The sequence below is a fragment of the Copadichromis virginalis genome, linkage group LG19 (genome assembly GCF_057382275.1).
Source record: "Copadichromis virginalis isolate Kocher_CV1m ecotype Utaka linkage group LG19, C_Virginalis_male_GT1.1, whole genome shotgun sequence".
Classification (NCBI taxonomy): domain Eukaryota; kingdom Metazoa; phylum Chordata; class Actinopteri; order Cichliformes; family Cichlidae; genus Copadichromis; species Copadichromis virginalis.
Window position 1 is genome coordinate 34,653,475 of NC_140636.1, and position 53,521 is coordinate 34,706,995.

The 53,521-nt window shown below is 42.5% G+C and overlaps 3 protein-coding genes and 1 long non-coding RNA gene across 5 annotated transcripts in view; 2 read left to right on the forward strand and 2 right to left on the reverse strand.

Annotated features, from left to right (window-relative positions):
• Positions 1–4,239: 4,239 nt before the first annotated feature.
• Positions 4,240–20,779, reverse strand: LOC146686658 (RAS guanyl-releasing protein 1-like). 2 transcript variants are annotated; one of them, XM_085441024.1, is made up of 17 exons: positions 20,473–20,779; positions 19,689–19,864; positions 15,068–15,173; positions 13,570–13,632; positions 13,351–13,482; positions 12,526–12,679; positions 12,148–12,321; positions 11,241–11,357; positions 10,859–11,134; positions 10,381–10,461; positions 9,642–9,746; positions 9,365–9,474; positions 8,779–8,923; positions 8,631–8,667; positions 8,111–8,242; positions 5,531–5,835; positions 4,240–5,447 (listed from the first exon to the last, which is right to left on the reverse strand). In XM_085441024.1, exons 1-17 carry the CDS (start codon positions 20,604–20,606, stop codon positions 5,313–5,315), a joined length of 2,382 nt encoding a protein of 793 aa, XP_085297150.1. In that variant the 5' UTR covers positions 20,607–20,779; the 3' UTR covers positions 4,240–5,312. The 2 variants fall into 2 exon arrangements, with proteins under 2 accessions (XP_085297150.1, XP_085297151.1); XM_085441025.1 differs by lacking the exons at positions 19,689–19,864; positions 20,473–20,779 and adding an exon at positions 15,979–16,426.
• Positions 20,780–20,949: 170 nt separating this feature from the next.
• Positions 20,950–23,007, reverse strand: LOC146686659 (uncharacterized). Its single transcript, XR_014916956.1, has 3 exons — positions 22,888–23,007; positions 21,630–21,751; positions 20,950–21,528 (listed from the first exon to the last, which is right to left on the reverse strand). It is a non-coding gene; the product is annotated as an uncharacterized LOC146686659 (long non-coding RNA).
• Positions 23,008–23,700: 693 nt separating this feature from the next.
• Positions 23,701–28,142, forward strand: exd1 (exonuclease 3'-5' domain containing 1). The gene is made up of 11 exons (XM_085442024.1): positions 23,701–23,983; positions 24,110–24,175; positions 24,289–24,322; positions 24,413–24,489; positions 25,078–25,151; positions 25,233–25,319; positions 25,408–25,512; positions 25,599–25,679; positions 25,817–25,960; positions 26,044–26,235; positions 27,510–28,142. The coding sequence occupies exons 1-11, from the start codon at positions 23,854–23,856 to the stop codon at positions 28,053–28,055; spliced, it is 1,536 nt and encodes a 511-aa protein (XP_085298150.1). The 5' UTR covers positions 23,701–23,853; the 3' UTR covers positions 28,056–28,142.
• Positions 28,143–48,862: 20,720 nt separating this feature from the next.
• LOC146686661 (delta-like protein 4) overlaps positions 48,863–53,521 on the forward strand; it is a 6,303-nt gene continuing 1,644 nt past the window's right edge. The window contains exons 1-9 of the mRNA XM_085441782.1: positions 48,863–49,290; positions 49,371–49,622; positions 50,078–50,135; positions 50,705–50,968; positions 51,763–51,823; positions 52,044–52,174; positions 52,308–52,477; positions 52,740–52,959; positions 53,052–53,521. The exon at positions 53,052–53,521 is cut by the window's right edge and continues 272 nt beyond it. Coding sequence (XP_085297908.1) covers positions 49,237–49,290; positions 49,371–49,622; positions 50,078–50,135; positions 50,705–50,968; positions 51,763–51,823; positions 52,044–52,174; positions 52,308–52,477; positions 52,740–52,959; positions 53,052–53,521 — 1,680 coding nt within the window. The 5' untranslated portion in view covers positions 48,863–49,236. The remainder of the gene's footprint in view (positions 49,291–49,370; positions 49,623–50,077; positions 50,136–50,704; positions 50,969–51,762; positions 51,824–52,043; positions 52,175–52,307; positions 52,478–52,739; positions 52,960–53,051) is intronic.

Consider the following 53,521-nt stretch of genomic DNA (forward strand, 5'->3'; position numbering starts at 1 on the left):
ACATTTGATGATGGACCACAGGTTCTCAATGGGGTTCAGATCAGGTGAACAAGGAGGCCATGTCATTAGTTTTTCTTCTTTTATACCCTTTCTTGCAGCCACGCTGTGGAGTACTTGGACGCGTGTGATGGAGCATTGTCCTGCATGGAAATCATGTTTTTCTTGAAGGATGCAGACTTCTTCCTGTACCACTGCTTGAAGAAGGTGTCTTCCAGAAACTGGCAGTAGGACTGGGAGTTGAGCTTGACTCCATCCTCAACCCGAAAAGGCCCCACAAGCTCATCTTTGATGATACCAGCCCAAACCAGTACTCCACCTCCACCTTGCTGGCGTCTGAGTCGGACTGGAGCTCTCTGCCCTTTACCAATCCAGCCACGGGCCCATCCATCTGGCCCATCAAGACTCACTCTCATTTCATCAGTCCATAAAACCTTAGAAAAACCAGTCTTGAGATATTTCTTGGCCCAGTCTTGACGTTTCAGCTTGTGTGTCTTGTTCAGTGGTGGTCGTCTTTCAGCCTTTCTTACCTTGGCCATGTCTCTGAGTATTGCACACCTTGTGCTTTTGGGCACTCCAGTGATGTTGCAGCTCTGAAATATGGCCAAACTGGTGGCAAGTGGCATCTTGGCAGCTGCACGCTTGACTTTTCTCAGTTCATGGGCAGTTATTTGGCGCCTTGGTTTTTCCACACGCTTCTTGCGACCCTGTTGACTATTTTGAATGAAACGCTTGATTGTTCGATGATCACGCTTCAGAAGCTTTGCAATTTTGAGACTGCTGCATCCCTCTGCAAGATATCTCACTATTTTTGACTTTTCTGAGCCTGTCAAGTCCTTCTTTTGACCCATTTTGCCAAAGGAAAGGACGTTGCCTAATAATTATGCACACCTGATATAGGGTGTTGATGTCATTAGACCACACCCCTTCTCATTACAGAGATGCACATCACCTAATATGCTTAATTGGTAGTAGGCTTTCCAGCCTATACAGCTTGGAGTAAGACAACATGCATGAAGAGGATGATGTGGACAAAATACTCCTTTGCCTGATAATTCTGCACTCCCTGTACCTGTGATTTCTCTTCTTCTTCTTTTTTTAAAATCACCACCTGGTTTCATTTTTTCATCAGTTACGGTAATCTGCGTTTTCTCCAGGCTGTCTTTGAAGTACTTGTTCTGTTAGATGCTATATAACCATCAGTGTTTGCCTTCAGATGTCTCTTGTTTTTTGGCATCTTTGTATTGAGCAGCTTAAAACAAGACATAGATTTGCCAACAATCTGCTTTTCAATTTCACACAGATGTGAGCCAATATAAAAGTGTTTGTTTCGGGGCAATTATAACTTTTAGAGTTTCTTTTTTTGTTTATACCACTCTCACTTTGCACCAAAGTACGCCTTAGGGAACAACAGGGGAGTGAATATCTATCATAAATCATACTGGCAGCTGCACTGGTGAAGCGTGTACATCTCACATCACCTAAACAGCACCTAAGTCTTTTCCTTGTGATGCAGATCACTGATGCTCTAGGTTACAAGTTGCAGGAATGCACTGCAAACACAAAACAACCAAGAGGAATTATGTATTTTTTGGCTTTTCACACACACCATTCTGTCACTGTGCCTCTTTTTCTAAGCCTCGAAAATATATGCCTATTCCAAAGCCGCCTTGCTGGTATGCCAGCAAGATGAATAATATGAAGCCACTTCACTGGATATTTACAGGATATGAATTTCCTCACCCATAGGTTGCATTGTGTGTGTGTGTGTGTGTGTGTGTGTGTGTGTGTGTGTGTGTGTGTGTGTGTGTGTGTGTGTGTGTGTGTGTGTGTGCCCAGAAAGGGCAGCCTGATGTTTCTCTCTGTGTAAATGCACACACAGTGGTGCCCACACATTCATTACCTTCATATCAGGTTCAGACATAACTCTTCTCTTGCTATTCTGTGTTTACCTTGAGCTCATAGGTGCATTAGCTTGCATTAGAAACCTAAAACTGACTGTTTTAGGTTTCACTGACAAAGGTTGGAAAGAGGGGGAGGCAGCTGAGCAGTACTGTTTGCCTTTGCAGAGCAGAACTCCTCCACTTCTCTTCTCCCGTTACACTCCTCCGCTATCATCAAGGTTAATTAAAAAATGTAACCACAGCTTCAGTTTTAAAGCCACCTCTGGAAGATTCCTTAGAAAAAAACGTGTCTTTCTCTGCCTTTCCTGCACCTTCACTTGGGGTTTCTCTCTCTCTCTGCTCTTCCACAATGGTCCTTTGGCCATCATTAGAACTTGATGAACTCTGTTTAATAATCAAGGGAATATGTGGAGCTGAGTTTGGCTGTGGTGTTCCTGTATCCTACAGGCACTGCGGCGGTGGCGCTTGTTCGTGTTTGAAAGGAAAGTCCCCTGTGTGTGCTCCCGATGTGTTTTCTGCATGCTGTCAGGGGGGACATAAAATGGTCTGCTCACATCTTTGTCTGATTAGTTTTAGAGAGTGTGTTCATTAGACTTAGCACATTAAGTTAACTTATGGATATCTCACAATGGCCCAATTCCCCCAAGTACACAGCAACTGATGTCCCATCCATTCGCTTCCGCTTATCCTTTCCAGGGACGCGGGGGGCGCTGGAGCCTATCCCAGCTGTCATAGGGCGAGAGGCGGGGTACACCCTGGACAGGTCGCCAGTCTGTCGCAGGGCCAACACACAGGGACAGACAACCATTCGCACTCACATTCACACCTAGTGGCAACTGATGTCTGGGTGATAAATCATTTCAGTCTGCGTGCTTTAATTGGTTGGTCATATTTCGATCTTAGTGTACGTAGAAGGAAGTCATACTCTGTATCACTTAGCCTACATGTGTCTTGTGGTCTCTTTCAGACTTAAATGCACCACAATGTGTTATGTTTACAGTCTCTGTTGGGTTTGTAAATGGATTTGTGGCTGTAGCTCAGGTGGCAGAGCAGGTCAGCCACTAATCAGAAGGTCGGTGGTTCGATCCCAGGCTGCCTCCCGGCTGCATGCCAAATATCCTTGGGCAAGATACTAACCCCGTGTTTGCCTACTGGTGGTGGTCAGAGGGCCCGGTGGCGCCAGTGTCCGGCAGCCTCGCCTCTGTCAGTGCGCCCCAGGGCAGCTGTGGCTACAATGTAGCTTGCCATCGCCAGTGTGTGAATGGGTGAATGACTGAATGTAGTGTGAAGCGCCTTGGGGTCCTTAGGGACTAGAAAAGCGCTATACAAATGCAGACCATTTACCATTTGTGTCTGATATATTTATCTTTTTGACGACTACTTTAGCACACCGGGGCAAAGACATTTCTCCTCTCAAGCTTTTATCACAGCCTTGATTGAAAAAAAGCAGCCTTTGAGATGACATTTTCTCTCAAGTTTAACACGTGTTCTTTCTGTCACTTTCTCTCAGCCAGCCATGGTATTGGAAATTATTCAGCATTAGTGTGCATGGAGCCTGGTAGACTCGAGGAGCTACTCCCCAGCAGCTGGATGTCACATTCAAATAAAAGTAAATTAGCTGTTACCACAAGGCTAGGCTTGGGAACTGCTGCTGTGCCTAAGAAGCTATCCTGGTCCAGGCAACAATACAGATGCAATATATGTGGAAATGCTTTATACTTTCAGATAGCTGCCTTCTTATCTGATGAAATACAGCTATAGAAATATAGACATGCTGAATCACAGCACCGGGAATATAGTAGTGTATAAATCACCTGCTGTTTGCAGTGAGCAGTGACAAAAAAAGAGAATTATTAGGTTTGAGTCCTTCCTCCTGCAACAGCAGACAGTTGCCCTCTCATTATCTACTGGCCAACATGTACTGTGGAGTCAGACTCATTACCTGCAGCAAAGCTCTAGGGACAGGCCAGATTGGCACAGTTGGCAGACGGGGTGATACATGCTGTCTTTAACGGTTTGTTTCAGCACAAGTCTGTGGATTCTTGCAAAACAATGTGTTGGAGATGTGCTACTTATTTTAACTAGTAGTGGATGTTGTTAAAAACGATATATTTTAAACCTAGCATTAAAAAGGATGTTATTGAAGTTAACTACCACTCATATTATTTGCAGGGCACATTCTTAGAAATAGACATACAACAGCTAACTCGAGCATTCACAGAATATACCTCTATGTTTAGAAACTGAAAACCAGCAATCACTAAAATGAATCTGAAAACCTTCTTATGGTGATGCTTTGGTGACTCCCGGTGGTCACACTGAGTAACACAGGAAAATGTTTACTATAGAATATGAATTATTTATTAGAACAATAAGAGAACAATACTGAGAAATAGGATGAACCTCGACATGAGTACAACGGCACAGTGTATACGTTGTATTTACAATACATTACATGTACATCACAAACACATATCTCAGCTCACAGTACAACACTCACACGATGGGCCACACTACATCAAAATAGCATGGCTGCACCAGCCATTTTTTAAGTATCAATATGAAGCCAACATAAGCATAAATAACTCCATGAAAGTACCACTATACTGTACAAAATGTTCCGATATCTCACTGTTCTTATGAAGTGTGTAGTGTTTCACACAATAAATATTGACAGAAGCATGTTGTGCATTGAAACGAGCAGTGAAAACAATATAAAGCAATCTGTACAACTTTCATTCTGCTGCTCTAAGCTCAGTGGGTTCCTGTCATTGCTAGTAACGACATGCACTTTTTGATGACCTTTTCCGCTGCTCACACATTTTACTGCAGCCTTTGATTTCCATTTTATGTTTAACATAAATAGCTAAGCTCATTAACTGATCAAGAATTGATCAAACACATTCTGCAAATGCCTTTTCCCCCTCTAAAAATACTGCATTCCTTCATTCAATGATGCCTTGTGTTTGCACACTAGCTAAATAAATTAAGTAATGCTCAAGCTACTGATTGTCACCTTTCTAAGCTGCTGAAAACATTAAAGGGGCTTGTCCTGTTTACTTCAGATTTGCAATTTAAAAAAGCCTTTTTTAAAACCATCTTCCCACTAAAAAGTAATTTGGATAAATGTGCATTTAAAAAAAAAACAACAAGTTGTTAAATTGCACCGTATTTAGCTTTAAAAAATCCACCACCTTTAAAGAAATTCCTTAACCTTATTATTGGTGACACACAGATTTTCCTTCCTTGATAAAAACAACTTGTGCAGCGTATTCTCCTTTATATCATGTTATCTTCATCTCATTATACTGATAAATACTTGCACTGTTCATGATCAAATCAGGATTCATACCTGCTGCCACACGGAGGCAGCACCAGTCCCCTTGCTGAAGCATCAGTGTATGTATAAGTCTAAGAGGAGGAGTCCTCCTCCACTGGGTGGAGAGCGTGCCTCTTCAGCAATGTCTTTAGTATCTCCACCTCCCGCTCTGTCTCTTTTAGTTTCTTACGTAGTGTCTCATTAGCTTTACGGAGCTTCTGGTTCTCCTGTTAAAGAAACCTTATATTAAAATAACAAGTGGGCGATATGGTGCATAAAAGTAGAGTATAATTCATAGTGTGATACTCACCAGTTCCAGAGTTTCGTAGGTAGGTTTGCTCTCCTCCTCTGGCTCTTTAGGCTTTTGCACAACAGAAGCTCTGTTTTCCCATTTGGCACAGTATCGCTGTTTTCTTTGGGGTATTGGGCTGGGACATGAGGTGAGGGTGGGTGTTGCTGGGACTAAGAGAGAAGCTGAGGTGGGCGATACTTCAGGTCCATCTGTCTGGGTATGGCTATGGACTCTCCTAGGCCTCGAACTGGAAGTGACTGGGGAGTCCGGGCTCCAGTCTCTCCTGTCATCCGGAGGGTAGGGGAAAGGACATTCTTCTGAACCTGGGCAGAGGGACACGCTTAGTAATTATTTCTGTTAATTTCAAAATGCACATTAACAGACGGAAATAGCTATTGTTCTCATAGCCCTGTAAAACCTGAACCATGAGCTACATCCAACATTTTTGTGCAATTTATTGCTCACAGTAGCACTGCTTGTGTCTGATTGTATACAACACATTTTTCAAAAAAACAAAAATAAAAATCACGTTGATGATGTAGAGATCTCAAAAGCTCATGTATGAAATATGATGCAACTAAAATGAAAGGGCTAAAATTGTCTAATGATTCCTTTTTGCTGATCACGGTTGTCTTACAAAGCTTACCAATGCGTTTGACTTGGTTCATCAGCATCTTCTCACTGACAATCTCCATGCTATTGTTCTTTCCCAACAGGCATTGATGTGGTTTAAGTCCTATTTGTGCAACAGAAAGCAGCGTGCAGTTTTTAAGTGGGTGCAAATCGGATCTGATTACTCAGCAGCAAGGGGTGCTGCTAGTTTCTATCCTAGCACCACTTCTTTTTGTATTCTATTCAACTAATTACTCTACGCAACTTTACGCAGATGACACTATTGTCTATACATCAAAGACCTCTGTTTTACAACCTCAACAGTTCTGCACTTTGACTTTAAAACTCTTCAAACCTGGTTCTCAGCTAACAAATTATTGCTTTGTAGATCAAAAAAACTTACTCTATGCTCTTTAGCGTAAAGACAAACCTTTAACTAAAATCTTTTGCCATAGCCTGAATATTTTCCCCTTCAGAAAGCAGAAAAATATTTACATTGCACTGACTCTAAACTTACTTTTAGACCACGTATTGACTTTAATATTGGTATTCATTGTTCCAGACACTGTCTTGTTCACAATATTAAACAGAGATTTGTCTCACTTGCCACGTTACTAGGCACACCTGTTCACTTATCACAAATATGTTTTAAATGCAAAACACGTGCTCTTCTGCATACAAATACAAGCAGATGGGCATAAAAGGAGCGGTCTTCTGCTGCCCAAAGGTCCCATAAAGCCCCTACTGCAATGTGGCTCAACGGGAGCTTTGCATGATGTATATGAAACCGACACATCTGCAGCAGCTGTGTGACACTATCATGCAAATAATGGACCTAAACCTCTGAGCAATGTTTCTAGCACCTAGTTGAATCTATGCAATAAAAAGGCCAAACCACTAGTGGGAACTGCTAGTGTACCTTATAAAGTGGCCAGAGAGTGTATATTACCAATTATGTGGTGGCTGTAGCTCAGGAGGTAGAGCAGGTCATCTACTAATTGGAAGGTTGGAGGTTTGATCTCTGGCTGCTCCAGTCTGCATACCAAAGTATCCCTGAATACGATCCTGAACCCCAAGTTGCTCTAAGATGCGTTCTTTAGAATGTGAATGCATGTGAATGGATGTAAATGCTAGATATAAAGCACTAGAAAAGGCGTAGAATGAATGGGTGTGAATAGTTGAATGAGGCATGTTTTACAAAGTGCTTTGAGTGTGCGAGTAGAAGATCGCCCATTTACCATTTGAACTACAGTAAAATGGATCTTCATCCTCGTAATATTATAAATAATTGTAGTAGATTTGGACATATTTTGAAATGTAACTTTGATTACCCTCATAGTTTAAAACATTCTTTGGTTTCTTTTATTTCATGTTATTAACTAAAAAGCTCCTCTTTAAAGTAACTTTTATGCCTAAAGAGCAATCAGTGATCCTTAAAGAAAATGGCTCAGATCAGTTATCACACCATATGACAAAACAGTACGTCAGAAAGACTAATTTTGAAAGAGCCTGAGTCTCTTAGTTAGTCAGCCTATAATAAGCAAAAACGAAAGTTTTTCTGCTCCAAATATAGAAGCATTTTTAAAGCCGGTGGGCAGCTTGAGTTTTACTGTAAGTGAAACTGTTCCTAGCGATAGATGGAGGGAAATCACCCTCACAGCAGACCTGACCTTGCGTTCAAGAATTGTTTTTTCTTACAGCTATTGCAAACTCTTTTTGGCACAGATGAGAAAAAAACAACTTTATTTTCTGTGCAGTGTCGGAGGCAGTGATTACAGGAAACAAAAACTGTCTCACCAATGAACAAGTGGCTTAAAAACTTTCCGCCAGAAGATGGCACATGATACAGAAAATTAGTGATTACTCCATGCCGGGTATTTGTTATTGTCTACATATTTGAGGTGAGATTGTGCGGTAACATGTGCAAGAAAAGCATGGCGTGATTAACAGTACTGAATGCGGGTGTACCCCATCAACACAACCCACCCTCTGAAGTGCCTGTGGTGACCGGCGTGGAGCTCGGGGTCGGACTGTCAGTGGCGTTGGTCACTTTGGTGTTCTTCTTGCACTCAAACGCCACCTGGTCCTTGCACAGCTTGTGGCAGTTCATCCCGCAGTCTGTGCAGGCCCAAAAGAATGCACGACATGTCACAACAGGAACCGAAGTTGATCTAGCTTCAATAAACTGACTTCTCACTTCTCTTTGAACACTATCTGTTCTGCAAATGCAACTCTCAGACTCTTGTTTTTGCATGCTTACTGTCAAGCAAACAAATAGTTCTCAGATCTTTAGAAGGACGGGGGAGGGGGAAGAAAATTGTGGTTCTCAGTGCAGTCTCTTTCTGTCATGTGCTGCAAGGTTCAACTAGCAACATGCAACGCAACGAAAAACCACACTCCATTTCACCTGCTCCCCACAAGACAGAGTGTACCTCTCCAAGTATTTGAGTTAACTGACATTTGGCCAGAGATACCAAAGTTACACGAGTGAGATCACCATATTCACCTTTGCATCTGTAGCCTTGCTTGATGACACCCCATAACTGTGAGAGAAAAGAGAGAGAACAACATTTATGTGACTAAACATAAAAGAGCAAAACCCAAATGACATTTTTTTTTAGAAAACAGCACCAAGGAGGTTTGTGTTTCCTTACAAATCCTGAGCAGTTGTCACAAAAGGTGGGTTTCATGTAAGTGGTCTCCTGGAAGTTGTGGACAAAGCCAAGGCCCAGCTTGGAGCAGATGACACTGGCCCGCATAAAATAAGCTGTGATCTCCTCTCTGCTGACTTGGCCTTCCCTGAAAAAACCACAACACATATATTGTAAGCTGATGTTTAAAAGAGGAAACAGAGCTGTGATACAGGATGATTGCAAAAGAGCCTGATATACTAAAAATCTATTAATAGTAATAATTTACATGTTATTTTTGTAGGTTTTTTAAAAATTTTTCATTAATGTCTCTCCATATTTATAGATGGCTACACCCACTCATCTGCCCAGTGGTTGTAAAAAAACATATACCACTTAGTGACAATGTTTTTTACAGCACCGGTTGCCTATCAGTTGTGCTGGTTTTCATGTACACATTTAGCGGCAGCTTTATGGTTAATTCCGCAGCTATTTTATGTTTCCGGTTGCTAAACTTGCCACTACACATCTACAAATGCCACTTTTGCTTCCTCTCCCCTGAAGTCATAAATAGCCTCTGAGCGAATACATGACCTGTCAAGAGACTCACTTCTCTTTGTCCATGACACAGAAGGAAAACGGAAAGCTAGCAGCGATTTTCTCAAAGTCCTCCTGATTAATGAAGCCGTTCTCGTCGTGGTCGTAGTTCTTGAACACGGACTGCGAATGACAACAAATAAAAAGCATTGTTGCTCAGTTGTTAGCGAACAATAGCGGGGAAGGCAGGCTGTCAGGATGGCATCATGCAAGAGAATAGTTGAAATAAGGAGGCTTGAAAACTGTGGAGGCTTGAAAACTGTGGAGGCTTGAAAAAGGGAAGCGCTTACATCGACCATTCTTTGCACGTGTTTGCTGATGGTTCGAGGATCGGGTTTAGGAGCCACTCCTGATGCCCAGTCCACAAACACGGGAGGTCTAGAAGGTGTGGCTGGCTGATTAAAAAAAAAGAAAACTAAGTCTCAGGAGATATGCAAAATAACATCTGACCAAAGGAGTTTCAGTTATCATACACTCCATAAAATAAGGCCCAAATGACGACAACTTTAAGCAATTTAATTCCATTTAAATCTGTCACGTAGGTACGATTATGAGGGCAAAGACTCTTTTTCTGAGTGCATGGGTGAAACAACCAAGACATTACAGGCTAATTACTGCGCTTAAGTTAGTCAGTTTAACAAAAGCATAAAAATTCACTTTCAACAATGTTGCACGGATGTCAGGCTAGGCACTTTCTTATTTTCAGTCTTCAGACTAAGTAATTGCTTCATTTTTAGCACACACAAGAGACAGTGAAATCTATATTCTCATCTCTGAGAGAAAGCAAATAAGCCTTTGCTTCCGTTAAGCATCATTACACTTTTGCTTAACCAATCTCAGGTCCCAAAGAGGTGAAAGGCTTGCTGTTTCTGTCTCTTTGCATTAGGCCAAGATAAACAGCTGCTCTCTCTAAAGAAAGAGAGTGAATAATCCTGCTTTCCAAGACAATCTATTAGTTTGTTGATATGCTGAATTTTTCCAGCTGGTAAACAAATGTTTACTTAAATCGTGTCTGTTGCTATCACTCACAGGTGCTTTGCAGTTCTTGGGTTCCCGTGCATATGACAGTTCATAAATCTCATCCTCAGAGTAGTAAAGATCCAAGGATAGCTGCAAGACATTAAAAAGCCACTTATTGCTGCATGGAAGGTAAACAGAATGAGAAAAAGGTCTCTAGATTTCTCCTTGAAACATGTTTTGGTGAAGGTGAATTCAGGTTGCGGGGTAATTATTATCTCTTCACGGGCATGCTGTCATTCAAGTAGGATTAGCACACTGCACTCAGATAATACAACAATACAGCAATCTGAACTCACTCTCATTCACATTCAGCTTGTCACCCACACACTCATAGATCATAGACTCTAATCACACCCACACGAGAAAAAGACAATCCACATGCTGCACTCATTTGCATCTTTGTATGTGTTCAGCACTACTTGCTGAATCACATGAAGCTGCATAACAATTTCAAATGAACCCAAAGTCGCCGCGAGCAGTTCGCTACCGTCAACAGGTGAACCAGGTCCTTGTTGGCATCCAGCCTGGGTGGGATCTGCTGGAGTTGGATCAGCTCGTTGATGTGGTTGTACAGGGCCTGGAGCTTCTGGACGTTCACCTTGTTGTCCTCGACATAATCCGACATGGCCTCATTGACTGAGATCAGGTCTTTGAGGTGGACACCCAGGATGGGGATTTTAAAACCTGTACACTTGTTGTAAGCTTGTCTGTAGTTGTCATAGTTTCTGCAAGAGGACAGCAGGTCTGTCATCTCGTTCAGTACCTGGGGAATGAAATCATTTTTATCATTGTGCTACAGTTATTTTTCTCCAGTATTTTGATCCTTGACTCTAAATGAACTGGACATCGCGTTGCCAGTTACCCTTTACCTTAGTGACTTCACTCGGTACGTGCGACGTGGTGTCTTTCAGTCTGGAGATTGAGCTGTGACATAGGCCTCCCACCACCGCCATTAGTGTGTTGTAGTTGTGCATAAGGTGCAGACTCTGGCGGACACGCACAAGAAACACACGTCAGTCCATTCACGCACACACACACACTTATAAACGCGCAATTAAACTTGTTTCAGGTAGCCTTGGTTATATAATCCACAACAGTGGCATTACATAAGCCACTTAGATCGTTGGCTTTTTCTTACTGCACTCTGATGGTTCGCTCTTTTTTTGGAAATGCTTTTCCCTCTCTTATTTTTTATAAATTCTCCAGTTCTTGCTGTCACTGGAGCATTATGGTGTGAAATTCGTTTCCACACCCGTGGGTTTCGAGGTTGACAGCAGTGAGCAGCAGCAGACTGGTGCATTAGTGTTGCAAGAGGTCCTCCAGAGTACAAGCCTGCCTAACGGCTCCCCAAAGCCAGTGTATCACTTCTCAGCAGGCTGCACACAGCTTCACGTTGGAGTGGTTTTAACAAGCCAGCTCTGATCAGAGACTACACTCACGAGTCATTTCCTGCTTTTCTTCTCCTACAAAGTCCTCATTGTTTAAGAGTGTTCCACTTGGTGACTTCATTAGCTTGCATTCAGATAATATTTTTCTATCGGTAAGATATTTGGATACCCTAAAAGCCTGCAGCACAGCTCCTGAGAATCACTACAAGCTCTCTGAATATGCATTACACAATTACTAACATGTGAGGGGCTTTCAGAGTGAGACAAAAGTCATATTAACACTAGTTAGATAAGGTGCTGGAACAACCGCACATAGATTTAAGCGAAGAGGAAATGTAAGCACAGAAAGTATATGTGTAGTGGAAGTGGGGGTTGATTTAACCACTACCTGTGCAACGTGGATAAACTTAGTGAAAACCTCAGCTCTCAGCTGAGCGGTTGGCCGGCTTAGCACCATCAGCTGAACCCACTGGGAGACACCGTTACACAGCGCAATGGAACGCTCCATCACGGGGATGTCCTTCATGCAGCAGCTGCGGATGTAATGCTGATAGTCTACAAACTGGCAAAGAGAGCAGAGACAGGAGCATAAACCGCTGCACGGAAACTGCAAAGCATTTCCTGTCAGGAGGAAACACTTAATGGTTCTTAGTAAATGTAATTTAAAAAAAAAAAAACAGAGAACAAAAACAAAACAGCAAAGTGTTAATGATAAGCTACAAACAGGTGCGCTTGTTCTTTTAAGTTGGTGTGTGTTTATACTCACTGATATTCTGCAGAAGGATTTAAATTCAAGGTAGGTGAGATGCTCGGCCAACTCAATGGGCTCCAGGTGGTCAAAAAGGAGCGACACCTTCCTCTTTTTACTGCTGTTAGCTTTAATCTTCTGGCTGGCTTTCCACGACCAGTCTCGTTCGGTTCTGGAGTACACAACGAAACAAAACGTGAATGCATCAGAAGAAAGGTTATGTAGCAGCAAAACTTCATAGACTGAAAAGCTGCAAATGGATTTCTTTGTTTGTTGATTCATGGAAGTCTCCCACAGAGCGTTTCATTACATTTATTTGCAGTCACTTCCTGGAGAGAAAAATGGTGCAGCTACAAAACGTGCAGTTTGGAGTTTTAATCTTTTAATTCTACAGTTCAATGATTTTAGCTTAACAAATGTAAGTATCTACCACTTTTATTAATGTTGCTGCTTTAGTATTGGGCTGTTGATCAGACACAATAAAGCATGTGATATGCGTGAAACTGATATTTCTCACATTATATATAAAACAACTCTTTGCATCACTAATTATTAATTGGCAGATTATTCTCTAAATATAATTATAGTTAGCTGCAGCATCAATCTGAGTATTTAACTTAAAACTGTGCAGTCCAGTTTCATCACAGCAACCTAAATGATAAAAAACAACAACAATAAAAAATGGAAGATTTAGCATGCTTACTACGGGTCTGTGTTCTTCATAGTGAGAGTCTCTATTCTTGATCGTGACTGATTTCAGTACTTTTATGACTGCAACAAGCAACCGAGAGTTCTGTAGACCTAATGTCTCAGTTGGCCAGCTGGCCGGAGATTAACACTTACATCCATTTGGTCTCTAGGAGAGAGCAAAGTCGCTCCTGTCCGTGCTCTCGGATCAGATCCCGAAACTCATCCAGGCTGTCTGACAAGCTGTGGTGCAACCGGAACATCATCCAGAATTCCTGGATCCAGTGCCTGTAAGAGTAAAGAATGATAACAGTGTGAATGAGATGTAAAAACAAGCCAAATTGAACTCTGAGTCGGTGTATTTGTGGGACTGACCTGATGAGGTAGCATATCCTCTGGCACTCTGCTGGCTGCTCGCTGTCTACTGCCGTTTTAAACGTGAGGACTTCAGTTAAGGAGCAAGTGACATGAGCATAAACCTGATGAATATGAAAGTTAAAGCTTGGATTCACTGCTGCTTGTCTTGCCAGCAAGTTATTCTAGACAATTTTTTTCTGGAGTAAATAATGAACATATGGTTGATGTGACTGTGCAACTTCTTTCCAGCAAACAAAGTCATTAATAAAAAAAAACTAAACTGAAAAGGCAAACACAGGTGACATTTGTTAATGTGGGAGGAGGCGACTGCATGAAGCAAAACTCCCGATGAGCATCACGGAATGAATCATTCTGGCTTACAGAGGTAAGAGAACAACATAATGCACAAAGAAACCGCAGAATCGGTGCCTCGTATATTGTAGAAAAACTGTTTTGCGACGGATCTTTAAACGTGCGGCAGTTTAAACAGTGCTGTCAGCTCGAAAGGCTATTATTTATTACGGAGGTCACTCTGCCTTCCTTTTAGCACATGTTGCTCAGAAAAACACCGCCCTGTGAATTTATATCCAACCGACTGTATAGCTCTGCGCTGGCAGGAACGAGATTGCGGTGAAGCACATAAAAAGGCTAATTGCGTCATAGGAGCAGAAGAAGTGCCCACGCAATTCCAAGGCCAGACTGTGATGAAGACTGTTAATGGCCCCCTGTGCCTCTTCCCTGATCCTAACCCACACACTGTATTTATTTGATGCATCCTTTTGGGTCTCGGGCACAGAACGAGAGGGTTAAAAATAGCAGAGAGGGCCATTCGGCCGTGCGTGCATTGACGTGGGTCTGCGCGAGCGGGGGGCTCTTTAGGCAGTGGAGGGTCTGTGTTTATATATAGCTGGAGAGAACTTGTATGTGAAAGAGGCAGAGGTAATTAACACCTGAAACCACAAGGCTTTCTCACCGTGGGGCTGATAAGCTCCTCTGAGGGGCTTTGTGATGCCACTGCTGTTTCCTGAATGAAAGCTGAGATTATAGATCCTCCCCACAAGTCACAAGGCATTAAAAAAACATGGGGTTTTTTTTGGTGTGAAGCAGAGAAAATAAAAAAGCACTGAACCAAACATTCTGAAAGAGACCAAAATGCTGAAAGGTAATAGACTCCCCGCTATTGAATACACCAGCTCAGAATAGAGGAAAGTTGCACACTGAAAGCAACTGATGTACAAAATCTAAAATGTCTGACAGGAGGAGCAAACACGAACTGCCACTTTCCTATCACATTTTACACACTGACAGCTACAGGCTGCATTGTGAGCCAAGTATGAACTTGACAGCGTGTTGCTGTTGACAACCAAATGAAAGCAGCACACGGCAGAACAAGTGGTCTGATCTTGGTCTACATTTTCTGCCCAGAATTGGCCGCTGATTTGTTTGAATCATGTCCCTGCCTTGTGACAGCAGCCCCCCCCCCCAAAGCTTTTATGATGCACTCCACAAAGGATATAAAAAGACGAGTTTGTCCAGCAGATCACCGGAGGAGATGAGGTGACGGTGCATGGTCAGGGTGATGTTCAGCAAGTGGCCGTTCCCGTTTACACATCCGTTTGCGTCTGCAAAAGAAAACGAACGCACACGTGCTCGAGTTAGGCGTCGCCGCTGTAAAGAGGAGGAGGTTTACAAAAACACACGCCACCCTCTCAGATAAAACCTGCTCTGATGGTGAGAATTCTTCTGCCTGCCTTTCATCAAATACAATCAACCAGAGCACATCACATTAAAATGTACTATTAGAGCTGCTTTTGTTGCTGTTGTTGTTTGATTATCAGAGATCAGATGGGGGTTTGTGGCATGGTTTTTGTTGCTTTTTTGGGGGGCTGGTGGGTTTTGAATATCAAATGACTCAAAGATGGTATATATGCACTCCGTTTGGCCTCTCAGGGCCACCGTACACACACACACACATACATACATACATATATACATATACATACATATACGTGTGTGTGTATATGTGTGTATTTTTTAAATACAGAAGCCGCTACTAGTACTAAGATAAACCCCCTTTTGGTTTCGCATCATGTTTAACTCAAATGTGGTTTTCAGATCCATCACACAGTTTTCTCACAGAAAGTTAATCGCATAGCTGATGATGTTTTGAAGGCAAACAGAATAACATGTTGCCATGATGTTTCTTGCTTACAGCAAATAAATCTGGATCAAAATGTATATTTATGTGGGGAAATGCAGGCCAAGCTGAGGGGGGAGTTTGAAATTTTGATATTGTGAACTAACAGAATAAACACACAAATTTTGCAAGCTATATAGATTTTGCATTCATATAATGTGAAGACCAAATATTGTATTTCAGTGTTTTCACAACTTTACTCAAGTGAAACTTTGTGTTTATAGACTCACGTAACAGTCTTTGTGCTCTTGCGTCTTCTGCTTTTTCTCTTGCAGCATCTGCTAAAACTGCAAATTGTTATTTCAGCTACTTTTCTGTGTGGTATCTTTGAGTTTCAGCAGCGATGCACACATACATAAGCCCCTCATTTCCTATAATATTTGTTCACTTTGCAAACTGGAGCCAATCAAAATGTGGGACATTATGTCAGCATGCTGAACAAGAGATAAAGGTGCTGTAAAGTCCAGAATAATATGAGACGCTTGGCCACCCTATCCCCAGCCAATAGTCTTGCATGCTAGATATGTTGGTGGGATGAGGGTCTATGCATCAATAATGTTAAAGAAATACCCTCCTCCTTCTTCATTTATTTTGTACTACATAAATCCAGCATAGACATTTTCATCACTTTACAAGAGACAGTTAGCTTAAACTTATGCCCACATTCTCGTGCCATTACCTTTCCGTTGAACGCTTACCTTTTCCTCTGATTGTGTTTACTTCTGCTGCTCGCCTGTCTCACTACCTTTGTTTTGGCTTCCTTTTTCCTTGCATGTATCTGACTTCCTCTCTTTGTATGCAGACCACCTTTCCTTATAATGCTCGTCTGACTCCACGCTATGACTGACATCTCGAAACCGCGAAAAGAAAGACAAATTTCTTATCAATGACCTCTTAAAATCGGACAAGATGAGCACAAAAAGTGATTTTCCCACACACTCAAACAAACCACTCATCTTCAGCACAAATTCAAAAATGACTGTATCGTTCCGTAAATTTGCGGTTGACGTAAAAAGGAAGTGAATTTAATAGCAGCTCTAGACTATTTGTGTCTTTCTTCCCCTGTGGTCCCTGAAAATGGGCTGAAAACCTTAAGAACAACATTTGCGAAGTCTCAAGCTGCGTGCTGTTTCCCTTTAAGCTTTGCCAGTGTCTTTACACCATCAAGGATATCAGGCGTCTGAGGACCCACTTTTAAACAATATCACCTTGGAAATACCTTGGACGCCATGGCAACATGTTTTCTAATCTTTGTTATCTGTAAGCAACTTGCCACTGCTGCCGCAGCTGACTAATCCATCCCTCATATCCTGCATCTGGTGTGTTTGTGTTTGTAACACGCAGGCTCTGCCATCTAAACCCAGCGAATGTCAGTGACCTTACCCTCCAAGTCATTAAGAGAGTAAAAGAGACAAGAAAAACACAGGGCTGCTTATAAAATGACACATGTGATACAGGTTGCAAAAATTTGGTGCAGTTAAAGTTAAGACATATGCATGCAGAACAATTCCCACTCCTTCTTGGCATTTCTGGTAAACACAAATATAATAAGATTGCTTTAATCAAATTATCAGTTAATACTCTCTTAACTTACTAACACTCAGAGTCAGACCTACTGTAAAATAAAGCACAGCAGGAGGCTGTGAGTCTCCATAAGGCAAACAATTACGCCATACTTTTTTCACAACTTTCCAACCACTAACCCTCCCTGTGCAGGGTTAATTGTGGGAGGAAATCCCCTCCGGACTGGCTGTTAGTGACTGGAACATTAGGAAAGCTGCTGCCCGGCGAATGATGATAAACACTGCAGTGGGCATGCGGCCGGTGGCCTACTTTTAAGGTTATCTTCGACATTCATCGGCCGATCCAAACATGCACGTCATGTTTCCTTGTTTTGACAGAGGCTATCAGATTGGACGGTCCTTTTGTTTTAGAAGAACCCGAGTCAGATTGCCATCTCTATGTACTCTGGGCAAAATCTTCCATAATATTTCGGACTCTGTGAAACTGTGTCGACAACACTGTTTCCATTCGTGCTTTACAACAGTAATTCCCAAGCAGGAAAAAAGCAAACAAATAAACAAAAAAAAACTACTTAGATGGAGAAAGTAAAGTAAAAAAAAAAAAACTGCATATAAACAAATAGAAAAGGATGAATTAAAAGTGGATTTAAGTGGTTAAATAAACTAAAGGCTAAAGCTCTCTGAATATAAACAGCTTAAAAATGAAAGAGTAACTTAAACCGTTATCTAACAGCAAAAGATGTGAAATAGATGTTGTGATCTGTATGCAATATGTAGTTATGTAAAGTCATGAGCAAGCAAAATTAACACATTTTAACAGAAAGCCAGTTGTAATGAATTTTTAAAAAAAGCTAAATGTCATGGCTAAATAACCATTAATGTTACATAGCTACAAATTGGGATTTGATGTTAGTTAATGAAGTGTCCAAGCAGTAGATACATTGCAACAAAAACATTCAAATTAAATAAATACTGAAACATCTGCACCCGCATTTATGTGGGAGTAGATGGGTAAATAAATACAAAAATAAAAATATTCTTATGCAATAAACAAAGTGTTGTTTTCTTCACAGCTGTGAAGATTGAGACTTTCCATCAGGCCAAAAAACCCCACCACTGTTTCTTGACTTATATAGCGCGTCTTATTCTATTGGCTTATAAATATTTTGCCAAATTTGCAAAAAAAGAGGCAAATTAAATGCAAGCAGTACTGTAATAAACAAAAAAGAAAGCAAGAACAAAAACAGAAAAAAAATATGGGTGTGTTCTGAGCGGTCCAAGGAGAAAGATGATGTCAACAGCTATTGATCCACACCTCGCAGTGCTCTGCATTTCAAAGGTTGGTCAGCATCTGAGGACTACCGTTCAGGGATCTGACCTTTCAGCTCAGCCAGGCTTGAAGCTGCCATCCGGTAATCCTTCAAATAGCTCTTACGTGCACTCTCACATTTGAAAAGGTGGCAGGACTCGAGGACCTTAGGGGTCCCCTGTGATGTGAGTCAAGAGGACCAGAACTGTGATGCATTTTATCAGGAGAGGCTGTGCAAGGAAAACCCCAGTCATAACACATTATCCTGACAGAGAGACACTGTCACACACTGAGGGTGTAACTTTCAAGCGTACGGGGTCTATAGGGCTAAAACCCCTCCCATTGATTCTGTATCCTGCCAACGGGAAGCCGACTGTGATTAATACCTGCATCTCTGCAGATGAATGTAGTTATGAGATGTCATTTTATGTGCAGTCCATTGTAACACTTCTCCACTGCTCTTGCTGCATTTGCGTAACCAGGCAACGGCAGTTTGAAAGCTTGTCTCTTCAGAGATGCAATCACCATAACTCAAAGAGCACTCCAGACAACTCGATGAAGCCAATGATATCTGCTTGATTGATCCAACTATAGCCTACACAATCACTGCTGTGCTGTTCTTTCATTTAAGTACGCCCTCTATATATCATGCAGCCAGTGAAATATTAATGCACAATTAATAGAGTGCAGCAAAAAGCATTTCTAAAAAATTAGCAAGCCTCAAACACCGTGTCCCTCAACATTAAGGCACAAAATCAGACCGACAAGAGACTTTATCTTCAAACCATGAAATCTTACACTAAACAAAAATAAAGTCAGCCTTGGTAAGAAATCACTTTTTTACTTTCCAACACGAGGCACTCCCTTCTTTCTTTAGAGGCCTGCCTAAACTTGTTGCTGGTGAGAGAAAGTGGTGAGAAAAACAGACTCCTTAAGCTACAACATTCTGTGATCTCGCTTAACCTGAAGGTTTAAAGTCTTCTGATATCCGAAGGACTGCATAACCTGTTACACAACCATAGAGCACAAACACCCTCTGGAGTCTTTTGTTCACTGCAGGACTTCACCTTGTAAAACAAACCAGCCAAGAAGGTCAGCGCTAACTTACCAAAAGACTGCAGGCAGGCTTGGATGAGCTCCTCCCAGGTTGCGCCCTTGGTGAGGTGTCCCAGAGGCATTACTGATTTACTCGGCGGGGTATGGGCCGGGCTAGGTTTGTGGAACCTGTGAGGCCGACCTGGAGGAGAAACTCTAGACCTGGAGGTGCATCCTTGAGTCACTCTCCTTGAGAAACACCAACACAAGAAGAACAGTGAAGGGCGGAGGAGGTACAGGAGGGTTAACTGCAGTGAAAGTGTGCCTTTCTCCTTTTGCTATTAACATGTATGACTGTACATGCACACTCCTTAAACCATGATTTTACGAGAGCACGGGTTATTAGCCCACACGCATGAAAGGATTTGTCCCACAGTCACACAACTCGAAGGTGTTATTTACACTTAAGAAACCCCCGTGGTGTGTTTTGCTATTCATTGTTCTCATTTCCTTCCTTTAACTTGGGGAAATACCGGCTGATTGCGGACATCCACATAAAACTCTCGAGTGACCAGAGCAAAGAGCTTACAAATGGAACAGTTTTACGCATGTAAGCGCTTCAAGCGTAGCAGGTCTGGCCGCAGAGAAGCGGGTGAACTTGAACACGCTTGTGCGCAATAACAAGTGGAAAGCATCAGTTTTTGACACCATTTTGGCCAAAATTCCACATTTACTATTAACAAATAGCTGATAGTAGGATTAACCTTCCTATACCTTCGATCAGGTGCCCACGTTTTCACCAGAGAAAACCAACCAGAAACTCCTCAGTAAAAGCACAAAAAGATGAGCCGACTTACGCTTCGTCTCTGCCCTTTTCCTCTGATGTTATACTTTCGTTTTGGTTTTCTTTTGACTGACATCCCATTGCGAGGTACTGGGCGACGAGCGGTTGAACTAGGCTGTCCATCTGTGTCCTCCTCGATGGGAGCATTACATCGCTCTGCTGGGCTCGGTGCGCCTCCGCGGTCTCACAAGCATTGTGCTGACTCGTCAATGAACGTTACACAATTAAGATTCACCCAGCCTGTCTGTGAGTGGGCGGCCGTGCTGCTGCTGTCGGGCTTGTCACTCACACGGAGTGGACTCCGCGCTTCACTAGTCATTATACTTGCGTCAAAAGTCGTGCTCTAGATTTATACTTGAAGATTTTAATCACGGAAGCGGCGCAGGGGGGGGGGGGGGGGGGCTCGTTGAAGTCATTCCATCCAAGAAAATGAAAAGCACATGTTCCTATTATCTTTTGGCACTCTAACAATGATTTAGAACTTGATCACATATTATTTTTATTTTTTTAATTTTCACATTTTCCTGCTATTCCATAACAATTCACATTATATTCACATAACCAGAGGTTAAAATATCCCTTTAATATGAGTACATTCTGGATAATCACTGCGTAATGTGATTCTTCCTTTGGTTTACTAAAAGATGTTGTTTGTTCATTCTGCACAACAGGAAAGGGTGGATCTTCCTTTAACAGATAACAGAGGTTGCAGGTTCCATTACCACTACAGCTTAAATCAGGGATTGTGTTATTGTGCTGTAGGTGGTCCAAAGAAGATGTTTCCTGAAATCTTTCAGGAGCTTTAGGAAGTCTTATCACCTTCATCCAAACGTAGATATGGGGATTATGGCTGCTCACATTTTACTCCAGAGGCCACGATTATATGAGATCTGAACGTTTTAAATTGAAAATAGTCTCATTAATTTTAAACTGAAGCCCATTTCTGAGATATTTTTCCTCAAGTGAGAAATGGATGTACCTGAGTTGGTTTCTAAATTACACTCAGGCCAGCTGGCAAGTTAAAGGTAAGAAGAAAGCCTGGAGAAGTTTGATCCTCTAGTTCTACCCCCTGTCATAAACAGATAAACAAATGATCATCCAAATCATACTAAATCAGCTCTGGAGCTTTGCATTTGAATTTTCACAACACCATAAAAGAAGGATGCATACACATCTGTGAAGACTGTGATGTAAGAAAAGCTGAGGCATCTCTGTCATGAAACCTATCTCCACTCCCTGTACGTAGTTCCCTTTAGTCAGCATGGCTGTGAGGGGAAGGTGCATGCCTGAACCTGAAAAGGGGGAGTTTAAAAACATCTTAGTGGATGATTATTGTTTCCTTCTGTAATGCTTGTTCATGACAAGAGATTTTTTCGTGTTTATCAACGTCACTTGCAATGTGAATCATGCCCCTTGACTGAGTGAATTCGACTGGCATCAAAGCGCTATTAACTCCACATCAATGGATTTAAACACATGAGCCTCCCCCATTGGCCAGACGACAGGTATGAGTATAAAAGGTTTTGAAATCCAGTTATTATGTATTTGTCTGTATTCAGTTTAACTGTGCAGGTTTAATCTAATTATCTATAATCTTAAAAAAAATTGATTTGTACTTTTCTGTGTGTGTGTATGTGTGTGTTAGTTGGGCTATTTTAAATGTGAAAATTAACACACTGGTCCATTGTTCTCACTCACATACCCAGGATTACTCAGGTCAAAAGGTTTTCTGCTTCCTGCACACCGGAATATCCTCCCTTTGAATAGACGACTACATGCATGCCATCTACAGATGACCAGCAGCTTGGGTTCATGTGTTAGTTTGAGCTCATGCAGAGTGAAGTCATGAGAATATGTGTAAAGACCAGCTGGCTGCTTGTGATAAGATAGTGTATCTGCACCCTTTTTTGTGTCTCTGCTGTTATCGGACTGCTTGGTGATACCTTTACAACTTGCCCCCATGCATCTAAGTGCACTTCTGAAGCAAACTTCTCACTCATCTTATCCCAGTGCTACTTGTAGAAATGTGCTGCTTGAGATAAAACACACACACACACACACACACTAATTTTCTATTACTTGAAAATACTGCTGCTCTCTGAGTCTCCACCCAACCTTAAACAAACAGAAAAAGGATCCTGATGTGAAAGAAAATGGTAGCCTTTTAAACACATGCCAGGTACTTTTCTTTGATAAGCTGCACTGTTTCAGACATGTGATAAATTTAGGTATATCTGTTGATTGCCATGCACTCCAAGTGAATGTGCAAATTTTGAAACATGAAAATGACATTTGATGATTAAAGAAAATAAGACACCGACAGTCACACAGTACATCAAGTAGGCTATGTTGCTATTCTGGTAGTCAGTGGTCACTGGTGTAAATGATGTCACAGAGTGTCACATTCAAGGAAGAAAGAGTCAAATACCTTGGACCTGCAGCCGTTAACTCAATAGTTGAGCTGTGGACACCCCCTGGTGGATATATTGAATCATCTGCTGTCCAGCTGAGAGGATGATGTCCTTTTGCAGGTACTGGAAATTAGCCTCAGCATCTTTTGTACAAATACATCAATCACCATCCAGGAGAAGACAGTACTTTTTGTGCAAGCTCTTTTCTTCAAATCACAGTTTCCCTTCAGCAGGGAGATTAATTGAACTTGGGTCTGACCACCAACCTCTGTAGCAGCTGTTTTTGTCGAGGTTTTTATGCTCATTTGACGAAAATTGAGCTGAACTCGTGATTATGGAGGGTCACGAGTGAATTTAACAACTGAATTGTTAAATAGTGAATTAAATGGGTCATTAATTAATAAAAAATGGAAATAGAGTACTAAATAATTTATCAAGTGGTTTAAATGATGATAACATAATTGTAATCATTTATTTATATATTAAATTAACTAATAATTTCCCATTTTAATTAAATAAAAAAAATTATAATAATAATTTTGGCACTCGTTGCCCTCAATACTCTGTCATCCTTGTTTTAAAATGTTGGAAATACATAAGCACGACCCATAACTGACTTGTGGAGTTACCTTCATTTGTCATGGGAAACAAAAACATTTTTTAATCCCAGAGAGCGTCCCTACAGTCAGAAATAAAATTTAAAAAAAAAAATCGGTTTGTTGCTTTACGCAAAGTTTCCGATAGCCGTAAATGTAATTTTAAAAACTGTGTTAGTTGTTTTTTATCTGGTGATGTTTTTTTATGGAGTCAAGGCGCTCGAACAATTAAGTAACGACGAGCTCATGAACGCAACATTCCCGGCCAGCGCGCTAATCGCAAGCAGCTAACAGCCTAGCCGCTAACCGGTGATTGGGGATAAGGATATCTCCAAATCAACAAATACACTGTTTTATTCGCTTGAAACAGCTCGTACATGATTTAAAATGGTTGTGGATGATGTAAAACTACTGACTTACTTCAAGGGAGCGAGAATCAAATTGATCCTCAAGACTTCATCGTTCTTCGGGGTCGTGAAACGTATTTACCCCAACAAAGCTTTGATTTTGGCGGACGGTTAGATGTTTTTAATTAATGTTGTACTTTATTTATGAATTCTTTCTGTAATATAAGAGAGTAAAACTGCTAAATACTTTATATTAGTGTCTTGGAAAGATAGTTGGGGTTTCTGGTTTGTTGCAGTTGTCAGTAGTGATGGCTGGAGGTTTCCCGGAACAAACATTTTCTTTGGCCATGAGATTCTGAATGGTGAGTTCACTCATGAAAAGTAATACCTGAACAGGTTTGTACCAAGCTGCACAGTATTCTTTCATTGTCCATTCTGATATCTGGCTTGACTTTTTATATAATTAATTCAACAGTGGAATTTAGCAGTGATGGGAACGGTGACCGTGAGTAAGTAAGACATGCATGAGGTGCCACTTTTGGTGAGAATGCCTTTTGTCCTGGCTTGTAATAAATTTCAATGTACAAAACTGTGCACAGAAATATTCACCATCACAGACCAGAGGACCACTTGGATGTAGCAAAGTTTCAGCCATACAGGAAGACAGGCACATTGGGTGAGTTCATTTATTCCACTAAAGCTAATGATGAACCAGTTACACCAGGGGTGTCAAACCTAAGGCCCGGGGTCCTGAATGGGCTTTGGAAAGCTTTGGAAAATATGAAGGAGGCCTGTATGCTAATGGTCATTTATACTACACCAAAGTAATTAAGTAATAGATGAACACCTAAACTACATGTTTGCTTGTTTTCTACCCACGGTAAAGAAAAAAAAATCAAAGTAAATTATTGAAAACTTTAAATTTTATAATTAAAGGAATATCTGGTACCAGATTCTTTTCTATAATTTTATGCAGTTGTGAAAACACAGTTGTTTGTTTCTTACAAATTAAGCCAAAAAAGCTGTCCTGACAGGATTATTTTCCTTTATTACAACAGCATTTCTTTATTGTGCAGAAAGAATTTGACGTAGTGTTGAAATTACCCTTTTTTGCTCATATTGAGTCGTCTCGGGGGTTACATGTGCCGTTCGCATTGACACAAGGTTGTCCGGCCCACTAGGTAACGTGAGTTAGACAACCCTGAGCTACACATTTGTTTTGAACGTCTCACTTTTGAGAGGATTTTTCTTTTTCTTTTTGCAGATGATGACGAGGAGGATGAAGAGTACATCAACTACGTAGTTGTTGATGAGTTTCATGAGAAGTTCGGACCTACTGTGAGTTGATTTGATGTTTGCTTTCTACTGTTTAAATGACTCAGATTTCTTTGACCCATGTACCGTATCCAAATGTGTTAGATAATGCACATCAAGAAACAGCACGTGATCGGTGTGGGAGCAGAAGGAGTTGAGGTATTTAAGAATGGACAACTGTGTTGGCTGCAGGTGAGAAGGTCGTCAGTCTTTTGGTTTTTTGTTCCTTCTCCATCATGAGGACAGAAAAAGGAAAATAACTTAAACCTAATTCTTCTAGATTGCCACTAAAAACAAAGTATACCTATTTGATGTCCTGTTACTCGGAGCCCGGGCTTTTAAGAATGGCCTCGGTATGATCCTGGAGAGCAAGGACATTTTAAAGGTGACAAATAACTGCATTAGAAGCTCTCTTAAAATTATGGCAGTGATTATGATTACCGTAGCATATTGGTTTGATATTTGTTATAGGTCATCCATGACTGCAGAGCCATTGCTGGATGTCTGATCGCTCAGTTTGGAGTAAAGCTGGCAAATGTCTTTGACACTCAGGTACGTGCGCAGTATGCACATTATTGCTAATCTTTAGATTATTCTCTAAATTATCCATATTGTTCTTTTCATTTTATGTGTCTCTGTTTTGTCTGTTTGATTGAAATCATTTTTTTTGTCTTCTTTAAATATTTTAGGTGGCAGATGTCATGTGCTTCTACTCAGAGACGGGAGGTTTCCTTCCTGACAGAGTCAGTACTCTCCACGAGGTGTTAAGTCTGCATCTGAGGGTGCCCCCCTCCCAGCTTTTGTCTCTTCAGATGAAGTCACAGTTCACTAAGGTACACCACACAGACCTATCCAGGGTATTTTTTTCTTGTGCTGTATAGGTATTTGGTGCTATAACAGGCTTATGTTTTTACAGGAAGAAAGCGAGATGTGGCACATGCGGCCTTGTCCGTTACCCCTGCTGAAGGTGATGGCTCTATCAGTGATCCACCTACAGCCGTTCAGACTGGTGCTGCTGGACACGCTCATGAGAGACTACATGGCTCTGGTTGATTCCTACCTCAGCAGCAGCCATTACCAGCCCGATGAACTGGCGCATGTTGGCATGGTGGGTAATTAAGAAACAATTAGCTGTCTTCAAAGAAATAATCCTTTTCAGTTTTTTGCTGCAGTCAAAAGTCGGGCAACATGATAGAAACGCGCATGATTTAGTCAACACTGCTGGCTTCATCAGTCTGTTAAAGTGACAGCTTCCTGTCATTCACGCGTGGGACAGGTTTACGTTATCCTTCACTGCTTCATTCACACACTCCCACGTCAGTAACACACAGAAAGACATTTCTGCATGTTATGTACAGTATTTTCATATCTGGTAAAAATGTATGGCATTGATTCTAGTGAGATGTAACTGCACATTTGTATGTTTGGTTCTTTCCTCCGTCATCAGTAAAACACAGAGTATGGGCCTGTCTCTTAGAAAGTGTATAAGACGGACGTGGCCACTTTGATGTCTCAGTGATTGCTGATAACGGTGGCTAAATAATGCTCAGAATTCACAAAGTGGATTTTATATTTTATTCAGCATGATTCGAAAGTAGTGAGTGAGCCAATATAGTCATCAGTAAAGTGTTTGGTGAGCTCACAGAGCAAGATCCGAGGGCTGCTTTCCTATAGAGTTCTATACAACTGGGAGAATTTTCAAACATAGAACCCACATCCATCTTTTAAAGTGTCGATTCTGCCCTCTGCCCTTGTACAAGATGTCTGAGAGAGATTTCTCTTCCAGATTGGGAATAATAAGGAAAGAGATGATAGCTGAGGTAAGAAACAGGGTCTATGCGATATGATGCAATTCTCAGATGATTTTTAAGCTGTGCAATTCACAAAAGCACATGAGATAAATGCAGTCTTCTCGGTTGTGTCTACATATTAATGATCTGCACTCACGCAGACTTATGCATCATTAAATAAATGTTATTGTAGACCAGCGTGGTAAGGTTGTCCTTACCAGTTATTGGTAAGTCCACAAGTCATGGTCAACACTTTTCATTCAATTGTTCTTACAGTACCCTGCGTTGCATGCGAAATGGCTAATATAGCTAATATAACTTTATGTGAAAAAGTTAAAAATGAATGCCAAAAATAAACATTTTGCTTTTCCTTTTATCAGCTCTAATGTGTTGCAGGATTTCAGATTGAAATATAACATCCACAGATCACAGCGGGCTAATTGTGTGTGTCTGTAAAGGTCTTAAATCTGGCGTTTTCTTTACTCAAGCATTGCACAGATTTAAACTGCTTTGAGTATTTAATTGACATGTGAGGTTTGCAGAAGTTTAAAGGTTAGCAGTAACCGTCCCAATCAACTGTTTGTATCCACAGGAAAGTGTGTTGGAGTTGCCCAGAGAGCTGAGGCAGCTGGAGGTAATGCGTCGCGAGAGGCACGAGTGGGCTTCCAGTCACTATCCACTCACAGAGCAGGGTCTGCTGGCTCGCTTTAGCCCCAAACCTCAGTCTTCATCCCAGGCCTCACCTGCTGTAGAAGAAGACCAAAGGAAAAACCACCCAGATGTGTCTGAACCTGCAAGTGTAGAATCTCCTTCACCATCACCACAGGAGCTTCTTGCTAACCAGTCTGCAACTAGCCCTTTGAGGGTCACCAGTGGGCCTGCTGTGGATGCTCGGGATCCTGCTCCTGCCACTGTGTCAGACCTCACCAATAAAGAGTCCATCAACTGTTCTCTGTCAGCAGGTATGAGCAGAGGGGATGCAGGAGTACGAATGGATCTCATGGGAAGAGGAAGGCTCTTTGGGAAAGAGCAGCCATCCAACGGCACTTTTCCTTTCTTAGGAAGAGGAAGAGGCTTCCTTCTCCACTTACCACCCACTCAGATCCCCAAGTGCTGGGGACTTCAAACATCAGTGTAGTGTGAAAGCGACTCCTTTCCAGAATAAAATGTCAGAACCTGGCCTCGGAAAGTAACCCACCTAAAGATGTTTGTGGTTTGAGTGGAGAAGAATTTACATTAAGTCCCCAGCCTATCTCATCTTCACTGAGCCAATCATTCAGATATTAAAGTAGTCATCACAAATGTTTACTCTTTTCCACTGTGTAATTCCTTAGCATGGCCAGTAGGTGGCAGTAAATGTTCTTTGTTTGTTTGTTTTGTTTTGCAAAGATTTGTTTGACATTTGTCATTTATGCTTCTGGAAAAATAAAAATATACAGGAGTTCTTATTGTTTAATACAACTAAATGTTTCATCTTGTGTTTTAAGTCGTAGCTGACCCCCTTTTTATCGCACACATTATGCTCTGATAGCATGTCACAATATGTCATGTGTGACGAGAAATGATGGGTTTGGCTGGTGGAACACCAAGTACACCCAGACAACTCCACAACCTCATTAATGTGCTAAACTTAGCGTGATTGATTGCCTGTACAGCCTGTGTTGCAGTTAATTGATTGTGAAATGCAGAAACAGGCACTGATGGATCTGCTGTTAATTGAGCAAAAACATTGCTGGCTGACACTTCTTTTGATTACTGATAATAATAAAAGGGGGGAAAACATTAGACTTGGTGCAGAAGGAACACAGAGAGGGATACAGATTCTCTATCTTCAGTCATTGCTGCTGTTTTAGACGTGCTTTGATCACAGGTGGTCAGCACCTGCCATATTTTGTAATAACAGAAAAAAGATGATGTTATCCTGTTAATTTGCTGCTTGACATGCCTTGCAGATTTTGTGCAGCCATTTTTGCCAGAGATCAAAACAAGCCATGGACACAACAGCAGGGCATTTCTGCAGAGCAAGCCCCCCACCAGTATTAATCACATCTTATTGCTATGGTTATCTACATGCAGAGGCTTGGGCCCTTTCCAAAGCTTTCTAATTGAAAGCATGAAACAGATAATGTAGGATTTTAATTAACTGGGAGGCAGCCTGTCACAAAGCCCTGCTTCTCTCGTAGCAACCACCCTGCAACAGGGTGGATCGTACCCATATGCCTCTTTCAGCCCTCTGAAACGCTCCCGTTACTCGGTCTGTGTACGCGAGGTTTCAGCAAGGAACAAAAGGGTTATCGCATCATCTTAATACCGATTTGTGTGATGTTATCTTTGAGCTGCTGCTCTTAAATCCCATCCCACAGCGAAAGAGGATTCATTCCATATTATGTGACTGGAGCTTGCTCCCCTCTATATTTATCTGCGTCAATCAGCAGTGAAGTTGTGGAGGGGTTGTAGTTTGTTGGGGGGGGATATACAGGTCTCCGAGGGGCCATGGAGGACAGGCTCCTGTCATTGACCACCAGATTGGAGCTCTTATTTTAGAGGACCTTGCATTTCCTCTCCGTCACAATAATGCCTTATGTGCAGCACTTCCTGTTTCTCAGGCCTCTGAGGAAGGAACTGCGCGCTTGTCACACGGTAGTCACCGTTTCCTCCCTCCCCCTCGGCCTCCCCTCCCCTCCACCCACAAACTTCAGACAGTGTTATGTCCTTCAGAGAGGAAAGATGACTGCACCTTCAGCATCACAGCAGGATGCGGCCGAGCTAATTTTAGACTAAAAGTCGGAAAGGTAGCGCACAGACATAAACACAAACTTTAGGATGTCCAGCTGTGTTGATTTTGCATCCGAAAATGGAGATCTCAACCGCGCAAGACCATTTATTGTTTTGACTGAGCAGTACGAGCCACGAGGCCTGAAGGTGTAATGGAAATGGTTCACTCACTGAACAATGATGAGCACTTTAAAAGTCACACTTTTACAAACTGCATACATTATTCAAAGACGGCAAGGAAGCCACCCAGACACGTGCCGAGCTGCATTATTGATCACCAGAGCTTCAGGCGCTGTTGTGAGAGTACCAGAAACAAAGGTGTTTGTCCTCCTTCCCACCCCACCAGCTTACAACTCTGAAAATGACACGACCTGGACAACACCTTCCCTCCTGATCGGGGTTAGGCTCGAGGATTTGTTCATAATTAATAGGCCCTTGTTAATTATTAAAAGTGAAAGGACAGTTGAATGAAAACCTTTGCTGTTGTAACACGTCATTAAAATTGATCATCATGTTTGCTGACTAAGTGCTCACTCAGATCATGGGAGATATAGCTCAGCGCTGAAAAAGAAGGAAAGCTAATCAGAGTTTGGACCAGTGGCTCATCAGTAATCAGATTGTTTGTGAGCTGTTTAAATTTTTCCTCTCGGCTTAATCCTGCTACTGCTTTCCTCTGGGACTTTGTTTAGCCTGGGGTGGCAGACTTGGCCAGAAGCGACTTGTTTGATTGGCTTGTTGAAACAACACAATCAGCTGGTCTTACCTGAGTAGCTGCACTACAAAGAACCAGACTGATGAGCAGCATCAGCAGTTCTGACTGCGCCACGACAGGTTGTGTAGACACGTGTCAACAGAATAATATGATTTTCATTATTAATGTAACCACATGTAATCCTTTTGTATTTATAGGCAGGGAGGCATACAGTCAGATATCAGGTTCCACTGTGCCACTAACCGCATCCCTGCAGCCAGTCTTCCATCTGTTAGGAAAAACCTATTGAATCGTGCTCCGCTCCCCCACCCCCTACAGCCCCCCCTCCTCTCCCTTTCTTTTTCTCACGTTACAGGCAACCCTCCTTTACTCTCCCCAGGTCATATTCAACGGGACAATTAATATTTAACGTGAGAAAGGCCGACCTATCCAGATGGCCTCTCGAGTACAGGCGAAAATTAGAACAAAACACAGCATCAATATTTCAGCCGGCCTCACTAGTGGCATGCACGTATCCCCACAGTCAGGAAGCTTTGCTCAGGAAGACCCCCTTCAATAAGCACACGTTCATTTAAATGCACACATACACAGATGCAGGCACACAATACGCATCTTTATGAACTGCTGCGCCATGTTTACTCAGGCGGCGTGGAGCATCGGGACCTGGGAGGGCCTCTCCAAAGGAATCAGCCATATTGTGACCTTCAGCTGGGATAGACGTGCACAGACAGGAGATGAGTGACAGGTGACGGAGCAGATGATAAAGGCCAGGATTTAGGAATGTCAGCCTTCAGTCCACCACTTTGGTCCAGTCTAATAAGTAGCCAGTGTATGGGGCAGCTATGACATAACAACGCTTCATATAGACAGCAAGAGGATGAATTCTATTAACTTTGGTGCAAATGTAGCTCTTTATTTTGGATGAAATATGATGGAAATAGATACTTTCTGTTTTTTTCTTACCCAAAGTACTCCATTCATCCTCTGTAGAAAAAGCCTTTCAACCACAATCAGCCCAAAGGGCCGAGGACACAGCAGGATTTAACTACAGAAGCTCTCCATCACATCAGAAGACCAGCTGAATGTTTCCGCATTTTGGCCGTCGCTTAACCGACCGCAGAGCAACTGGCCTGGCCGCAGTCCCTGAGGCTCCGTAGGTGCACCTTCACTCGCAGGAGATAATGACAAAACGAGCGGGATGTTAATGATTTGTGCAATGAACGTGGACATGTGTCAAAGACAAGCATGCAAATGACTCATGCAAGACCCCCCTTCTACCCCCCTACCCGAGCCTCTGATGCTGAGCAGCATCATTATATCATGTTGAGTAATAAATTATAGCAATTATGGAAACATTTAGAAATAAATAATAGCTGCGATGGGTCTTTTCTTTTCCTGTGTTGTTGGCTTTGAGAGGAGAGTTGACGATAAAAAACAAAGGTGTTGTCAAGGTGGAGTTATTAAATTATTGGCCACCCCCTTTATGTAAGAAAGTCTTTGATTCAAAAGATGAGCTATTAGCTGTTGGCAAGTTTGTCATAATTAAAACCTGCATTGTGTAATGTGGGTGTGTGCACACAGATGACGGGGTGATTGTAGCCACGGGAAGGGCCTGGAGAAGGAAGAAACTGCGGAGGGGAGGGCTCCCTGTGGCTGGCTGAATTAGTGCTCGATGGGTTTGGCCTGGCAGCTGCTCTGGGGGCCTGGCATGCTGACAGCCAGCACTGTGGCGTTGTGTTGTCATGGCCAGCCAGCACACAGTAAGGGAGGTGCCAACGCCAGGCACACCAACGCCGTCACCATTGCGGGGCTTTGTCTTCCAAGCATACTTGTTTTACTTATTATGGCAATATCATTGGATTAGTATGAGATTAAGCCGGGTAATGAAAAAGGGCAAGTTGCGTTCATGTCATCAGGGAAAACGTAAATGCCACACTAAGCTGGTTATGACATTTGGCCGTAATGAAAAACGTGATCGTTGTGTGTTTTAAACAGCTGTTGGTTCAAAAACCAGCCTGCTGTTGCTTTGATTTATCAAAAGAAGAGGCTGACGTAAAGTAAATGCCCATATGACTCACCTAAGATAAATTCGATTTAGTCTCCTTTGTCAAGATGTGCTCAAAGAAAACAAAACAAAACAAGGTGGTATATTTAATGTGACACATAAAGCTGTGGGAGCTTGCCTTTAGCTCCACTAACACTGGAAACACTGTGTTACTGTAATGTCAGTTTCACAGATTTACACAAGTCCAAGCCTGAGAGGATGCTGGAGAAATTTTATGATTAAGGTTGCAATCATCTTTATCCTTCCTGACATTAGACAGCGAGTTAATAGACATTTGACAGAGATTCATTGCAAAATAGTGACGTGCTGAAAGTGTCTTCGTGTATCTCCTTCAGGCTGTTAAAGGCCTTCATTGACTTTGACCACCCTTGTATATTAAACCTGTCCTGCTTCTGGGATTTGGGCAGATTCTGGGCCTGGTTTGCCAGAGCCGGCTGGGCCCATTTTGGCCCAGATGCCACGGCTTCTATCCAGGCATGGCACTGGGATATCTGTGGGGCCCAAGCACACCAGCTGCTATCTCTGTGTCACAGACAGCTGTATCTGAATATTCATACAAAGTGTAGATTAATGTGTATTTGTTTGGCCCCCTGTGCTGCGCCTTCAAACAGACCCAATTGAGAAACCACTCAAAGAAGTCATAGCAATAATGCCTGCCACAGCGCAGATGAAAAACCTCAGCATTCCTGTAACCTGTGCCTGAAAGCATGGCTAGAGAGGTTGATGGTTGGTGCATGCAGCAACAAAACACTGAGGTTTCTATCATTCAGTACCAATCTCATTGACCTAAGCTGTTGTGGCATGTTTGCTTACTAACTATTAGTAAGTATGTTTTGTCCTCATGCCTGATTACGAGAGGACAGGAGACCAGCTGCCCATTCTTATTTTATTTAAGTGAAGCTACTCCTGTGGCTGTCACGGCTGAGCTTGTGCTGCTCCAACTTTTCCTTTTGGCTCAAGCCATTCATGCCAAGCCAACAGGAGATGCGTAGGAAAGGACCTTGCATTCACATTCTAAGCAACGGCCACCTTACCCAGTAGCGGCTCAATCAACCTTGGCTTTCAGTGAGACGTGCTTTGAAGAGAGCGTTTCGGTGGGTGTTTGGTCAAATATGCTGCTGGCTAAGGCCAAATAGAATTGATGAATGTGCACTGGTGAAGGTTTTGAGGGGGAAGTTCTATAAAACGAGCAGATGGGCTTTACTTCCCCGCCTGAATAAGTGGAGTGAACCAGTGTGCACACAGGGGAAGATTTGTGGGTAAACTGTTTTACCTCCCCTCTCTTTGTTTTGTAATGAGAGAGTCGAAATGGTTGCTAACTGCTGACAGACAATGGCTCGCCCCTAATGAGAGCAAAGTGTTTCGGAGCCGCTGGTATAATGAGGATGAAGTGGTGCGGCTAATTATTGCAACCATCTGAAGCTATCACAGCCTGTATTTTATTATTTCCTGTAAAACTCATTATACCGACCAATATGTTTTAATTCTCTAAAATCGAAATAAATAAACACCCAATCTAATATATTTTGACCATAATCAGGAAATACGTGCACGAGTGTGATTGTGAAACAGAAAGGAGTATCTTATCTCTATAGTAAGCAGCCTACTGTATGTTAATCCATCACGAGATAGTGGAAGCAGGTTACTGGGCGTGCAGTTTCTTTCCTCACGCAGGTGTGTTACAGCTCTTATCTGCTGTCTGGCTCTTTGTTGACCCTGAGAGTTTGTCAGGCTCAAACAATAACGCCGGTCGTAAAAAACCACAGATAGCAAAAAAGCTTTGACTTTTACTAGAGAAGACCTCCTAGGCAGCCATATCTATCTAGTGGGTGCTGTGGTAATTTATGGAAGGAAGTGGTGTGTGTGTTCCTCTTCTGTTTTAACCAGCGTCCTTCCTTCTTTCACACTTGGGTGTTCTGGTTGTCTATGGGCAACCAAAATGAATAGTAAGCTAAGAAAAAAGGTTCATAATTATTAAAAGGAGAAAAAAAATCCCTTTTACTCTGCCAAAATTCTGATCTCAGACAGTTATTATCATACTAGTTTGTTGTCCAGAAAAACAACCAACTTTATTTTGTTTTCAATCTGTGATTCATTACACCATTCCACGGTAATGATCTCTGATAATGAGCTTGATTTGGCTTCTGGAACAAGATGAACTCTTGGTTGATTACAGGGCGGGTTATGAGCAGAGTGCAAGTGATTGCAGTGCTAAAGCACAGGCAAAGTCAGTCCCAATCTGCAAGGTGATGGCCCTTGCATCGTTAGTGCAACACAAACAGCATATTATTCATAAGCAAAAAAGACAGTCTCATATACATACATATCATTGATATGTATGTATATGAGACTGTCTTTATACAGGTTAACCTTTATGGCCCTTACTTACTTTCAATGCTTCTTTAAATGGATTGCAAAAAACTGTAATTCCTTAATTTAAATCTACCCGCAAAATCTATAATTCTCTGCATTTTACCTGCAGTGTGCACACTTTGAGGATAAAAGTTTTTCGGACACTAGCAGTGCTCACATGAACATTCAGCGAGGCAGAAAAAACACTGTTCTCTTTCAAACAAAATTATAGAACTAGTTCAAGTTGATTTCCTCCATGAGAAGTTAGGGCTTTCTAGACTCTAGGGGTCAATTTTCTCATTTTCCCTTACGTAGATAAAATATTTTATATTGTGTAAATAAAGATAAGGTCCACATGCTATTTAATCTTTTGAAATTTATGGTTGCAGAGTGTGGGTGTAACAGAATTCACAGAGCCCTAAAAGGAGAAATTGATGCAGAGGCTTACAGTTTCCCATCAAGCTTGTGCCTTTGCTCTCTGTGGCACTGGGGCCAGAGCACTTTCCTGTCATTATGAGGGCTCCAGAGGAAAAAGAGTAGCAAAATGGTTTCCAGGTTTTACTTTAATGTGAAAAAGGAAGGTCGATGATGGGGATGGGTGGGGGTTGTGCGGGGGTTGCTTGGTCACAGGTAGTGGTATCGGTTGTAGCTGTGGGGAGGCCAGAATGAAAGAGAAGGCAATATGGGTCACTCGGTGACTGGACGCAGAAGCAATCGTCTGTAGTCCAGGTCATACATGCTTTTAAATACAGCAAATACTCACACGTGGTTCAGCAAAAACTGAGGGCCTTGCATGGCCATTGTAGTTTAGAATAGCTGAACATATTTCACTTCTCAGATTATCACTCACGTATCAGTCTTTCAGTTATTATTCTTGGGCTGTCAGCCAGAAGCAGCCATTAGAACAATGCACATTGTGATGTCTGACGGCGACATAACCTCACAATTCTATGAGTTATACCAGGGGATGATACCCATATTGTGGGGGGAAGTGGGTGTAGATTAGGAAGGAAAATGACACAATTTCCAATTTGAATTGTGTCACAGACAAAATTAAAGTCTCGAGTATCACCATAGTGTTGTATCAGCAACATTATGTTGTCTGTGGAGTTTTTCTTAAACTTTTTTTTTTGATTGTACACAATGAAATCATACTCAAATTTCTTTAGAGTATGATTAATTAGTTTTTAACGATTGCCATTTAAACTTCAGTTCAGGATACTCAACAAGGTAGGAAGGTTCCTACTATTATTATCTCAGGGGAGCCATGTTGTCTACAGAAGGCCTCCTTCCCCTTTGTGCCCTGATACCAGCAGCAACATAGACTCAGGAGCCACTCTCTCCAAAAGGACAAACAGGAACCAGCCCTGTATGTGGCCCTGTTGTTTTATGCTAGGACTATTTCCTCTGTCTTGAAAACTAGAAGCCAATGATTCTAGAGAAGATCTATACCACTATTATGTCCATTTAGCTCTTTCCCCCATAAAGATGACATTTGACGACTTCTCCAGTACCCTTTGTGACCAGTTTGACACCTCATTATATACCAATAAAGTTCGATGACCATTAGAATGGTTTAAGGGGTTTTCCAAGGGTGGCTGCATATTCAGAAAACATCCTCTAACTTCTGATGAACATCCAGTCCTTCTGTTCTATAAGCAGCTTCTAACAATATGACAGAAACCACTAAGTTCGGAAAAGAGCTTCAGCTGTTACTCTTAGAGTGCTTTGAAGGAGGCAAAGAGTTGAAGCTTCAGCCAGGTTGGCATGATGACTTAAAACAGCAAGGCTGGCTCTTTCTAAATTTGCATCCAGGCACCTCTAATATTCATCATTTTACATGTTTTCCTGTACCTTACTTGCTATATATATAAAAAAACAAGCACTTACAAGCTTTAACATTAATAACCACTGGCAGTTAAACTGAAGAACACTGCTCATGGCATTATAACGCACTGTTATACAGGAAAACTTTTGATTGTGGCATTCACTTGGTTTCAACTTCCACCCATATGTTTTTCCCGGCAGCACAGTTTATCCCATCCACAAGGTTTAAAAAAAACTAACCAATAATGCCCGAAAGAAGAAAAAAAATCTCCAAGTTTATCTGGCATCCAAACTCCCCAGATTCCAGTGTGATCAAGTGTCTGCGCAGATGCCCCACCCAACAACCCACAAAACCCAAATGATCTGCTGCCAATGTCCAGACACCACAGATATCGCCAGAGTTCGATTGTCCATTCCTTAATGGGTCAAAGCTAGTCTGATATCAGGCTGCGGCCTGCTGTTACACGCCGCTGGGCGGCACGGTGATGCAATGGTTAGCAGTATCAAATCCCAGATGATGATTCCTAGTTTGTCCTGTGGTTTTCCCCAACAATCTAGGATCTTATGAAAGCTGTTGATTCTGAAGTGGATGTAGGCCTGGCTGAGAGGTAAAAAGTTTGTAAGCATATTTTTTCCATAATGGCTTCTCTTTACTGGCTTCTTGTTAAATTTAGAATCAAGTTTAAAATAATTTTCTCACATAAAAGATCTTGAATAATCAGGTCCATTCTTATCGTAAAGACGTCATACTACCATATGAACTCAAAGAGCACTTTGCTCTCAGGCTGCTTGTGGTTTCTAGGGTATTTAAAAGCAGAACGGGAGGCAGAGCCTTCAGCTTTCACTCCCTTCTTCTCTGCAACTAGCTCCCAGATTGGATTTGGGAGACAAACATCCTCTCTAATTTTAAAATTAAGCTTAAAACTATCCTTTGTGATAAAGTTAGGGCTGGACCAGGTGATCCTGAACCCACCCTTAGCGTTGTTCCAATAGGCCTAGGCTGCTGAGTGTCTCTTCTTAACTCAATACACCAATCTACATTTAATCATTAGTTGTTGTAAAACTCTGGCTGTCTTCCACAGCATTTCTTTTGTCCTGTCTTCCTTTCCTCACCCTCAACCAGGCGCAGAAGATGGCCTCCCCTCCCTGACTGGCTGCTCGGTTTTGCCAGTTTCTTCCTGTTAAAAGGGTGTTTTTCCTTCCCACTGTTGCTGGGAGTCATCTGATTGTTGGTGATTTCTCTGTATTATTTCAAGTTTTTTGCCCTGCATTATAAAGCACCTTGTGATTTGCTAGTATATAAATAGATATATAAATAGGGAATTTGCACAGAATTTAGCATGTAGCTTTAATGTTGTAGCTGATTGGTTTAAAGGTTTTGTTTTTTCTAAGAATATATACGAACATATTCTAAAATTATATGTTCAACTATTCTTTTAACCCATAAAAAACAGCACCTTAAATCTTTTGTTGATCTTTTTTCCTTTACTCTTTCAGTGCCTTACATTTTATTCTCTGCCCAGATTTTGCATCTGCAGTCCTTCTGATATCTGGCCAGATTTGAGACTTAAAAACCCTCCACCTCCCATGCGTGGGATGCCCAAAGAGCACCGAGCCAAATCAGCAATCCTGTTCAATTTGAATCTGTTTGTCTCTCCGGCAGACACACCTGCTGCAAAAGGAGAGGGAAAGGAGCCAATCGATGTTTGCTTGCAGCGTTGTCCAGCATCACACAAAACACTGGTCACTTTAAAGTTGTCATCCTGCCATCTTCTCCTGCAGAACACAGAGTGCCATGGAAACCGCTATTAAAGGAGATTGATGATGGGTCAAAATAGGCCTGGCGTAGGAGAGCAGAGGGTGGCTATCTTCTCTTTTGGGTCTTGGTGGCAATACCGTAAGTATCTGAAATAGGTTATTTGATATTTCTTGGTATTTTCTGTCTTTCCTTATGCGCTCTAATTCTGCAAATCAAAGAGGACAATTAAAAAAAAAAAGGTTTTAAAGATAGTTTAGATAAAGTAAAGATATGGCCAAAAAAACCCGAAATCCTAAAGTAAATCAGAAAATAGCCAAAATATACTCTGCTGAAATTTCGGTATGTCAATTGCTCTGTCGATGGGCTTCAGTTTGTAGTGTTTTTCATGTCCCCAAGGATTAATGCATTCTGATAAGGAAATCGAGAGATGCAGAGCTAAACAAATGCACGCTCATTCCAAAAGAGGCGTGCGATATTTGTTCCTGTACAAAACTAGAAGCACTTCTGTGATATATTGTGACATAATTTAAAGCAAACACATTTAGCTTTGCTTAAACAATCAAAGTCGGAGAACAATCCTCTCTCTATATAAGGGAGGAACTTCCCTCTGCTTTCCTTGCAGGAATAATGTTATTTTACAGTGGGGGAAGTTGTTTTCTTACTGAATTGCAGTAATTTTTCGTGCTCCTGATGATTGCCAGAGTCTCTTTTCCCTCGCCTTGCAACATTTCCTTATCAAAGCAACTTTGTAAAACAGTTACTTGTTTGGCTTTAAATCAAAAAAGCCATGCGAGGGTCCACTAGCATCAAGTTTTGTGCTTAACTTAGTTGGTTCCCAGCATAGTTCAGCCTGGCATGAGGAGGGAGGGAGCAAGCCAGCTGCAAACCGGTCCTCATGTATGACCTAACCCCCACTGTCCAGGGGGGGCATAGTTTAGAGTGGGAGGTTCCCATGTCACAGCTCAGATCATACTTTACAGCATGTTTTTATTTTTGCCACTCTGACTAGCTTCTTGACTCTTTAGAGACCTTTAATTCCTGGTCCCACTATGCTCGCTGTCAATCTCCGGATCCCGAGGGGTCCCTTTCTATCCATGGGAACATTGGTTGTGACAGCAGATTCCCCAGGGACACGGTACTGGGTACATCTTGACAGAATGACATAGTTTTGTCGCTCAAAAATTCTCTGCTGCTGTTTGAGGTCATGAGGGGCTATTTCATAGAGAGTCAACTATCAGAGATCCCGCAGCTCCCTCCCTTGTTCCCTCCATGAGACCTCAGAAGTAGAAGGATGTTTCACCCCCTTCCTCGAATTGGGCTTTGCTGTGGGACTTTGATGATATAGGTGAGAGCATGATTACGAGCCAGGATGTGCGTTAGACATCCTCTGATGTACAGGAATTCCCTCATTAAAGTGGGACATGTTGATAGTCAATTCAAAACAGCCTGCGGAATAAACAGGGGTGGCTCATCCAGCGATTTCAAATAAACACACTTTTTATTTATGTAACATGGAAACAGTGCTCAAAAATATGTATATATTTTAATTATCCTTTGGATTAAGGAGGAAGGGGGATTTATTGTCTAACTATGCACTGTACTTGACCTTGTGGTTTAAAGGGGTGAATATAAAAAGAAAAGAAAATAACATGAAACTGTAGTCTTTGGAGTGAAGTGTAAAATGTTAAATACCTCCTCTCTCTGGGAGATGTTTTCTGAATAACCTGGATTGGAGCAATTCGAAAAAACCATTAACATATTTGCTCACGTATGGTTCGATGCTGGGGTTCACATCAAGGCCCTTTTAATGGTGCTGTTGTTTTTTTCCCTTTCCTGGTCCCCCCCATGTCTGACAAATCGTTTCCAGCTAATTTACGATGGTCAAACACTGGGAGAACAATACCTCGTGGACATAACATAGCACAAGCTCTACCACATGTCCCAGAGAAGAGCTAGGTGCTTGCAGGAAACACTTGCTGAGATAACAAGATAGTAAGGAAAGCAGGGCTATGAAAGGCCATGTGGAGGACTGCAGAGAGAGGGGGGGGTGCTTACCATGTAGGTAAATGTCAGCAGTGTGAAGGTTCGCTTCAGGCTAACCACTAAAAATGAACATCCTCATATTGAACGCATGTCTTTTCTTTCTAGTTACAAGAATAGTATGACAGGGGTTAAAGGTTAGCATTAGCATAGCGTCTTTCACTGTGCTATGGCTAACTGTGACAATCAGCTAAAACCTTGCCAGAACAAATACTCCAACAGGGTAGTAGGAGCACCAAGCTGGGATCTGTGGCCACGTGTGGGTGGGTATTACATACACACAGCCACACAAGAGACTGTTTTCACTGCCAGTGTCTCCCAATCTCACGCACACATGCACACAATGCTCGGACTTTCCTCCTGGTGACAATAAGCATTTGATAAAACAGTTTAGATGCACATCTGCTGAGGTTGATTATATGTATTTAGTCCAGATAATCAATTCTGGATCTCATGTGCACTGTAATTACACGCAGCACCTGTGTCTAGCCCACCTGCAGTCATTATTATGAATGCCAAGCAGCAATTTAACCATAATTATATCAACAAGGGAAAAAGGAAACATTGAGCAGGCAGTACAGCTCAATTACTTTACTATTAAAAAAGCTGCCATGTTTTCATCAAGAGAGGAAGAGCACTGTCTCAACAGAATTCCTGGAATAATGAACCACCAGAAACCCAGTGGATGAAACATGTAAAGCCCCGACCCCCGAGGCAGATCGGTCTTTAAATCTTTCCAGCTGGGTTAAGGTTGAGCAATACAGGGGACGTGGAGGACAGCAGGATCAGGGTTATCAGTCAGGCTAATTGATGAGTATAGTTGTTTTCACTGTGCCCAAGTATAAGCAAGAAGAGGAAAAGGAAAGCAGTCTTCAAGGCTGCCATGTTTGTGTTGCGAGGACAGAGGTGAGAGGTCAGGCAGGAGCTCTGAGGAGTTTTTAGCTTATTAAACTAGTTTGTCTTTTTGCCAACAAGCTCCAGGGTGGTGAAGGGTGAGTTTCATTGCTGCTGGTGGGAAAAGGAGAAACGAGGAAGTGGCAAGCCCTCTCAAGATCAATGAATGCGGTGGAAAAAGGAGTGGCTCGGGGCAGCCAATAGGGGCTGGGCCACAGGGAGCTGCGCGGAGATAACGTAAACAAGGAAACCACCTGATCTGAGCAGGGTCAGATAAATGCTCAGCTCTCTGCGCAGGCAGGTGCTTCCTGAGTCCTGCTCGCTCAATCAGTAGAGCCCCACTGCCCTTCTCACTCGATCGCCATTCCTTTTTGTGTTTTCTCAATCGGCTGAAAAGTTTTACTGAGTTTCAGGTCGAATCACAATTCAGCCACAGTTACTGCCTGCTAAACGTAAACATTGCGGGACAGTAAATAGCAGAAGCACAGAGGTTTCACTGAAGTGATTGCAATCACACACGCAGTAAAGATAAGACACCGGCTGTTTGCCACTGGGATTACATAATGTAAGCTTGTTTTGTGGGGGGGTCTGTGTCTGCAGATAAAGGACGTTCGCCTTTCAATGGGACAGACAGGTGAATTTTGGAGATTGACAAGACAGTCGTGCGTTTCCAGCTCCAGCCACAAAACCTGCACAGGGTGAGAATACTTCTCCACAAAAGCTTACCTCCACTGTTGTTCTTTTTTTCCCCCTTCTTTTTCTTTCTTTTTCACTTTGCTGGTTGGTCTGGGATTGTTTTGTGCTGTCCAATGAGGAAGGAAGTCAGTGTGAGAAAGTGCCTGTTTTTTTGGGACCAACAGGAATTGGCCTCATCACAAGCGGTTCCTTTTTTGCTGCTGGAACAATGCACTGGCGTCACACCCCTTGACTGGACCTCGGCATTTCACATGGAAAAATGTTCCCAGAATTCCGCTCCCAGGCTTGGGGTAAGGCCGAGGATGGGGTGAGGGTGAGAGGGCGGGAGGTGGAGGGCGAAGGGTAATGGTTGTTAGCAGTGTGGGTGACACAAAGTAACCAGTGGACACTTCTTACCTCTACGACCAGAGAAAAGATCTCAAAGATCTCATTAAATCTTAATACCTGTTTGCTGAGGATGTAAAACTTTAAAGGACACCATGCATTCAACTCTTAATGGTCCAGCACACCAACTCGAACAATGCATTTTTGATTTGGTTCTTCAAATAAGCTACACAAATGCACATATAAGCCCATATACGTCTGATCTGACAGGCTAACATCAAGCCAGCATCTGATCAGACACTTGAAAGACTCAGTTGGGTTACAATCAAAGTTCATCTTCATATGTGTCTGTGATTGCTTTTAGATCCTCAGAGGTGAAGCAACTAGAGGTGGTGGAGGTATACGAGGTCTGGCTACCTCTGTGTAGGCTGCTGCCCTGGACCCTGATAAGCAGTAGAGAATTAATAGATGGATTGAGGGTAGACTTATCTGCTCCGACAATATATATAATATTCATTCATTACATTAAAGCAAACACACCAATGCAAGTTGCAGACAGATACAATCTTATATCTTATAAAAGATCTTTCCTTTTTGGTCACTTTGAAAAATAGAATTGATGCATTTTACTCACCATAACATTGGTAGAGGCACCCCATTTACAAGAAATGTGTGCTACATGTTCAGAATTCCACTCCAACAGCGCTGGGCAGCAAGATAAATAAATTACAGCCCTAATGTGCTAAGTCTACACACATGCTATCAGTGTCATTTATCACCCTCGCTACTAAATCATTGTGGAGTGTATGAGAACACAAACTCTGTGTAGAAAGATTAATTTGCACAGTACAGTAAATTATTCATCTAAATCTACCAGAAACAATAACATTGCAAATCCATATTTGTGTATTTTACAAATGCATCAATCCGTTACTATGCCACAAAATGACAGTGAGGAATCATTATTTTTACCCTCTGGATTTGCATGGGGGTGGGGGTGGGGGGTCCCACATAAGGGAGAAATTACTTCTTTAAAATGCAATGAAAGCAGAGCGATGCATTTTTAAAATTAGGTTATATTAAAAGTATGACATCTTTTGTATGAATATGGTCTGGAAGGAATAGAGATCTTGAGACATGTCAGATATTGAACAGCGATATGAAAATTGCTTGTAAGAGGCAAATCAAAGGAGGCAACTTGGGACTCGTGGGGTCAAGTTGGAACAACAGCCCATAGCTATTAGGGCCTGGCAGCGAGGGAGCCTCTCGCGCAACAGGCCTGACATCAGAACAGAGGCCCAGTGGTGTATCACTGCTGAAGCCCATTAGTAAGACACTGTGAGAACATATTCATCACTGTAAACATGAAGCCCTTCTACACGGGCTCATCTGCAAGGATTCAACCTCAGTGAGCCTTTACTGGACAAACAGGCTCCGCACAGACTTCTGACCACTGTGCTCAGACTCAAGCACCCTCTAAGCCCCTGCTGTCACGTTTTGAGGCTGGGTAAGCATAGAAGTGGGCCTAAATCATGTCAAACATGGCATAGCGCCCACTAATTCGCTGTCCACAGGAACACAAACTGGACGTGCAAATGTATACATGTGCAATCTGTGCGCTGCACTACTGTTAATATCACAGCCAAGCCTTAAGTTGACGTGGATAACAATCACTTTAAACAAAAGGGTTTGCATCTGTTGTTTGTCCTGCAGAGTGGAGATGGGTCTGTGTGTGTGCGTGTGTGATGAGGTCAACTTCAGTTCAACTCATTAAACAGAATCCAAACAGAAGGTCACATTTCACTCTGACGGCCGCTGATAGTTTCTGGTAGGACCAGAGAGCACAGCGAGGCCTCGCACTACCTGAGCCTTTCGCCTAATAAGCCACTCATCTCAGTGCATTGCACACAAACATAACTCTCCCACGTGTAACTTCCAGCGGGACAAATTCCCAGGAATCTGTGTTTGTGAAATTGAAAGCAAAGGTAGGAAACTATTCATACATACACCGAAAAGGAAAAGGACAACTAGGAACTTCAAATCGTCAAAGGAAAAAACAACGGACCCTCCTAAAATATTCCTAGGTCCGTCTATATAAATAAACAATAATAAAGTGTAGTGTACTTTAGAGGTCATGTGCCCCCCCCCCCCCCCCCTTGCCCGCTCAGGAAGTGGAGGAAGAACAGTAGATAAGAGATCATTAAGTCTCTTGATAATTAAACCAGAACCACAGACCCTTATCACACAAGATCACAGCATCTAACAGCGTGGCATGCCAAGGTGAAATTACCAGACGCTAATCACGCTGATGGTGTTCAGTGATTACTGAGAATTTCCCCTACGGTGACACTGAGGCCAAAACTCTTGCATCTTTGAAGATTAATATTGCCAATTACTTTGATGGCAGTTTCCCGATTCTCAAAGCACAGTAACTTCAGTGAAATGTGTTTAATAAGAACCATTAAAAAGCTTGTACTGCACAGAACATTAAGGTTAATGCACCTGTTCTCGCCTACCCAATAATAATGAGGTTAGTGTGTGAATTGTGGGACACCAATTCATACTCTGTCTGGTGTCCCCGATTGGCTCGCTCTTGTGGTTTTAACAACCCTCTTCACACCAGCACGTTCTTCCCTCACATCCATTTATCTCTTTCCTCTTCCTGCTGTGTGGTTTTGGCTTGCGTAAAGCAATTATGCTTTGACTTTGGGAAAGGAGGATTTCCTCAAGGCTACAGTAGCTTCTTCCACGCAAACAACTATCCTTGCACTGGCAATCATGCAACAACTGCCTGGACACAAAAACATGTTTGGCTTTCATGCCGTGTCCTTTTCATATTTATTGTCTGTTTGAGGACAATGGTTAAAAAATACAGCGGCAGAAGGGAAATGCATCTGCTAAAAATGCAGCAGGATGTGACACTGCTAAGCTCACATTGACAGATGCGGTGATTATCCAGCATCTCTGCACGTGTCAAAGGCGGAGCTGTTCTGTTGAGATCAATACTGAACATTGAGGGGGTGGTTGGAATAATCACAGACCCTCATGGTGGGAGAGCGGAGTGTGCTATGCCGTTTTTTTGGGGGGCATACTAGCACACAGACAGCTGTTACACACATGATCTGGTCCATTTTAAGCGCTTCAAACTGAGCGGAACCTGTTGAAAAGGCGTGGCCCTGAGTCATAAATCATACACTGAAGGCATGCAGGATGCCTTTTAGCTAACAGACATCTTTTCAGCAAAGCAAAAACCTTTATTGACACCTCCATGGTTCACGACATGGTGCCAGTGACCACATAGTGTTGATTGTTGTGGTGCAAGTGTGGGGGATGGTTTTGTTTTGTCAACAGCTTCGAAGATGGTAGCTGGAAAGTTCCACAACAGCCCCTCGGGCTCTTATTAAACCGGCAACCACAATGTCAGGAGCTTTAAATTAAAGCTGAAGGTTTAAACTGAGTAAAAACAGACATGCAGAGCAATATTTAACATGGTAATTTAGGCCATATGTTCAAAAACTTGCAAACATATGCAGAAGCTGATCAGTAATGACTCTCAGGTCCAAAAGTGTCACATAAATCACGCTGATTTATATTTCATCATGCTAGACATGCACAATCATGCTTTCTTCTCTACAGCTAGAAGCATTTAATCTTTGGCGTAAGCACATAAAATCTCTCTAGAAATTTTTTTTAAGTCTCCCAGACTTACAGTAACGTTTGAACAATTTGGGTTTGTATCCTTAAGGGGGTATTTTCTGTATGTTTAGCGTAAAAATAAGAGCTGCTTAGGCTGTGGATGGTGCTGTGAGAGAATGGAACCACCCCTTGTTTTTCTAATTGCAACAGCAGGTGATTTCTCCTCCCAGCGCGGCATGCTTAGAAGCCTCAGATCCACTGGCAGCGCACATCAAAAGCCCCATTGATTGGCCGGACAGATTGGGGCATAGAGATCAAATGTGCTGTAAAGAAGTGTTAAACTGCTGCGCATTAAACAGGCCAGATATCTGAACTAAAAGGGGGCCATCTGTTAGCTTTGTAACTTTCTACTGCACTTTACTAGATTGTTGATACTACTGGAACAATGGCCAAGACTGTGGTATAATGAGACAAAATAATGTAATGAAAAGAAAAAAAATGCTTCCAACTGGATCTAAAACTGACACATGACCCCACTGAGCTTAATGTTTTCATATCAGTCAAGTGGATTTTCACTTAGGTATAAGGTTCATTGTCCAGTGCAAATTTACAGTAAATACGAATGAAAAATGAATTTAAGAAAGTCTTTGATCTCTGTTAACTTCATGAGGGACACAATAGGCTCGATGTGTTTTGTAAATAACAAGTACAGCAGTGTATTGACAGTGGTCGCATACTTTTGAGTAAGCATGCTCCGACTCATATCCTCACACGTATTTAATAAAAACAAACAAACAAGCAAACCTGCTCTATAAACGTACAAACAGTGCACACCTGATTGGATGGCCGGCCTCTTAAAACCTATAACGTATGAGCAAGGTTTCCTGGGACAAAATGAATAAATAATTGAGACTTCCGATGATCTAAACAATTGCATCAAGCAGTTTCTCACCAATAGCAGCTTGCCAATAAGTCCAAAATGAGTCAGCAGCCGCTTTCATATCTCTTCATTTTCCAGTCAAAATGTTATTTTTAGGATTTGGATGCCAGCTAAATATATACATAGAACAATCACGAGTCGGCTTTACAAAATACTGTCACAAAGAAAAATGATGTCCCAGGCAAGGCCGCAGATGAAACTGCGGTGGGCCGATGTCTGTTTCCATGGTTGTGTTTATTCTAGAGCAGCACAGCAGAAAAGACTCTGTTATCCTATTGTTTGCATTGGCCAGGAGTAAATAACTCATAGAGCTAAGGACTAAAATGTCCGTATTAATCGAGGTCAGGGTTTCTCCCCACTTAGATAATAGTAACAATAATAATATAACGACAGTGATAAAATCACAATTTGTAAATATTAACAAAGTCTGGTGAGTGCATCACCCCAAAGGCACTTCCCCGTATTTCAACCAAGCCAGCGTTTTCACTTGCGTTGCACCAAGACGTTCCAATCCAAGCATCGCTGCGTGTTTAGCACAGTCCAATTACTTTACAAGGAATTGAAACCTGAGCTGCGCTTGAGAAACCTTAGCCAGACTCCATCAAATATTAAAGTGTACGGGTGTTTTGATGTGTATGAAGGGAAGGCAGGCACACCATTACACATGTCTTAAGAGATTGATGAGGCTCTAGAGTCTGTGGAAGCCATATATACCAGCGAGATGCCCTGTAGATAAGCAAATTCGGGTCCTTTTTGACACAAAGCAGAGCAAGAGTGCATGGTTGAAAGCAGGCACTGTACGAGGCTGCACTGATGCACCACTGCAGGATCTGTGTGATTCAGTCAATGGTGGGAACGCCAAATGCTTCAATACAGGAGAAGTATGAGATGTCTGGGTCTATTACTCACACTCCTCCAAACTCAATAGTCCATTGTCTCTGCCCAAAAGTGGAACCTCAAACCTATAAGTCAAAGGTGGGGGGGGGTTAAAGATGATGTCATCTCTGCAGGAGAGCCGTTCAGCCACACACCTTCATGGCCAGGGAACGGTTACTAAATCCTGTTCCCTCACTGTAAATCCTCCCAGACAAGTTGGCCTGCTGCAGGGGTGATAAAGGTAACAATGCCTGCGCTCAGCGTGAGTTTTCATGAGATAAAATTGCATATGGCGTGTGAATTTATTTGCTCTGCCGCCTTCATATACTGCTTTGAGTTCATTTTTCTTTTCCCTCTTGGAACAATTATGCACACACTTGAAAGAAGAAGACTGTTTTTCAGCTGCCATGTGGATGTTAGTTCAACAAACAGTGCTCAGCTAGAGGACAATCTCAGCTTTGTGTTTGTCCACACATAAGCGTTTCACATGATAACTGCCCATTTATAGAAATGGACTTAATATTTTACTTTATATGAGGGTCTTGGTCTCAAAAATCGTGGGTTCCTCATCTGATTTATGAGTGACACCACGTGTTTAACATTTAAATCCATTTTGGGGAGGGTTGTCTCCTGCTCCATCTTCTAAAATAAACACAGGGGAAAAGAAAGAGACACAAGCAGTGACCCCTGAAGACAGCAACAGTGAATCTAGAAATTCTGGATGCCTGAAAGCTTCATCTATATTAACACTATGAAACCCCCCTCCCCCCTCCCCCAGAAAAAAACCCCAACAACCTACTATTGAATTTTAGTTTACGCATAAACAGCGTATGAAAGCACAGAAAATCGCTTATTTTAAGCAACAAACTCCTCTAAAAATCATTATACATGTTAATGACACTCCATGTGTGAGAGAGAAAGAGAAACACACACACACCAAAAAAAAAAAAAAGTGGAGAGGGGAGTGGGCGGTGTTTACCCACTGACATTGTCTGTAACGGCGTATAAAAACTGAGGAGGGACGTCAAGCATCCTTCACTGGGAGTCACTATGCGCTGATGCTCCGCCACATGCCCGCATCACTGTTGGCAAAACAAGGCTCACATCAGCACAGCAAACTCAAACAACAACTAACCGGCACGATGGATGGGCAACATAAAGACCGCAGAATGAGTCACTTGTGGATATTGACGTTACTGATATTTGTCTAACCTCAAGCACACGGATAACTCGGTCTTTTCCCAACTTCTTCTTCTGGATACTGATTGTGGAGCTGGATCTTGTCCTACAGGCTTTGGAGGAAAAGAAAAGGATTCTATTTATTCTGATCACTTTATTTTATCATCACTGCATTTTTGGAATAGGAGCGTCTTTTTGTGGGAGGACAAACTGTTTTTTAAGGATACGCACATAAAACTAAAGGATGGCCGTTTGGTTCACATCTGTCCTCGCAATAGTTATTACAGTATCTACTCAGGTATTTTTGTTTTTTAAATCTTTGCGTTTATATTTTGGGAAAAATGTATTTTTCTGTGCTCACTCTTCATTTCCTTCTAGGTTTTCGGAACGGGTGTGTTCGAGATAGAGCTGAATCATTTTCAGAACACGAAAGGTTTGCTGGCAAATGGGCTTAGCTGCGGCATGAGTGGCTGCAGGACTTATTTCAAGGTTTGTTTGAAGAATTTCCAGAAGGAGGTGTCTCCTGGAAACTGCATATTTGCCAACGCCAGCACACCTATTCTGGGCACCGACTCCTTCGGCATCCGGCCGGACGCCAGGCTACGCCTGCCGCTCAACTTCACCTGGCCGGTAAGAGCACCTGTCCTGTCGGGCGCACTCGTCTGACGCTTTTACGCAGAAACCAAACCAAATCTACACGTTTAAAAATGCGCTCTTCACAGCTGATAAGTGCTGAAAAATGCTTCTACCAAACAACACTCTGAAATGTATTTTGCATATAGTACTTAGCTTTTGTCACACCAATTAAATGCAACGTTTTTGTGCCATTTAAACTACGCTTAAGGGTCAGAGGACTTGTTTTATCCTTTGCCTAAAACTGAGTCTGCGTTCAACTATGTGAACTCATGTAGGACACAATCCAGTCCCTATATCTGTTGCCGGGATCATTTGAATTAAGTGCAACTGCTTTCTTTTATATATATGTAAAGTGTTGTGCCCCAAACCCCGTTTCATCCAAACAAAGCTAAAGATATGAGATCTTCAGGTTGTTTTGTGACCATTGTTTCCCTCATTTGTCCCCACAGGGTGCTTTCTCCTTAGTTATTGAAGCCTGGTATTCTCCTGCAGCGGAGCAGCCCGGAGGTGAGGAGATGTTTATTGGGTTTTCGCCACTAGAGGGAGGCATTGTGGGTGTAACTTGCTTTACTTGTTACTGAAAAGTCCGCTTTTATCAGAAACGTGATGAACGTATGAAGTGCTGGCAAACGCATCTGGTGTTTCAGCGTCATGGGTTCGTGTTTGTTAGGATGTCATGAGTCACACGACAATCCTTTGCAATCAAATCTCGCCAAACACAATCGTACTTCCCTTGATTTATTTTTGGCAGGCATGGGAAAGTGTACATCGCTTAAATGAGAATTTGAACCCTTGCCAAAAGTCCCATGACAGGCTTTTCCTGGATTTTACACCTTTTTTTTTCTTTTTTCTTTTCTTTTTAATCTCTGTGAACGCAGCGCGTAATGGCGAGAAGTGACGGCAAGGGGAATTTGAGGAGGCCTTTTAAGTATGCCTCTTAAATTGTGTATCGTGTTAAAATTTATAATTGTTAGATGTGTTAACGTCATAGAGCAGCCTAAATTTTAAACAGTCTCTCATGTGAGCCAGTTTGTGGCCTAAATAGGATTAAATGTTTTTTTCTGTTTTATTCACAGATACCACCAACCCCGAATTCTTGATTAGTTATTTTACCATCCAAAGGCAGTTGGGAATAGGGCGTGAGTGGTCCAAGGATGTGCTCAGCGGGAGGCAGACGGAGCTACGTTACTCATACCGGTTCATCTGCAATGAAAATTACTACGGGGCCACTTGTTCCAAAAGATGCGCTCCAAGAGACGACCGTTTTGGCCACTTCACCTGCAAGCCTGATGGGGAAGAAGCCTGTCTGCCGGGATGGAGGGGAGAATACTGCCAAGAACGTAAGCAAGAGTGAAGACACCATATGGGCACTTTTCTTTGTTTGTATAAAAGGTCATGAGTCAGATTTCAGGAAGGCTGCTTGCGCATTAGTCCTAAATGGAGCAAAAAACACAGGCCATTAACAGCTTTATATTAGGTAGTTACAAAGGAAGATAAGGGAGGTTCTGTACATTTGTTTTTCTCTCAATCCTTCCAATTTTTCTTTTTCTTGACTTCATTTGGCCCATATTAAATGACCTGTTAAGCCACATGATCACAGGTGTGCGTGGGACGCGAGGAAGCAGGGCACAATTTGCGCACAAGTGAGGTTCAGGTGAAATCTGACGACAACTAACTTGATGCTGCTTTCTTTCTGGGCGCGTGAGATTTAATCCAGGGCGGTGGTCGCTCGGCAGCACGCGTCGGGGTTAATCGCGGCATTATCGCCCGCCACGCGCCACTAAATTGCAGGCCCTATTGTGGAGGCGGTGTGGGGCGGCAGCTGCACACGGGGCTCGAACAGTGCGCCCGTAACAATGGGGCAGCTGTCCTGCTTCCCCCCCCCCCCCCCCTTTTCTTTCTTTTTTTTTAGAGCAAACATCTGCTCCGCTCTAACCAACAGTGCAAAAAATAAATTAATGAAAAATTAAAAATCATGCAAAGTCAGTGTGCCTCGCGACACTCAACAGGAAATGTTTTTATTGATACACCAGCGAGTAAAATAAATAAATACTGTTTTAATAATTGCCTAATAAGTTAATAACACTAAATTATCCCCCCCCCCCCCCCCCCCCCCCCCCCCTCTCTCTCTCAGCAATCTGTCTTGAAGGCTGCAATGAAAGGAACGGAAACTGCACATTACCTGGAGAGTGCAAGTGAGTATTCACTTTGGTTTGGTGTCCCTCCACAATTAGCCAACGAAAAGGGTAAATAAAAGTCAACCCTAGTCATGAGAAATATAAAGTATTCAAAGCACAAGGGGACCTTTTTTCACTATTGTTCCCCTTTTGTCAGGCTTGTTGTAGCTCTTGTATGTGAGTGAGCAGATGAAAGTTGATTTGTGTGTGATCCAGCTATTATATTTTGTGTGAACAGATGCAGACAGGGCTGGCAGGGTCTCTTTTGTGATGTGTGTAAAATCCACCCGTCCTGTAAACACGGTACCTGTAAAGAGGCTTGGCAGTGCAATTGCAAAGAAGGCTGGGGGGGCATCTTCTGTGACCAAGGTGAGTGAATTAGAAAGCGACTCCAGACGTCTTTGTCTCAAAGGATAATGCAAAAAGCAGAAAATGTCTGGCTCATTTGATGCAATCCCTCCTTTTGGTTCCAGTAATCACGTTTTCTCCTGTTTGTTTACAGACCTGAACTACTGCACCCACCATAAACCCTGCGCAAACGGGGCCACGTGCTTGAACACAGGCCAGGGCAGCTACACCTGCACCTGCCTGCCAGGCTTCACCGGGGTTAACTGCGACTCGGAGGTCAGGGAATGTGACAGGCAGACCTGCCACAACGGAGGTCGCTGCCTGGTGAGTCCGGAAGTCTCTCTCTCTCCTTTCCCACAACACAGGCTTTCCTGTTTTTGTTTTTGCCTCCGTCTATCTGCTTGTCCAGGAGGATGCTATCGATTGTCAAGTCAGTGGGTGACCCAGTTCACAGACGATGTACTGTAAATAGAATTTGGTCTAAGGATAATGGGGTTTGTTGGGGCAGTCGTGAACAGGATGTGATAAAAAACGTCTGACACGGAGGGTTTTTTAAAAAAAAAACCTTATATCTTTTCTCCTGCAGGACTCTGAGGATGGGTATAGGTGTGAGTGTCCGCAGGGATTCGAAGGACAACACTGTGAACACAGGGTGCTCACTTGTGCAGACAAACCATGCTTCCAAGGTGGCACATGCCAAGAGAAAGATAATGGCCGTAGTTACACATGCGAGTGTCCACCAGGATACACTGGACTTAACTGTGAGAAGAAAGTGGACAAATGTACCTCACTGCAATGCACCAATGGTAAGAGACCAGACGCACATCACTGCAAAAGCATGTATGGTGCTGTATTTCTACATCAGCAGTAATCAATAATGATGGTGTTTTTTGCACAGGTGGACACTGCGTGGTCCGCGGTAACCTCCGAGTGTGCAGCTGTCGCTCAGGTTTCACGGGACCGCGCTGCGAGATCAATGTTGACGAGTGCGCCGCAAACCCCTGCGCAAACGGCTCCACCTGCATAGATCGCATCAACGACTACACCTGCACCTGTCCCCTAGGGTATACAGGCCGCCACTGCGACAAGCCCACAGACTACTGTGCTTCTCAACCCTGCCTCAATGGAGGGACTTGCACCACAGGAGCCAAAGGCCAGTCCACCTGCATCTGCCCGGCCCATCACAGCGGCCCTCAGTGCCAGTTCAACAGTGAGCATCAAGCCAACACCCCCAGCCCCACAATAAGCTGGGAGTCCAGGGAGAAGCAAAAGTTGGTAGCCATCGTTTTGGGTGTGGGCGTAGTGGCTGCTCTGTTGCTTTTGTGCATGGCAGTGGCAGTGATGGGGCACATCAAGAAGCAGAAGGAT

Coding starts and splice junctions, on each gene's coding strand:
- exd1 (XM_085442024.1), top strand. CDS start 23,854: ATGGTTGTGGATGATGTAAAACTACTGACTTACTTCAAGGGAGCGAGA. Junction 24,323..24,412: donor GATGGGAACGGTGACCGTGA/GTAAGTAAGACA, acceptor AACTGTGCACAG/AAATATTCACCATCACAGAC. Junction 25,680..25,816: donor CAAATGTCTTTGACACTCAG/GTACGTGCGCAG, acceptor TAAATATTTTAG/GTGGCAGATGTCATGTGCTT.
- LOC146686658 (XM_085441024.1), bottom strand. CDS start 20,606: ATGCTCCCATCGAGGAGGACACAGATGGACAGCCTAGTTCAACCGCTC. Junction 12,322..12,525: donor AATCCTTCTGCAGAATATCA/GTGAGTATAAAC, acceptor TCTCTTTGCCAG/TTTGTAGACTATCAGCATTA. Junction 9,747..10,380: donor CCAAGAACTGCAAAGCACCT/GTGAGTGATAGC, acceptor TTTTTTAATCAG/CCAGCCACACCTTCTAGACC.